The 72,089-nt window shown below is 34.9% G+C and overlaps 1 protein-coding gene and 1 long non-coding RNA gene across 5 annotated transcripts; both read left to right on the top strand.

Annotated features, from left to right (window-relative positions):
* The first annotated feature begins 28,940 nt into the window (after positions 1 to 28,940).
* LOC116111870 (probable magnesium transporter NIPA4) lies at positions 28,941 to 37,153 on the top strand. 3 transcript variants are annotated; one of them, XM_031398032.1, is made up of 9 exons: positions 28,941 to 29,840; positions 30,610 to 30,666; positions 32,734 to 32,824; positions 32,898 to 33,058; positions 33,164 to 33,291; positions 33,390 to 33,527; positions 35,413 to 35,505; positions 36,228 to 36,333; positions 36,462 to 37,153. In XM_031398032.1, exons 1-9 carry the CDS (start codon positions 29,684 to 29,686, stop codon positions 36,575 to 36,577), a joined length of 1,047 nt encoding a protein of 348 aa, XP_031253892.1. In that variant the 5' UTR covers positions 28,941 to 29,683; the 3' UTR covers positions 36,578 to 37,153. The 3 variants fall into 3 exon arrangements, with proteins under 3 accessions (XP_031253892.1, XP_031253893.1, XP_031253894.1); XM_031398033.1 differs by having other exon boundaries at positions 28,943 to 29,840; positions 36,465 to 37,153; XM_031398034.1 differs by lacking the exons at positions 28,941 to 29,840; positions 30,610 to 30,666 and adding exons at positions 31,145 to 31,168; positions 31,545 to 31,601.
* A 5,357-nt stretch (positions 37,154 to 42,510) lies between these two features.
* Positions 42,511 to 43,441, top strand: LOC116111875. 2 transcript variants are annotated; one of them, XR_004125134.1, is made up of 2 exons: positions 42,511 to 42,809; positions 43,035 to 43,441. It is a non-coding gene; the product is annotated as an uncharacterized LOC116111875 (long non-coding RNA). The 2 variants fall into 2 exon arrangements; XR_004125135.1 differs by having other exon boundaries at positions 42,511 to 42,891.
* Positions 43,442 to 72,089: the final 28,648 nt, after the last annotated feature.

Here is a 72,089-nt window from a genome sequence, read left to right as displayed (position 1 = left end):
TCAACACTTCTCTACACTTCAAAAATTTCATCACTAATTCTTCCATAACTTCACCAAATCATCACATAACCATACACTACTTCTCATGGCTGGAAATTACACATCATTCAACATAAAAAAACAACCAACAATTCTCACATACAATCACATAAAGACATTTAAGAATCATACTACACAAGTCTTGCTCAAATCAAGGCTGAACCTTGAATGTGTGATATAACTTTCTTTTGCTAAAAGTCTCTTCCTCTTGGACCTAGATCATATAAAAACCATAAGAATTTAAAACTTTAAAGCTTAATCACACTCCTTGTGCTAGAATCTTACCTTTGGATGCTTTAGGATTGAAAATCTATGAAAATCCAAGCCAAATCCTATGATTTCCTTTTGAAATTTAGTGAAGAAAATTGAGAGAAAATGAGGAGAAGGTGGCATGAACAAGGGCTGCATTTTGGTTAGGGTTTCTTCAAATGAAACCTTATATCAAATAATATATGCATGTATTCCCATTTTGCCCTTGCACTTTCTATGAAATTCCATCTATATCTTTTAGTCAATTACCAAAATACCCTTATTTTTATTATCTTCTTCACATTATTTTGCTTCCTTTCACTTCCCACTTTTTCATCTAATTATGAGTGAAAAGACCATTTTACCCCTAATGAAGTTTTAAGGAATTTTCTTCACATTTATCTAAGGTAACTTCAAAGAAATCCAACTAAGGGTATTAGGGCATAAATAAAATTACGTACCTTGATGTGGGTGTTACAAATTGGCTCTTGGCCTAAACATAAAAGTTATAAGGCTATGTCTTAACTTTTTAATGCTTCAAGAATCATCTCATTTCAATTTTTATAACTCAAGTTATAGTCGAAATACTGAAGCAAGTTTAACATAACCTCTAAAATTACCAAATCCAAATTTTTCATGTTAAATCATGCCATATCAACTTCTTTTGACAATTAACAAATATGTCAACTTATGGATCAACTAAACCTCCCCTTAATAGTCTTTAACATCTTAAAGGAAGTGTAAAACCTCATTCCCATGATCATCCATCATTGCTATAACATTGTAAGTTAATGCAAACAATGCATCAACACTTCTAATAGCAACCATTCAACACCAAGTGGCTTCCAATACTACAAGTTTTGCCGCAATCAACATTACTTCATTTTCTTCAATTAAACATAACAACACATAAAACATAAATGGCAATAACTTCATGTATAATGCATTCAAGGCAATAAATAACATTAATCAGTTCAACTACACTCGCCATCAACTAATTCTATGTCTTAAATCCTTAATTTAAGGTTTTATTAAAATCTACAAACTCTAACATAATCCCTAAAGTCATAGGAGGTTTTTCCTTACCTTTTTGAAGAAATTTCCCCACAATTCTTGCGCCCTTGAAGAAAATTAGGTCAATCTTCTTTGTTCTCTAGAGAGAGAAAACTTGGATTAGAGAAGTTATGGTGGAATTTGAGAGAAAATTGTGAAAGGTTGAAGAAAATAGTGACTTCTTCTCCCTTGAACGAAATTTATGGATAAAATTTATTGAATTTTCATTTTCATCTCCCTTAGAACATGTAATTACCTTATTAGCCTAACTATTTTAATTATCTAACTCCTAAGTCTTTAATTTCTCATATAAGGGCAATTTAGTCATTTGGCACTAGACATAATTATTACATAATTAATGTCATTAAATGCAATTAAGTCTACTCATCCTTGACTTTTCGCAATGCTTATCAATAGGTAAAATGAGTATTTTGCCTATAATATCTTTTTATGGATAATTGATTCATACTATTCCAAATTAATTGACTATTTTGCCCTTAGTTAGATTTTTTGCTTTTTAACATAAAATTAGCATCTAAAGGACTGTTTTGAGTTGGGAACATCCAAAGTAAGCATAAAGCCTCTTTCCGTCCTAGACTCGTGGTAATGATCTGGGTGGGACCCGATATGGATCAATGTTGATGAAAAGACATTTTTTCCGTCTGCCGTACTACGATACGATTCTTAGCTAACTAAGATATTATGATTGGGTTCCGAATTCTTAACATAGGTATTACATTTCCTCCCCCCTTAGTGCCTCTTGGATCATACGCTCCAATGTTGAAGTAGCAGTTGCTGGGTTAGGAGCTTTAGGTGTAGTTGGAACATCTTGTGCATTCGAAGCATCACTGCAACCTAGATCCGTTCTCTTTGTTTTTTCTCATATTTATTCCCTATCATAGTCACACATATAAGGTTAATCATCTAAATCAATCCTTACCTAAAATTAGGTAAACATACTTACAAAGATTAGACAACCAGAGCAGCGGAACTTTACATGAGGGATATTGTCATCAATTCTCATAAATACATGACTCAGCAATAGAAAACATCTTAAAACACCTTTTTAAAGTAACAAAATACTTGCTCTAATACCAAATGTGAAACTGTAACGCCCAACATAGAGGTACATGATTTAAATTATGTTTTATAGCCCTCAGTTAATTTTTGTTAGAATTATTTTAAGAGAATATGAAGAAATGCCTTAAAACTTGTATTAAGGGTAAAATGGTATTTTCACTCAAAATTAGTTGAAAAAGTGGGGAGTGAAAAGAGGTAGAATTTCATAAAGAATACAATATAAATGAAGGCAATATGGTAATTGATTGAGGGACAAGGATGGAATTTCAAAGAAAGTGTAAGGGCAAAATGGAAAAGTGAGTTTATAAAATAAGATGATAAGGGTTTGTAACCCTTATTTCCTTCATTCTACAGCCACACTACTCCTCCATTTTCTCTCAAATTTTCATTCACTCCTCCAAGGATTTTGAGGGCTTTTGAGTGATTTTTCATAGGGTTTTGATTCTAGACTTCAAAAAGTAAGAATTCATGCTCTTTATCTATGATTTATTTATGTAAAAGTTGAGTTCTTATGAAGTTTATGCTTAGGGTTAGAAGAAGTTTTGAATCCAACAAGAGTAGAGAGCTTAGTAGAGAATACTCAAGCATAAGGTATGTAAATTCCACTCAAAATCCAACTCAAGTTAAAGTTTAAGAATTCAAGTGAGTAGAGATTTCTTTTAAGTATGCATATGTTATGATTCTTGAGAAATTGAGATGAGATTGATGATGAATTATGCTTGTTGTTGGATATATTTGAATATGAGAAGTGTATGTGATGGTTTGATGATGGGTTGAAACTGGAAGAATTGGAGAAATTTTTGGGAGTGTATTTGCCATGTAGGTATGGTGATGCTACAAGAGAGATTTTCTCTCATTTTTGGATTGTTGAGAAACAAATTGAATGATAATTAAAGTAGGGTTTATTTATACACAAGTATTGTTTGATGAAATGCCTAAGAGAAGTATAAGTTTGAGTAGAAACCTTAATTTTATGCAAACATTGCATTTGTGCATTTCATAAGTGCATTTAAGTAAGAAATTTTAAGCATGAGCCATCCATATGCATATAATTGTGTATGTATAGAAACTTAAGAAAGAATAAAGAATAAAGAATAAAGAAAGAAAGCATAAAACACTTTAAGAATAAAGAGAAAGGAAGAATAAGCATTAAAGAATTAAGGAGTGTTAAAGAAGAGAAAAGAATAGGTTGTTGTGATGGGGAACTGTGACTGTTAAGAAGAAATTCCCATATACACGCCACCTTAATTGAGTGGCATAAGAAGAAGAAGAAGAATTGTACGACCCGTAAGAGTGTATGTGGATGAGGGTTGTACCAAAAAGAATTTCCTACATGCACGCCACCTTATTTGAGTGGCCTAAGAAGAAAGAAGAATTTGTACGGTGCGCAAGAGTGCATGTAGATGAGGATTATACTCACTCACACGGCCAAGGTTCCAAATCCATGCATCAACCCAGTCCGATCGGTAAAGAATAAGAAAAGAAAGAACGAGAAAAGAAAGAATAAGAAAAGAAAGAATAAGAAAAGAAAGAATGAGAAGAGAAAGAATAAGAATAAGAAAGAATGAGAAGGCTTGAACAAGCAAAGAAAAGAAAAGAAAAGAAAAACAAGAAAGAAAAGAGAAGCTTGAGCAAGCAAGACAAGAAAAGAATAGAAAGAAAAGAAAAGAAATAGAATAAGAAATAGAAAGAAGAAAGAAAATGCATTTTTATGCAATATTACACATGCATTTCATTCATGCATATTACCATGTATCCCATCATGGTTAGAAAGAATAGAAAGAAGAAGAAGAAAGAAAGAACAAAGAGAAGGGAAGAACAGCGAGAATTAGGAAGAAAGAAAGAACAGTAAGAATGAGAAACACAGAAAGAAAAGAGAAAGAAAGAAGTAAAGAATTAAGTAAAGAAAGAATCAAAGAAGGAGAAGAGTTAAAGGATTTACTTACTGAGAATTTTTATGCTCACCCCGTTGTTTTTCCATGTTTTTGTAGGAAATAGGTGAGCAGCGATCGGAAAGGAGTCGTCAAGCGGAGAGAATTGGCATTATTGTCCACCGTTGCTAAGTTTTTGTACTTGTTATTTTGATATATGTAAAGAATTATGTTTTGTAAGTAAAGAAAAAAATTTTGGGCCCAACTATTTTCATATACTAAGTATGTATGTTTTATTGTATATGTTATAAAGAATACTAGTAGAAAGAAGTTATTACAGAAACCCCTCTCTAGACGTGTATCCCCTAGATTCTCATTAAGGGATATTCAGAGGACACCTGAGTAGAGAGTTTTGAATACTGTTACTTTTTTGACAATATTTTTTACTATAATTTGATGTAGGTATATACGATTGGTGGAAAGAAGAAACTGATCCTTAGATTTACAATATAGTTCCTGCTAAAGGTAACAACTCTTTTCTTTTGCTAAAACATCAATTTCAATATAGAATTATTATGAGAAGCCATTTGGCCAACCATAATTTGGCTATTGAATTGTGAGAAGTTATGTAACGCACTTTCTATGAAATTCCATCTATATCTTTTAGTCAATTACCAAAATACCCTTATTTTTATTATCTTCTTCACATTATTTTGCTTCCTTTCACTTCCCACTTTTTCATCTAATTATGAGTGAAAAGACCATTTTACCCCTAATGAAGTTTTAAGGAATTTTCTTCACATTTATCTAAGGTAACTTCAAAGAAATCCAACTAAGGGTATTAGGGCATAAATAAAATTACGTACCTTGATGTTGGTGTTACAAATTGGCTCTTGGCCTAAACATAAAAGTTATAAGGCTATGTCTTAACTTTTTAATGCTTCAAGAATCATCTCATTTCAATTTTTATAACTCAAGTTATAGTCGAAATACTGAAGCAAGTTTAACATAACCTCTAAAATTACCAAATCCAAATTTTTCATGTTAAATCATGCCATATCAACTTCTTTTGACAATTAACAAATATGTCAACTTATGGATCAACTAAACCTCCCCTTAATAGTCTTTAACATCTTAAAGGAAGTGTAAAACCTCATTCCCATGATCATCCATCATTGCTATAACATTGTAAGTTAATGCAAACAATGCATCAACACTTCTAATAGCAACCATTCAACACCAAGTGGCTTCCAATACTACAAGTTTTGCCGCAATCAACATTACTTCATTTTCTTCAATTAAACATAACAACACATAAAACATAAATGGCAATAACTTCATGTATAATGCATTCAAGGCAATAAATAACATTAATCAGTTCAACTACACTCGCCATCAACTAATTCTATGTCTTAAATCCTTAATTTAAGGTTTTATTAAAATCTACAAACTCTAACATAATCCCTAAAGTCATAGGAGGTTTTTCCTTACCTTTTTGAAGAAATTTCCCCACAATTCTTGCGCCCTTGAAGAAAATTAGGTCAATCTTCTTTGTTCTCTAGAGAGAGAAAACTTGGATTAGAGAAGTTATGGTGGAATTTGAGAGAAAATTGTGAAAGGTTGAAGAAAATAGTGACTTCTTCTCCCTTGAACGAAATTTATGGATAAAATTTATTGAATTTTCATTTTCATCTCCCTTAGAACATGTAATTACCTTATTAGCCTAACTATTTTAATTATCTAACTCCTAAGTCTTTAATTTCTCATATAAGGGCAATTTAGTCATTTGGCACTAGACATAATTATTACATAATTAATGTCATTAAATGCAATTAAGTCTACTCATCCTTGACTTTTCGCAATGCTTATCAATAGGTAAAATGAGTATTTTGCCTATAATATCTTTTTATGGATAATTGATTCATACTATTCCAAATTAATTGACTATTTTGCCCTTAGTTAGATTTTTTGCTTTTTAACATAAAATTAGCATCTAAAGGACTGTTTTGAGTTGGGAACATCCAAAGTAAGCATAAAGCCTCTTTCCGTCCTAGACTCGTGGTAATGATCTGGGTGGGACCCGATATGGATCAACGTTGATGAAAAGACCTTTTTTCCGCCTGCCGTACTACGATACGATTCTTAGCTAACTAAGATATTATGATTGGGTTCCGAATTCTTAACATAGGTATTACATTTCCTCCCCCCTTAGTGCCTCTTGGATCATACGCTCCAATGTTGAAGTAGCAGTTGCTGGGTTAGGAGCTTTAGGTGTAGTTGGAACATCTTGTGCATTCGAAGCATCACTGCAACCTAGATCCGTTCTCTTTGTTTTTTCTCATATTTATTCCCTATCATAGTCACACATATAAGGTTAATCATCTAAATCAATCCTTACCTAAAATTAGGTAAACATACTTACAAAGATTAGACAACCAGAGCAGCGGAACTTTACATGAGGGATATTGTCATCAATTCTCATAAATACATGACTCAGCAATAGAAAACATCTTAAAACACCTTTTTAAAGTAACAAAATACTTGCTCTAATACCAAATGTGAAACTGTAACGCCCAACATAGAGGTACATGATTTAAATTATGTTTTATAGCCCTCAGTTAATTTTTGTTAGAATTATTTTAAGAGAATATGAAGAAATGCCTTAAAACTTGTATTAAGGGTAAAATGGTATTTTCACTCAAAATTAGTTGAAAAAGTGGGGAGTGAAAAGAGGTAGAATTTCATAAAGAATACAATATAAATGAAGGCAATATGGTAATTGATTGAGGGACAAGGATGGAATTTCAAAGAAAGTGTAAGGGCAAAATGGAAAAGTGAGTTTATAAAATAAGATGATAAGGGTTTGTAACCCTTATTTCCTTTCATTCTACAGCCACCTACTCCTCCATTTTCTCTCAAATTTTATTCACTCCTCAAAGGATTTTGAGGGCTTTTGAGTGATTTTTCATAGGTTTTGATTCTAGACTTCAAAAAGTGAATTCATGCTCTTTTCTATGATTTATTAGTGTAAAAGTTGAGTTCTTATGAAGTTTATGCTTAGGGTTAGAAAAGTTTGAATCCACAAGAGTAGAGAGCTTAGTAGAGATACTCAAGCTAGGTAGATTTATCCCACTCAAATCCACTCAAGTTAAAGTTTAAGAATTCAAGTGAGTAGAGATTTCTTTTAAGTATGCATATGTTATGATTCTTGAAATTGAGATGAGATTATGATGAATTATGCTTGTTGTTGGATTATTTGAATATGAGAAGTGTATGTGATGTTTTGATGAGGGGTTGAAACTGGAAGAATTGGAAATTTTTTGGAGTGTATTTGCCATGTAGGTATGGTGATGCTACAAGAGAGATTTTCTCTCATTTTGGATTGTTGAGAAACAATTGAATGATATAAAGTAGGGTTTATTATACACAAGTATTGTTTGATGAAATGCCTAAGGAAGTATAATTTTGAGTAGAAACCTTAATTTTATGCAAACATTGCATATGTGCATTTCATAAGTGCATTTAAGTAAGAATTTTAAGCATGAGCCATCCATATGCATATAATTTGTATGTATAGAAACTTAAGAAAGAATAAAGAATAAGAATAAAGAAAGAAACATAAAACACTTTAAGAATAAAGAGAAAGAAATAATCATTAAGAATTAAGGATGTTAAAGAAGAGAAAAGAATAGGTTGTTGTGATGGGGAACTGTACTGTAAGAAAAATTCCCATATACACCCACCTTATTGAGTGGCATAAGAAGAAGAAGAGATTGTACGACCCGTAAGAGTGTATGTGGATGAGGGTTGTACCAAAAAGAATTTCCTACATGCACGCCACCTTATTTGAGTGGCCTAAGAAGAAAGAAGAATTTGTACGGTCGCAGAGTGCATATTAGATGGATTATACTCACTCACACGGCCAAGTTCCAAATCCATGCATCACCCAGTCCGATCGGTAAAGAATAAGAAAAAAAGAGAAAAGAAGAATAGAAAAGAAAAATAAGAAAAGAAGAATGAGAAGAGAAAGAATAAGAATAAAAAGAATGAGAAGGCTTGAACAAGCAAGAAAAAAAAGAAAGAAAAAACAGAAAGAAAAAGAAGCTTGAGCAAGCAAGACAAAAAGAATAGAAAGAAAAGAAAGAAATAGAATAAGAAATAGAAAGAAGAAAGAAAATGCTTTTTATGCAATATTACACATGCATTTCATTCATGCATATTACCATGTACCCATCATGGTTAGAAAGAATAGAAAGAAGAAAAGAAAGAAAGAACAAGAGAAGGGAAGAACGCGAGAATTAGAAGAAAGAAAGAACAGTAAGAATGAGAAACACAGAAAGAAAGAGAAAGAAAGAAGTAAAGAATTAAAGAAAGAATCAAAGAAGGAGAAGATTTTAAAGGATTTACTTACTGAGAATTTTTATGCTCACCCCCGTTGTTTTCCATGTTTTTGTAGGAATAGTTGAGCAGCGATCGAAAGGAGTCGTCAAGCGGAGAGATTGGCATTATGTCCACCGTTGCTAAGTTTTTTGTACTTGTTATTTTGATATATGTAGAATTATGTTTTGTAAGTAAAGAAAAAATTTTGGGCCCAACTATTTTCATATCTAAGTATATGTTTTATTGTATATGTTATAAAGAATACTAGTAAGAAGAAGTTATTACAGAAACCCCTCTCTAGACGTGTATCCCCTAGATTCTCTTAAGGGATATTCAGAGGACACCTGAGTAGAGAGTTTTAATACTGTTACTTTTTTGACAATATTTTTACTATAATTTGATTGTAGTATCGATTGGTGAAGAAAAACTGATCCTTAGATTTACAATATAGTTCCTGCTAAAGTAACAACTCTTTTCTTTTCTAAACATCAATTTCAATATAGAATTTATGAGAACCATTTGGCCAACCATAATTTGGCATTGAATTGTGAGAAGTTATGTAACACCCACATGAGGTACATAATTTAATTTATGCCTTTATAACCTTTAGTTGATTTTTTTACTAAGTAATTTTGGAAAATGTGAAGAAAATGCCTTAAACTTGCATTAAGGGTAAAATGGTCTTTTCAATCAAAATTAGTTGGAAAAGTGGGGAGTGAAAGAGGTAGAATTTCATAGAGAATGTATTAAGTGAGGGCATTATGACAATTGACTAGGGACATAGATGGAATTTTAAGAAAAAGTGTAGGGCAAAATGGAGGTATGCATATTAATATAGATATTAAAGTTCAAGCAAAAGACCCTATCATTCTCTACCCCTCTTCCACCCCTTCACTATTATTTCTCTCATCTCTTCATCAAATTTCGAAGGGATTTGAGGGCTTTTGGTTGGATTTTGTAGAGATTTGATCCTAGCACCCAAAGGTAAGAATTCTTGCAATAGATGTGAGATTGTTTTTAAAGCATTGATTCTTATAGTGTTTATGCTTAGGTTTTAGAGAAAGAACAAGTCTACCAAAGAAAGAGAGATTCTAGTGGAATTACTCAAGCAACGGTAAGTAAATCCTACCCTAAGTATGATTTAAGTTATGTTTGTTAGAGAACTTTCTTTTTGCATATATATGTGTTTTGTAAAATTGTTGAGGATTTGGTGTTGAATAATGATTATAACCTATCCATAGAAGTTGTGTTGGTGTATTTTGTTATTTGATGAATGTTTGGATGATATTTGAAGAATTGAAGTGAAAATTTTCAAGTGTGTATTTTGGGCAGATTTGTGTTATTATGGAGGAGTTTATTCCAAATTTTTGGCGGCCTAAATATAGAGATGAAGTTAGCCAAATTAGTGTGTTGATTTGTGCACATGAATTGTATGATGAAATGCCAAAGAGAAGTGCATGTATGAGAAGGATTATGTGTTACTTTGGGATGAGTTTGTGATGGTAGAGAATGACATGTTTGCATTCCATATGCATATTTCATTAATATGTGAATTTAGAAAGAATTATAAGCATGAAACCGTCAATATGCATACTATTCAAAAGAATGAAAAAGCTCTAATATATTAAGAGAAATAGAAATAGAGAATATTAAAGATATTAAAGATATTCAACTCTGATTTTTCTAAAGAAGTGTTAAAAAAAAAAAAAAGAAAAAGAAAGAAGGTTGTTGCGATGGGAGCCGTGATGGACATAGCCCACATGCACGCCACCTTTAGGGCGGCCTCAGATTTAGAAAGAAGAATTGTACAATCCGTTAGAAGTGTGTTGGATGAGGACTGTACCCAATTAGAGAATTCACTCACACAGCCAAGGCTCTAAATCCATGCCTCAACCGAGTCCGATCGACAAGAATGAAAGAAGAAAGCAAGAATAGAAAGAAAGAATAGAAAGAATAGAAAGAACAATAGAAAGAAAGATAGAAAGAAAAGAAGAAAGAATAGAAGAAAAGAAAACTAAAAAAAAAGAAAGAATAAGAAAAAGAACAGAAACAGAATAAGAAAAAAATAAAAAGAAAATGCTAATTTATGCATTTGTGCATTTGCTCATGAATATGCATAATACCATGCTCATTATCATGGGTAGTGAAAAAATTAAAAAAACATAGAGAAAAACAGAGAAGAATAGAGAAAGAACAGAGAAGAACAGAGAAAAGAAGAGAATACTCGGAAATGAGTTGTAGGAAAGAAATTCAGATTTAAGCAACAGAGAGAAGGGTAGCATAGCGGTTTCTTACTGACCTATTCTCACTCCGTTGTTTTTAATGTTTTGCAGGTAATAGGTGTTCGGTCACTGGAACTTCACACAGTGGAAGGGTTGGGCTGCACTGTCAAGTTGCTATTTTTTAGAACATTTTGTAAATATTTGTATATAAAGAAAAATTAAATGTGTCCATACTTTATTACTCTATTATATATGTGTATTTTCTTATATATATTTTTAATGAGTTTTAGTGATTATTTATGAGTATACTAGCTAGAAAGAAGCATGCAAGTTAGTAGTCGAACAATGTCGAACCATTATTTTGTTTAATATTTTTGTAAATAAAATCCACACACCAACCCATGTCGACTCATTATCTTGTTTTCAATTGTGCTGAGGATTTTATTAAGTCATCCGCTGACCATTTTGCGTTCAAGGAAATAACTCTTTTGACTATTCAATAGTAATATAGGTTTGCTAAATGTAATTTATTCCTGTATTCTTTTTGCTAATGTAATTTAATGTTTTGTATTCTTTGCTAAAACACAATTCTACTGCCCAATTATGAGAAGTCTGTAGTGAACCATAATATTGGATGTTTAACTGTAAGAAGTATACCGAACCATGCTGAACAAGTATTTTATCTAACATTTTTGTTAAATAAATCCCGTGCCGCACCACTTCTGGATCAATATTTTGTCTAATATTTATGTAAGGTAAATGCATAGGCCGAACCATGCCCATTCATTAATACAGAATTGTAGCAAGCCATTAGCCAAACCATATTTTAGCTAGCTTAAATTTTTGTAGATTTTCAATCCTAAAGCATCCAAAGGTAAGATTCTGGCACAAAAGTGTGTATTTAAGCTTTAAAGTTTTGAATTCTTATGTTTTTACATGATTTAGGTCCAAGAGGAAAATAATTTTAGCAAAGGAAGGTTGAATCATTACTGGTGTACAAATTCAAGGTAAGTAAACCCAGTCTAAGCTTTAATTTGAGTAGTATATGTGTAAGTTGATTCTTGAGTGTTTGTGTATAATGCATGATAAGAAGTATTCTCTATTTAGATGCTTGTTTGATGGGGAATAATGTGTAGAAGTTCAACCAAGATGAGTAGTTATGTAGATGTGATGTTTTGGTTGAACTTTGGATGCAATTTTGATGAGTTGATGTTGGAATTTGGAAGTGTTGAATCCGGCCAAATTTGAAGTTAAGTTTGGTGAGTTTTTGCTCCAATTTTGGTGGATTTGGAGAGATGTGGAAGTGTGGCCAACCAAGTATTTGCATGTGTGTAATATCTGCTTTCTAATCAAGTACTCATAAAATATACATAATGAAAATATACATAATGAAAATACATATAAGATAGTAAAAAGAGTTGGGCCCAAAATTTTCTTTTATTAAACATATACATTCTTTATACAAAGTTTGGATTATGTACAAAAGTTATCAAAAACATGATGGACAGTGTAACCATTTCTCCTCGCATGCCGACGCCCATCCGACCGCGTTCTCACCTAGATCCTGCAACCACAAAGAAAACAACGGGGTGAGCACAAAATAATGCTCAGTAAGTAAATCCTCTATTCGACTGTCCCCGTAATTCTTTCTCTTAATTCTTTCCTTAAACTTTTCTTATCTCATTTGTTTTCTCTTTCACACAGCTCTCTTACTTAACTTCTACTATATGTCACGGCCTCCTCTTACCGGAGGCACAGCCGGGTAGAGTTCACACAGCACCAACCCACTCTTCGTGACTTTCGGGTGGAGATCACAAAGCACCAACCCATTTTTTGTAATTTTCGGGTGGAGATCACAAAGCACCAACCCGTTTTTCGTAACTTTCAGGTGGAGATCACAAAGCACCAACCCGCTTTTAGTGCTTTTCTCATTCTCTCTACTCTTAGAGTAGTTCATACACAAAGTTCTCTACTCTTTCTCAAGCCACTTCTCAATGCACAATTAATCTTCTCCACTAATGCACTCATGAAATGCCAACATGCAATGTTGCAAGAATTAAGGTTTACTACTCATGCTCATGATTCTCTTAGGCATTTCATCAAACAACTAATGTGCATACATAAACTCTACTTTATCTATCTTTTTGCCTTTGCATCATGAATATGCTAATACCTATGCTCATTATATGGGTAGTGAAAAAATTAAAAAACAGAGAGAAAACAGAGAAAGAATAGAGAAAGACAGAGAAAAGAGAATACTCGGGAAATGAGTTGTAAGGAGAAAATTCAGGATTTAAGCAACGGAGAGAAGGGTAGCATAGCGGGTTTACTTACTGAGCCATTAGTGCTCACTCGTTGTTTTAAATGTTTGCAGTAATAGGTGAGTTGCGGTCACTGGAACTCACACAGTGGAAGGGTTGGGCCCACTGTCAAGTTGCTATTTTTTAGAACATTTTGTAAATATTTGTATATAAAGAAAAATTAAATATGGGCCCATATTTTATTACTCGTTATATATATATTTATATATGTGTTTTTGTTGTATTTCTTATATATTTTTAATGATTTTAGTGATTATTTTATGAGTATACTAGCTAGAAAGAAAGCATACAGTTAGTAGTCGAACAATGTCGAACCATTATTTTGTTTAATATTTTTGTAAATAAATCCACACACCAACCATGCCGACTCATTATCTTGTTTTCAATGTGCTGTAGGATTTTATTAAGTCATCCGCTGATCCATTTTGCGTTCAAGGAAATAACTCTTTTGACTATGAGTAGTAATATAGGTTTCTGCTAAATGTAATTTAACGTTTTGTATTCTTTGCTAAAACATCAATTCTACTGCCCAATTATGAGAAGTCATGTAGGAACCATATATGGATGTTTAACTGTAAGAAGGTACTAGCCGAACCATGCTGAACAGTATTTTTATATTTTTGAAGGCTTGAACAAGCAAAGAAAAGAAAAACAAGAAAGAAAAAAGAAGCTTGAGCAAGCAAGACAAGAAAAGAATAGAAAGAAAAGAAAAGAAATAGAAAGAAGAAAGAAAATGCATTTTTATGCATTATTACACATGCATTTCATTCATGCATATTACCATGTATCCTATCATGGTTAGAAAGAATAGAAAGAAGAAGAAGAAAGAAAGAACAGAGAGAATGGAAGAACAGCGAGAATTAGAAAGAAAGAAAGAACAGTAAGAATGAGAAACAGAGAAAGAAAGAAGAAAAGAATTAAGTAAAGAAAGAATCAAAGAAGGAGAAGAGTTAAAGGATTTACTTACTGAGCATTTTTATGCTCACCCCGTTGTTTTTCCATGTTTTTGTACGTAGGAAATAGGTGAGTAGTAGTCGGAAGGGAGTCGTCGAGCAGAGAGAATTGGCATTATTGTCCACCGTTGCTAAATTTTTGTACTTTTTATTTTGATATATGTAAAGAATTATGTTTTGTAAGTAAAGAAAAAAATTTTGGGCCCAACTATTTTCATATATTAAGTATGTTTGTTTTATTGTATATGTTATAAAGAATACTAGTAGAAAGAAGTTATTACAGAAACCCCTCTCCAGACATGTATCCCCTAGATTCTCATTAATGGATATTCAGAGGATACCTGAGTGGAGAGTTTTGCATACTGTCACTTTTTTGACAATATTTTTTACTATAATTTGATGTAGGTATATACGATTGGTGGAAAGAAGAAACTACTCCTTAGATTTACAATATAGTTCCTGCTAAAGGTAACAACTCTTTTCTTTTGCTAAAACATCAATTTCAATATAGAATTATTATGAGAAGCCATTTGGCCAACCATAATTTGGCTATTGAATTGTGAGAAGTTATGTAACGCCCATATGGAGGTGCGTAATTTAATTTATGCTCTTATACCTTTAGTTGATTATTTTGCTAAAGTAATTTTGAGAAAATGTGAAGAAAATGCCTTAAACTTGCATTAAGGGTAAAATGGTCTTTTCAGTCAAAATTAGTTGGAAAAGTAAGGAGTGAAAAGAGGTAGAATTTCATGGAGAATGTATTAAATTAGGGCATTATGGCAATTGACTAAGGGACATAGATGGAATTTTAAAGAAAGTGTAAGGGCAAAATGGGAAAGTATGCATATTAATATGAGATATTAAGAATTCAAGCAAAAAGACCCTATCATTCTCTACTCCTCTCACGCCACTTCACTCTCAATTTCTCTCATCTCTTCATCAAATTTCGAAGGGATTTTAGAGGGCTTTTGGTTGAATTTTGGTAGAGATTTGATCCTAAGCACCCAAAGGTAAAAATTCTTGCAATAGATATGAGATTAGTTTTTAAAGCATTGAATTCTTATAGTGTTTATGCTTAGGGTTTTAGAGAAAGAACAAGTCTACCAAAGAAAGAGAGATTCTAGTGGAATTACTCAAGCACAAAGTAAGTAAATCCTACCCTAAGTATGATTTAAGTTATGTTGCATAGAGAACTTTCTTTTTGCATATATATGTGTTATATGTAAAATTCTTGATGGATTTGGTGTTGAATAATGATTAGAACCTATCCATGAGAAGTTGTGTTGGTGTAGTTGTTATTTGATGAATGTTTGGATGAGATTTGGAAGAATTGAAGTGAAAATTTTGAAGTGTGTATTTTGGGCAGATTTGGTGTTAATTATGGAGGAGTTTATTCCAAATTTTTGGTGGCCTAAAATAGAGATAGAAGTGTAGCCAAATTAGTGTTGATTTGTGCACATGAATTGTATGATGAAATGCCAAAGAGAAGTGCATGTATGAGAATGATTATGTGTTACTTTGGGATGAGTTTGTAGATGGTAGAGAATGACATGTTTGCATTCCATAATGCATAATTTCATTTAAATATGTGAATTTAGAAAGAATTATAAGCATGAAACCGTCAATATGCATACATATTCATAAGAGCATGAAAAAGCTCTAAAATATATTAAAGAGAAAATAGAAAGAAGTGAGAATATTAAAGATATTAAAGATATTCAACTCTGAATTTTTCTTAAAGAAGTGTTAAAAAAAAAAAAAAAGATAAAAAGAAGAGAAGGTTGTTGCGATGGGGAGCCGTGAGTGACATAGTCCCACATGCACGCCACCTTTAGTGAGCGGCCTCAGAATTTAGAAAGAAGAATTGTACAATCCGTTAGAAGTGTGTGTGGATGAGGACTGTACCCAGAATTAGAGAATTCACTCACACAGCCAAGGCTCTAAATCCATGCCTCAACCGAGTCCGATCGACAAGAATAGAAAGAAAGAAAGCAAGAATAGAAAGAAAGAATAGAAAGAATAGAAAGAACAAATAGAAAGAAAGAATAGAAAAGAAAAGAAAGAAAGAATAGAAAGAAAGAAAGACTAGAAAAAAAAAAGAAAGAAATAAAGAAAAAGAAACAGAAAACAGAATAAGAAAAATAAAAAAGAAAATGCATAATTTATGCATTTGTGCATTTGCATCATGAATATGCATAATACCATGCTCATTATCATGGGTAGTGAAAAAATTAAAAAAACATAGAGAAAAACAGAGAAAGAATAGAGAAAGAACAGAGAGAAGAACAGAGAAAGAAAGAGAATACTCGGGAAATGAGTTGTAAGGAAAGAAAATTCAGGATTTAAGCAACGGAGAGAGAAGGGTAGCATAGCGGGTTTACTTACTGAGCCATTAGTGCTCACTCCGTTGTTTTTAATGTTTTGCAGGTAATAGGTGAGTTGCGGTCACTTGGAACGTCACACAGTGGAAGGGTTGGGCTGCACTGTCAAGTTGCTATTTTTTAGAACATTTTGTAAATATTTGTATATAAAGAAAAATTAAATATGGGTCCATACTTTATTACTCGTATATATATATGTGTATTTTCTTATATATATTTTTAATGAGTTTTAGTGATTATTTTACGAGTATACTAGCTAGAAAGAAAGCATTACAAGTTAGTAGTCGAACAATGTCGAACCATTATTTTGTTTAATATTTTTGTAAATAAAATCCACACACCGAACCATGCCGACTCATTATCTTGTTTTCAATTGTGCTGTAGGATTTTATTAAGTCATCCGCTGATCCATTTTGCGTTCAAGGAAATAACTCTTTTGACTATTCAATAGTAATATAGGTTTTGCTAAATGTAATTTAATGTCCTGTATTCTTTTTTGCTAAATGTAATTTAATGTTTTGTATTCTTTTGCTAAAACATCAATTCTACTGCCCAATTATGAGAAGTCATGTAGTGAACCATAATATTGGATGTTTAACTGTAAGAAGGTACTAGCCGAACCATGCTGAACAAGTATTTTGTCTAACATTTTTGTTAAATAAATCCACGTGCTGAACCATGCTGGATCAATATTTTGTCTAATATTTATGTAAGGTAAATGCATAGGCCGAACCATGCCCATTCATTAATATAGAATTGTAGCAAGCCATTAGCCGAACCATATTTTAGCTAGCTTAAATTTTTGTAGATTTTCAATCTTAAAACATCCAAAGGTAAGATTCTGGCACAAAAGTGTGTATTTAAGCTTTTAAGTTTGAATTCTTATGTTTTTACATGATTTAGGTCCAAGAGGAAAAGAATTTTAGCAAAGGAAGGTTGAATCATTAGTGGTGTACAAATTCAAGGTAAGTAAACCCAGTCTAAGCTTTAGTTTGAGTAGTATATGTGTAAGTTGATTCTTGAGAGTTTGTGTATAATGTATGATAAGAAGTATTCTCTGTTTAGATGCTTGTTTGATGGAGAATAATGTGTAGAAGTTCAGCCAAGATGAGTAGTTATGTAGATGTGATGTTTTGGTTGAATTTTGGATGCAATTTTGATGAGTTAATGTTGGAATTTGGAAGTGTTGAATTCGGCCAGATTTGAAGTTAAGTTTGGTGAGTTTTTGCTCCAATTTTGGTGGATTTGGAGAGATATGGAAGTGTGGCCAACCAAGTATTTGCATGTGTGTAATATCTGCTTTCTAATCAAGTACTCATAAAATATACATAATGAAAATACATATAAGATAGTAAAAAGTGTTGGGCCCAAATTTTTATTTTATTAAACATATACATTCTTTATACAAAGTTTGGATTATGTACAAAAGTTATCAAAAACATGATGGACAGTGTAACCATTTCTCCTCGCGTGCCGACGCTTATCCGACCGCGTTCTCACCTAGATCCTGCAACCACAAAGAAAACAACGGGGTGAGCACAAAATAATGCTCAGTAAGTAAATTCTCTATTCGACTTTCCCCGTAATTCTTTCTCTTAATGCTTTCCTTACACTTTTCTTATCTCATTTGTTTTCTCTTTCACACAGCTCTCTTACTTAACTTCTGCTATATGTCACGGCCTCATCTTACTGGAGGCATAGCCGAGTGGAGTTCACACAGCACCAACCCACTCTTCGTGACTTTCGGGTGGAGATCACAAAGCACCAACCCATTTTTCATAATTTTCGGGTGGAGATCACAAAGCACCAACCCGTTTTTCGTAACTTTCGGGTGGAGATCACAAAGCACCAATCCGCTTTTAGTGTTTTTCTCATTCTCTCTACTCTTAGAGTAGTTCATACACAAAGTTCTCTACTCTTTCTCAAGCCACTTCTCAATGCACAATTAATCTTCTCCACTAATGCACTCATGAAATGCCAACATGCAATGTTGCAAGAATTAAGGTTTACTACTCATGCTCATGATTCTCTTAGGCATTTTATCAAACAACTAATGTGCATACGTAAACTCTACTTTATCTAAAGTTCTACTCTTCTCTTGAACCATCCAAAATGGGAGAAAACTCCCTCACCAAACTATAATTCCTGTCACAACATAACATTTCCCAAAGAGATTTCTTAATCTCCTCCAATTTCATCTCAAACTACATTCTCATCACACATCAAACTTCTCATGATTGAAGTGTATTTAACCACCACAAGCAATTATTCATCTTCATCTCAATTCTCCATAACATACCATCTAACATGCATACACAATTTCTATTAAATAGTTCTCAAATATCAACTTGGATTGGGATTTACTTACCTTGCAATGGAGAGATCACACTAGCACTTTCCTTTCCTTTAGAATGCTCGTCTCTTCTCTACCCTTTAAACAATAACACCATAAGAGTTTAATATACAAATATATGCAAAACTTCACATCTAAAGCAAGAATCCTTACCTTATGATGCCTTAGATTAATTCTTTACCAAGATCCAACTAAAAGCCCTCAAAGATTCTTGAAAGCTTGAAGGAAGAGTTGAGAGGAAATGGTGAAGGAGTATGGCGGTGGAAGAAGAATGAATGAAGGGTTTATGAAGCTTATCCCCTTTTTAGCTCAAACTTTCTTCATTCATTCCCATATTGCCCTTGCTCTTCCTTGGAAATTCCATCCTTGTCCTTTAAATCATTACTATCACACCCCCTGTAACAACTGCTGAAAACTAGTACAATGCATGCATAAAACAATATAAAATTGGGCCCCAAAATCTCTTTCATTATAATACATATGTCTTTTATACACAAAGAGGAATGTTTACAGAAATTCGTTTTAAAAGAAAAAACAGGGGAAACAGTGTAGCTCTCTTCGCTTGCCGACGCCTCTCCGACTGCATCAACACCTAGATCCTGCATCCACAAAGGAAAATAACGGGGTGAGCACAAAATAATGCTCAGTAAGTAAAACCCTCTAACTGTCTGTCCCCATATATTAATTCTTAATTCTTTCCTTTTCTAATTCTGTTTCTGTTTCTGTTCTACTAAATAACTCGGCCTCATCTACCGGAGGTACGGCCGGATGGCGTTCACACAGTACCATCTCACTCTCCATGACTATGGGTGGAATTCACACAGTACCAACCCGTTCTTAGTGACTACCGAGTGGAGATCACAAAGCACCTACTCGGTTTTCTTAACTATCGGGTGGAGATCACCTAGCACTTACCCGTTCCTCATGAATTTTGGGTAACGATCACCAAGCATTAACCGTCTCTAGTCACTATCGGGTGATGGTCACAAAGCATCAACCCGCTTCTACTAAATGTTGGATGATGACACAAAGCATCAATCCACTTGTCTAACAACTAACGGGTAGTGTGCAAAAGCATCTACATTTCTACTACTCGTCGGGTGACGATCACAAAGCATCAGACCATCTCTAAGGGTTATTCGGGTGGTGATCACAAAGCATCAACCCGATTCCCATAAACTGTCGGATGATGATCACAAAGTATCAACCCAACTATACTTCTTCTAATTCACTACTAACATTCTTCAATTCTCTCTACCCTTAAGGTAGTTGTACCCACCAAGCTCTCTACTCATAGGGTAATTACAAACACAATTTTCCTACACTTTCTTAGGTCATTTTTCAATGCACAATTAGTGCCTTGGATGGTATCACTACCAATGCACTTATGAAATGCCAACATGCAAGTTGCAGGAATAAGGTTCATTACTCAACTCAAACCTTATTAGGCATTTCATCAAACAACTCAAGTGCACTATAAAACTCTACTATAGCAATGATTCTAAATCTTTCTCTAACCATCCAAAATGGGGAAAAACCCCTTCACATAAACATAAAAACTGTCAAGAAAGCACTCCAAAAAGGGGATCCATACCCTTCAATTCCATCTCAAACTACCTTTCCAACCCAACAACTCATTTCCCATATTTGAAAGGTAACAAACACAAGGCATATAAATCTCTATTTAAGCCTTCATACATGGCATATCACATGCATATCACATACATACATCATTTCTATCAAAACCCTAATCAAGAAAATTCTTAAATCTCAACTGGGTTGGGATTTACTTACCTTGTTAAGGATAGACTTCACCAACTCTTCCTTTCACTTGTTTTGCTTGACTTTTTCTCTACTCTAACCAAAAGAACAAAACCCTTAAACTTTAATTAAGTTAAAACTCACAAAAACAACACTTAAGTAGAAATCCTTACCTTAGGAAGCCTTAGGTTGATTTTTTACCCCAAATCAATTCAAAAACCCTTGGAACTCCTTGATCAAAAGAAAAGAGAAGTTGAGAGGATTAGGATGGAGAGCTGCGTTTTTGGAGAAGAAGAATGAGGGGTTTTCTAATTCTAATTCCTTTTAATGAAATATATACACACTCATTCCCATTTTGCCCTTACTCTCTTTGGGAATTCCATCTATATCCTTTGATTCATTACAAACTCACCCCCATATCAACATATTCTCCATGAAAAATCCTTACAAAAAACTCCCCACTTTTCCTGCTAATTAGGGGTAGAAAGGTCAAAATGCCCTTAGGGAAGAAAATATCTAAAACTCAACCAACATTTTAAACGGGCTATCGCCGCGGCGAAGAAACTTCTGTCGCCGCGGCGAAACTGTCCAGTAGCTTCCCCATGGTTTCAACACATCTTCGCCGCGGCGAAGATTCTTCTTCGCCCCGGCGAAGCTTGGTACACTAAACTTCTTCTATTTTCAACCAATTTCAGGGCAAGCATTCAACACAACACTCGAACAAACAATATTACCAAAAACCAACTCAAAAAGAGCAAAGGAAGAAACAAAACTACGTACCTCAAGTGGGGCGTTACACCCCCACTCTAACATATTCTCCATAAAATTTCCTTACAATTCACTCCCCACTCTTCCTACTAATTAAGGGTAGAAAGGTCATTTTGCCCCTATGGAGAATTCTCTAAAAACCTCAATAAACTTTTCTGCCGTCCCGTCGCCGCGGCGAAGAAAGTTCCGTCTCCCTGACGAAAAGTTACAGAGCCGACACCGCAATTACAAAGCCAACGTCACCGCGGTGAAGACCAAAATTCCAAACTTCACCAAAACTCAACCAAAATCAAGGCAAACACTCAACCAAACCAACTAAGGGCCAACCAACTGAAAATAACGACATACAAGCTCAAATGAGAACAAAGCAATAAACATTCAAAGATACAACATAATTTACTACGTACCTCAAGTGGGGCGTTACAATGTGCATGTGAATTGTTTGATGAAAATTCAAAGAGAAATGCATGCATGAGTTTGTTAAATATTGTTGAAGAAATTGTGTGAGAAAGAAAGAATTGGAGTTGAAAGGTTATGTTAGGCTTAACCAAGTGTAAGTTCTAGTATTCAAGTGTGCATTTTGTTATGCCAAAATTTAGAATATCACTTGGTCATGTTAGTTCAATGAGATAATTGACCTTTAGTGCATGGTTCAATTTGCTTGAATTCTTAGCATTAGTTTGAATGGCATATTGTATTTAGTCATTGAATTATGAGTTTTGAAACTTATGACTTTAGAAAAGTGATGGCAAGAATTGTATATGAAATTATTGTAATAGTGTAGTATTGATGATTGTAAAAGATGGGTGATTATATTATAATATTACAATATACCACAATAAATTGTCAAGCTTGTATGCTTGAAATTAGAAAGATCATTCAAAGAATGGCTTGGCCAAATGAGGATATTGTTGTTTATTGTTTTGAGATTAGTTATAAATAGTATATAATAAGTGATTTTATTATATAAAGAATAGAAAAGCTTTCTCAAGTATAGATATTAAAAGAAACATCAAAGAAATAGAAGTTTGGTTTAAGTATTAAATACATGACCATTTTAGAAATTGATTGTTAAGAATGTTAGAAAGAAATTAGAATTTAGCCAAAGTATATATGTTGTGCTATATGTTAGATTGTATTTACAATGATTAATATGGCAATATAGATTAATGTATAGAATGCAGCCAAAAGAAAAGAAGAAAGAAGGGCATGTATAACAATGTTGATGGTCATGTTAAGAGAATGCAAAATGATGACATTAAAATTTGTATTTAGAAAGTTGTACAAGGCATGTTTGTGGCATATATATATATTTGAGAAAATCTGGTAGCATAATTGGGCAAGTTAGTAGATTAATACCTAAGTTGTGGCATAGATTTTTTATAGAAGAAATTAGATTGCCCAAAATGTAGAATTCATTCCCTATTTGAATTGTGCCGTTTCAATATCTTACTAATAGAATTATAGAAAAGTAGAATTTGTGTGAGATAATGTAATTGTATACATGTAGATTTTACATAGCATGATAGAATTGAAGAATTACAGAATTGTGTAGAAATTATAGAATCGCGTACTTACACACGATGCATAGAATTCAAAAATAAAGAATAAAATAGAAAATGTTTAAGTTAAACGTGTTATTAGAATAGAACTTTGGGATTTCTAGAAAAATATAGAAATAAAAGCCTTAGAATTAATAGAATACATGCTAGAGTCAGACACATATTTTGGGATCATGCATAGACAGCATATAAATGCATGACATAATATAGCATATATTTCAAAAATTTTAAAATTATTGGAAAATGTCTAGCTAGTTACTTTGTAGATTACAGAGCATGTTTTCAGAGGGCTATTGTGATGGGGAACCTGTAAGCATTCGCTGCATTAGCTAGTGGCGACAAAGATGCAGAAGTTTCCCACATGCACACCGCCATCAGTGAGCAGCCTCATAATAGAAAACATAATTTTACAGTCCGCTAGAAGTGCATGTGGATGAGGACTATACCCAGAAAGAATTTCAGAATACGCTTACATAGCCAGGATTCCAAATCTATGCCTCAGCCTAGTCCGATCGGCAAACCATAATAGAAAACAAAAAGAGTTTCAGAAAGAAAGAAAAATAAAATAAGAAATAGAAAATAGAAAGAATTTCAGAAAGAAAGAAAAATAGAATAAGAAATAAAAAACAAAAAGAATTTCAGAAAGAAAGGAAAAGAATTAGAAAAGAATTTTTAGAAAGAATACAAACATGATTATTTGCATATGCATAAGACATTTTATGTGCATCACATCTTATGCATTTATGCATAGATTAAACAGTTTATTTTATTATTGCATGTCTGACTAGCCAAGAAAAGAAATTAGAAGCCCATAAAAATAGAGAAGAAAAGAAAATAGAAGCCTATGTGAATAGAAAAGAAATTAGAGATATACGAGAAAGGAACAAAAATTAGATATATGCTAGAAAAGAATAGAAATTAGAAACATGACAAATAGCAAGGAAACTTAGCGATTTGTTGAGTAGAGAAAGAAATAGAAAGATATAATCTAGCAGAGAAGAGAAATAAAATGATAAAGAATAGCATAGCACTAGAAAGATTTGAGAAAAACAGAAGATTGCTAAGTAGTGCACCTGAGAATAAAGAGAGAAAGCAAGCAGAAATTTAGAAGCAGTATAGCGAAAACGGGGACAGTGGAGTGAGAGCATAGTTAAATTTGATTTACTTAAAGAGCATTTATAGCTCACCCTGTTGCTTTCTTTATTTTTGCAAGTATTAGATTGTAGCGGTCGAGAGACGTCAAGCTTGCGAGAGGGCTGCACACACTATCTCAGTGAAGGAATTAATGTGGATTTATGTATGTATTTTTGGTAGTAATAATATTTAGAGAACATCTTCACGCTTTCCGGTTCATTGGAATTCTTATTATTTTTATATATGTGAGAAATATTCATTGTGTAATAGTATTTTATAACTGGATTAAGGATAAAAATTTTAGACAAACACCTTTTTTAAGCTAGCAATTCTCTAGATTCTCTCTATAAGATAGTCAGTGAATACTTGCCTAGTGAGATATTACAAGCCATTATGTGGCATAGGGGTTACATCCCTTACGAAACTTAAAAGTATACCACTTCTACGAATAGCTCGTAATGTTGCATCTCTTTCGAGTTCCGGACCTTTTATCATGACTTTTGCTCGTTGCATACCTTGATTTGCCACTGCTCGAATAGCATTTCCTGCTGCGGTTTGAGCAGCAAAGGGTGTCCCTTGTCTTGTACCCTTGAATCCACAAGTCCCAGCGGAGGACCAAGAAATCACTCGCCCCAGTACATCTGTAATAGTCACAATGGTGTTGTTGAAACTTGCTTGAACATGAATAATGCCTTTTGTTATTCAACGTGCACTTTTACGTGAACCAATCCGTCTAGTCCTACGTGAAACACTTTTTTTTATAGATTTTGCCATATTTTATCATTTCATAAATACAAGTCAAATATATGGATATATCCATTTCATGTCAAAGCAGATCTTTTATTTTGATTTGTTCATCGGTTCCTTTAGAGAGTACCTTTTCGAAAGATTATCCTTGTCTTTGTTTATGTCTTTTTTAAATTGATTCTATTGTCAAATTGTAAAATATGATGACATGTGTATCTAGGGAGTAGAGGTGGGCACTTGGGCCTGGGTCCAAAAACCCGGTCCTAGGATCGGTCCTTGAGAGGATCAATCCTAGGAGGCTTGGTCCCAAAACGAGACCAGGTCTAAGGAGGAGGCCCGATCCCTCCACTGGGCCCTCCTCCAAGGCCCGGGCGTAGGCCAAAATTTTTTTTAAACTTTTTCGTTTTAGTCTCTTGTACAATTACTAAAACCCCCTATAAATTTTGAAATAAACATAAATTGTATGGTTAAAAGGAAATTTTACAAAATTTATTTAAAAAAAAAAAAAATTTTACTTTCTACGGTCATATTTATATTTATAATTAATTAATTTATATTATTCAATTTTTTCTATTTTTCAATATCATCTCTTATTCATATTATTATTTAATTTATTTTCATTTTAATTATTTATTATTTTATCATAAATTCATAATGGATTCCCGAAATAATGCATTCCGAGGATCATCCCCAAATGAGTTTTACGTTCCATCCACCGAAGAAATGGAAGGGTTTAATCCATTTTCACCCTTTCCTATAGAGGCAGCAACTACAATTCCATAACCATATTCGATTGGGACGAGGTGTAGCCAAACACATGCGAGTTGCGAGTCAACGGGCACGGGCATAGCCGAACCCCCCCCCCCCCCCCCTCGACTGTCAAAGAGGGTCGTGTTCGATCTATGGCGACACTTCACCAAATCAAAACGGCCAAAGACAAATGGGGAGGGGGAAGAATCGTGTGGGGTATGTAATTTATGTGGAACCATTATTGGCGCTGAGAAGGGGACTTCAACGATGCAACAACATGTGGAGAAGAAGCACCCACAAATAATGCAGTTGCCCGATGCATCTTCAACCGGATCAGGTAGACAAATTCAAACTCAACTTAATTTTAATTCACAATCCTCAACTCTCTCAACATGGCAATATAATGTAGATGTTGCACGAGAGGAAATAGCAAGATTCATAGTTGCTACGGACTCTCCTATTTGTTTATCTGAAAATCCTTATTTTATTCACATGACTAAAACTGCATTTTGTCCAGCATATACCCCTGTTAGTAGAAGTACAAGTAGAAGAGATATACTAAAACTTTCTAACAAAATAAATAATAAACTTGAAAACGAATTTCAAAATTTTAGGAATACATCTATTGCACTTATATCAGACATATAGGCTTGTAGATCAAAAATCGGTTTTTTAACTATCACAGTACATTTCTTAGACATAATTGGGGTTTACAACAAAAATTGATGGGTTTTAAACAATTATATGAAAAACATAGTGCTAAAACTATTTATTTTACAATTCTTGAAGTTTTGCAAGAATATTTATTAACTGATAGAGTTGTAGTGCTAACGCTTGATAATGCAGTTGCTAACACCGCGGCAATCTCTTTATTTGAAAAGAGATTGGATCTGCATGGTGAAGGCAAATTTTTTCACCAGAGATGTGCTTGCCACATCATCAATTTGATAGTTAAAGCAGGTTTAGATGCTATACATTCGAAGATGGAGAGGATGCGTGTGACTATCAGATTTATCGTTGGCGGTAGCAATAAAAGATGGCGGAGTACATTAAATATTGTAAGCAAGAGGACCCACCGATTCGACCTTTGAAGTTATGTACGGACATGTCTATCCATTGGAACTCCACCTACTTGATGTTGAAAAAGCTTTGCCAACCGCAAAACAAATTACAGATTTTGTCAATCGAAAGCACTATCCAGAGGAAGTTGTCAACTATGATGATTGGGCGGTTTGTGAACTTTTTTATTCATTTCTTAAAATTTTGTATGATTCTACTAATACATTAAGTGGTATTTATTATCCGACTAATAATTTAGTGTTAGATATTTTACTTCAAATTGCATAAAATTTTTACTAAATATAGATATAATAACGTTTTAAGGGAAATTGTTTTAAAGATAGACGAAAAATATGGGAAATATTGGTTAGATATTCCATTCTTATATGGATTAGGCCTTGTTGTAGATCCTAGGTTTAAATTACACGTAGTTAACTGTATAATTACTGAGTTAGGCCAGCATTTAGGACATGATTATACGTCTTATTTGACTGACTTTAAACAAAAATTGGATAGCCTTTTTTCTTTATATGAGAACAGGTACAATGGAAGTGGAAGTGGAACGTTTAGGAGAGATGATCAGGACCCTAATGCAAACCTCCATCAAGGATCGAGCAAGTGGATGTATATGGAACATGGCGGAAGTAGTAGCTCCAGCTCGTACATACATGGACCAAATGAGCTGAATCGCTACCTACAAGTGAACTTATCCTTTATGACAATGAAGGAGAAACATGACATGGATATTCTTCAATGGTGGAACCAACATGAAAGTCGATTCCCCATTGTAACCCAAATGGCACGTGACATTTTATCTATTCCGGTTTCTACAATTGCATCTGAGTCAACATTTTCAACGAGTGGCCGGATTGTTGAAGACAGAAGATGTTCTTTAACCGATGAGATGATTGAAGTGATAACGTGTTTATGGGATTGGACTCATGCAGAAAGAAGACTACAACAGCACCCTGAAGATCCCGAACTACTCGAACTCTTTAGGAATATAAATTTGAATGATGTAAATATTGTTGACGATGAAGATGAATAATTTAATAAAAAAAATTTATTTAATTGTTTATTTGTGAATGTGTGAAATGTGAATATTACATTTATGTTAAAATTAACTACTAATTTATTTATTATTTTATTATTTTTTAAAATTAGTTAAACTTTTAGAAACTTACTAATCTACCCCTGAAACATACTAAAAACCCCTTACAAAATTTCGTTTCGTCCCTAAAATATAAAAAGGATCAGGTGAAAAAAATATTTTTTCCAAGCCCATAGGACCGGTCTTGAAATTGCTCATGGTCCTAAGCCCATGAGCGACTGGTCCCATTTGGGATCAGTCCCAAAAGGACCAATCCCGGGCCTGCTTGGGATTGGTCCTTGACCAACTCTACTAGGGAGTAATCGCTTCAAAGTCACAGTGAATTCTCCCTAGATATTTCTATTCAATTAAATTCTGGTCCGAATATCTAAATTGTGCTAAAGGTGCAAACCGTTTTAGTTTTTCTATTTTTTTTATTCTTTATAAAAAAAAGAAATAAATTCAATTGATTTTTCTTTTCAGTAAATCAATTGTGAAATGTTTTTTTATTTATTTTCTAGAACGTCCAATATCTGTTTTACATCTTCTATGCGAAAATGTTCTATTTTCATAAGGTCTTCTTGACTGTTATTCAAAAGGTCAAATAATGTATGTGTATTAGACTTTTTAAGATAATTATGGATCCTAGGAGACAATTCTGATTGGTCAATAAAAATGGATTTCAATGCTATTTCTTTTTTCTTCTTTAGTTTAGCCAATCGATCATGAAAAGTAAAAAAAGTTAAAGTAACCTTGTATTGATTGTACTCTAAATGTAAGTTTTCTTCTGCTGCCTGTAGAAAGGGAATAAATCAATCAATCAAATTTCGGGAGGCTTCATGAAGTGCTTCTTTACGAGTTAAACTTCCATTTGTCCATATTTCTAGAAAAATGATCTCTTGTTTTTCATTTCCATTGCCATAGGAATGAATACTATGATTCTCGTTTGGAACATGCATGAAACACGATAACGACAAGTTTCGGTTTCGATTTTTTCGAAAAATATCATATATCTAAAACTGCTCACCCCTACCCATAATTAATATGTTATCAATTATTTATCGAATTAACCTTTTTTATTATATTCTTCGCATTTTTTTATTGAATTTTAATTATTATATAATCAAATAAGTAAAAAAAAAAAAAAGGAAAGAATCGGGTAGCCAAAGATGGATATGAAAGAAAGATAAAGCGTAGCGGTCATCAACGCTGAGTCGGAGAAGAGTCCTTATTTTGCTAATTAACTTCTCTTCAAACCTCTCCTCCTCACCTTCACATCTGTTCTTCTTCTTCCCACCAAACACTCTCGCTCTCTCCTCACCGACACGACACCGTTTTTAATGCAACCGCGACGCTATACAAAAGACAACATAGATCTTTTTTCCGCTAATCTCTATCTTTTCAAATCTCCCGAGATCTACTCGTCCTGAATCACCGCCCAGTCAATTCAACTCCAACTCTCCTCTTTTCTCATCTCTCGTCTCTCTAAGATCTCCCTCAGTTCAAACAGAGTATTGAAACTATGTCGAATTGACCGAAGTTTAAAGCGTATTCTTCCGCAACTTTTTAATTTCATTTCTTCAAGATCTCTTTTGAGTTGAAACGAGAACTGGAGAAGCGTAATCTTGATTAGTCAAACGACGCCGGATTTTAGTAAAGACAAAACCACCTCAGCAGCACTCTCTTTTTTCTAAGATCTTCGTTTGTTGGAACCTGGAAAGGTAAGCTTCATTGATGTACTGAAACGACGGCGATTTGAGTAGAGATTAATAAGCAGGATTCCATTTCTATCACGTCGACGATAGACGCGTTTTGGCTGTTGTGAAACGACTAAGTATCGACTGAGTTGAAGTGGATTTGGTGGCTCAGTCGGAGTTGTTGCGACTGAGTTGATAATCCGGCGTCAGTGAATGGCGTCAGGAACGAGTCAGAGCTGGAGAGATGGCATGTCATCGGATAACATAAAAGGTCTGGTTTTGGCGCTCTCGTCCAGTGTTTTTATCGGTGCTAGTTTCATTGTTAAGAAGAAGGGCTTGAAGAAAGCCGGCGCTTCTGGTATTAGAGCAGGTCTGTTTGATTATTTTCGTTTATTTTTTTTAATTTATTTATTTATTTTTGTGTTGTAATTGCCCCGGTGACGTTACTGGACCGGTACCAGTTGACTTGTCTTGGCGTTCTTTTCACTTGGTACGGCGTTATGGGCGGCATTTGTTTTGTTTTCTTTGTGGTTTTGAACTGTTAGGTATTTAGTAACATGAAAATTTGTGGGCTTAATTTTAGGAAAGTTCTGTTGGTACAGTGGTACTTTGTCTTTCTTTGAAAAATGTAGTAAAATATGGGAAATGATATCTTGATGTAGTGAACCTGAACCTGAAACTGTTTTTATGTGGCGATATCCAATTATAGCTTTTTTGCATCGAATGGAACGATAACTTGAAGAGATTGTCTTAATTTTGTTGGGTTTGTCTTATTTTTATCGCATCTTAATTCTCTTTTGATACTTGATAGATGTGCTAAAGGAATAGTCTTTCTAATCTGTATCTTGTATAAATGAATTATGTTCACGAGAGAAGTTCATGTGCCTTCGAAAAATAGACATACTCAGGTTCTGACATGCTGCTTATTTTGAAAAAATTGGTTTGATTATTTATGATTTTTGGACTTAATTTACTTTTTAATTGTGTAAATTTGTGATAATTATTTGCTTATACTATGCAATGATCTTATGGTGATGTTCTCAAGAAGTATATGTATTAGTTTTCTTGAGCAGTTACTGTACTTTTGCTTTTATCTCGACTAGAGTTCCTCTAAAATTGAATCGCTGATTGTTTTGCAGGGGTTGGAGGCTATTCTTACTTGTATGAGCCACTATGGTGGGTGGGCATGATAACAAGTGAGTTTAATCTGACTATTTTTTCTTCACTTATCACCATCCAGTAATTTTGTTTGATTTTCTCTTTCATTGAGTGTAAATTAGTGCAATAGAAAATATACAGTAGAACCTCTNGTTTGATTAATTTCGTTTATTTTTTTAATTAATTAATTAATTTTTGTGTTGTAATTGCCCCGGTGACGTTACTGGACCGGTACCAGTTGACTTGTCTTGGCGTTCTTTTCACTTGGTACGGCGTTATGGGCGGCATTTGTTTTGTTTTCTTTGTGGTTTTGAACTGTTAGGTATTTAGTAACATGAAAATTTGTGGGCTTAATTTTAGGAAAGTTCTGTTGGTACAGTGGTACTTTGTCTTTCTTTGAAAAATGTTGTAAAATATGGGAAATGATATCTTGATGTAGTGAACCTGAATCTGAAACTGTTTTTATGTGGCGATATCCAATTATAGCTTTTTTGCATCGAATGGAACGATAACTTGAAGAGATTGTCTTAATTTTGTTGGGTTTGTCTTATTTTTATCGCATCTTAATTCTCTTTTGATACTTGATAGATGTGCTAAAGGAATAGTCTTTCTAATCTGTATCTTGTATAAATGAATTATGTTCACGAGAGAAGTTCATGTGCCTTCGAAAAATAGACATACTCAGGTTCTGACATGCTGCTTATTTTGAAAAAATTGGTTTGATGATTTATGATTTTTGGACTTAATTTACTTTTTAATTGTGTAAATTTGTGATAATTATTTGCTTATACTATGCAATGATCTTATGGTGATGTGCTCAAGAAGTATGTGTATTAGTTTTCTTGAGCAGTTACTGTACTTTTGCTTTTATCTCGACTAGAGTTCCTCTAAAATTGAATCGCTGATTGTTTTGCAGGGGTTGGAGGCTATTCTTACTTGTATGAGCCACTATGGTGGGTGGGCATGATAACAAGTGAGTTTAATCTGACTATTTTTTCTTCACTTATCACCATCCAGAAATTTTGTTTGATTTTCTCTTTCATTGAGTGTAAATTAGTGCAATAGAAAATATACAGTAGAACCTCTTTATAGTTATACTTTATATAGGAATAACCTCCATGTAGTCATAAAAAATTTTAATCCCAACTTAGGCCAGTTATAAATAAGAATAAATTTCACATTGTAATAAGTTATAATTTTTCTAGATCTCATCTTAAGGAATTTGTCTCTATATAGTAATAATTATATGTATATTGCAAAAAATATATGTTGTTTTACATTAAAGGTTTAAGATGAAATAAAATATTTATCTAAAGTTGTTTGGGAAATTAATTTATGTTTTAAAGTTTTTACCATATTTTTTATCTTTCGGGTACCTAATAAGTCCGCAACATAGACACTTTCTTGTTGAAGCCAAAATATTTCTAACTTCTCAAACATGTTTAGAGCTTTTTGACACGAAACTTTTGGTATTTTTATGCTATCATCCTTAGATTATCTCCTTACTCTTCTTGTCTAATTCTAGTAATGATTTCTTCTTTAATTAAAACATACACGACTTGTTGCTCATTTGGATGATTGATGAAGACATTAATATCCATTTGATTATAGTGAAGTTGTCGAATTTTATCACTCAATTTCGCAATGACTCTTTGATATCCATTTCCGTTACTATCCTAATGCTATTAAAACAATGAATTGAAATCTTAATACTACTAAAACATGAATTATAAAATAAGAAATTAAAACAATAATTTTTGAATCAAAATAATAATTCTTGTAATTGCACCTCTATTAAGTTATAACCTCTTTATAGTAATAAATTTTGTTGGTCCCAACATTATGACTATAGAGAGGTTTTACTATATTATAAATTTTATTCTTTATGGGCCTCTTGGATGACTTGATTGTGAGAACTTAAGAGTGTAAATTGAATTTTGAGTCGACATAACAGTTTCCTTATTAATGTCCTATGTTAATTTATTGAAATTAATCGAAAAAGTTGCTAATTTTGATTTCTGGATTGAGTTAACCATGTGGGTTGATTGCAATTTATGGTTGTTCTGAAGAATGATTATTCTGATGGGCAATTGCTAATTTTACAGTGATTGTCGGGGAAATTGCTAATTTTGCTGCTTATGCATTTGCACCTGCTATATTAGTTACACCGCTTGGTGCTCTCAGCATTATTATCAGGTACAGAGAAAAGCCCCTCCAAGTTTAGGTTTGATTTGCTGGTGATGGTGTTGAGTATGGTGTTCTCTTGCAGTGCTGTTCTTGCTCATATCATTTTACGTGAGAGACTACATATTTTTGGTATTCTTGGTTGTGCACTTTGTGTTGTGGGCTCCACAACAATTGTGCTGCATGCTCCTCAAGAACGTGAGATTGAATCTGTAATAGAAGTTTGGAATCTTGCTACAGAGCCAGGTGTTTATTTTCCTTAAAATATTCGTCTATTTATCCATTCTTGCCTTCAGTTATTGTTTAAATTGCAGATCAATGAATTTGATGACATTCTTTTCCTCTTTCCAGCTTTTCTCTTGTATGCGGCTTTGGTCACAACAGCTGTATTTATCCTTATATTCCAATTTATCCCAGAGTATGGTCAGACACACATAATGGTTTATATTGGAATCTGTTCTCTTGTAGGTTCATTGTCGGTATGTATTGGTACTTGGTACTTGGTTTTTGGTAATTTGTGTTATGTTTAGCCAAGCATTTCCTGTCTAGTGTTTGTAATCGTAGTGTTTTTTGACAGGTTATGAGTGTTAAAGCTCTAGGAATTGCTCTGAAGTTAACATTGTCTGGAATGAATCAGCTAATATATCCCCAAACATGGGCATTCACTCTAATTGTAATTACTTGTGTGATTACCCAAATGAATTATTTGAACAAGGTAATGACCGTTTCTTCTTTGTTCTTATTTATGCTCGATAAACTTGAAAGGTTATTCTCCTGATGCACAAGCTTGTGGTCCTTGTCTGTATTGATATATTACTCTAGGGGGTTCAAAATGCTTCTTTTGTTAAGTTATTCAAGCTGGAAACTGAATGGCCCTTTTATCAAATGAGAAAGGCTACTTGAAAGAAAATAAGAAAAGTATTAAAAGCCATGATATATCTTGGAAATGAGACAAAAAGCCTTTATAGGTGATTTCTAAAACAAAATAGGGATGAAGAGATGATGATGAGAAGTCTTGATTTTAGAAAAGTCCTTGTGGTTATGTTTGTGACAAACTTCGCTTATGCTTTGCCTGAAAATTTCTACTCGCATTGGATAATGATGGGTCTGATAAAATAAAGCAACCTAGTAATTATCTGGGTAATAGATCTTGCTGATTCTGTAGTGGTCTATCTGCAAATGTCCTCAGGAGGCATCCTTGCTGTAAGATTATCAAGTTGGCTTAGCATAGGTGTGTACTCTATGTGAATAAGTGAATATGTTGATTTGAGAAGAAGTTTTATAACTTTCAATTACATGACTTTTGTTTTCTTTCACATCTTCTGGTTTTCAATATTAGATTGGAATCTTGAGTTGAGTGATATATAAACTTCCCTGGCTTTCTTAGTCATACTGGGGCTGCATGAGATTTTCCAAAAGAACTTGAGGAATTGTGAAATGGTTTATTGATGGATCTTTGATCACATATTCATCCCCTTCTGCCTGGCTATTCTGGGGATTGCTTTCTTCAGGTTTAGGCCGAGCATAAAGGTTCAGGTTGTTCAAAGAATGTCTTGGTTACAGTGTAATAGACCCTACATTTCTTTCTTTAGCAATGTTAACGTGTTTTTGGTTTGTGATGCAACACATGTCTATTACATGCGCTAGATGTGTTACCAGATGCCATGAATTGATGTAATTGTATGGAGGCATGCATAGTAAGGTTATAGAGAATTGGATTTTATTAATTTGTCGTGATGAATAGGGTTTTTTTGTAGACTGGGGGAGGTGCAGTGTAGATAACTGAGGTCACTGTAGATTGTTGTGGTATGGACTGGGATTGATTAGATTGTGGGCAGTTGGCAGTGATCAGATATAAGGTTTTGCAGTTTGGTAGGGCAGGGTAATTTCTAGAATCTTGTGCTGAGCAAACCTTATGCAGTTTATAAAGGATAGGTTGTGCAATGGAATTCTCTCAAGACTATTGCCCTATTTGTTTTGCTTGAGTTGAGTTCTCATGAGCTTTATGATATTGGACTACTTTTATTTTGGAATTCACGATTGCATACACTTACTATCCAGGACTGGTTGCAAGAATTGCCTTCCTAGCAACTTTCATGGAAAACTGGTGGTCTGGAAGGATTTACCAGTTTTGTGGCTTTATTGTTGGATAACAACTAGAAGATTGACCCCCTTTTGCAAAGAAAATTAAAATTTTCTTAGTGGAGGCACATGAGCGAGTCAATGCTGTGGTTGCCAGGATGTTTATATCATTATTACTATGACAACCCAGCACTTTGGTCTACTTGGTTATATATTGTATTCAGGAATGTGAGACATCAATGTTGTGACAGAATGTTTGATAATTTGAGTAGCTAGATTTAGCACTTGTCTGTCAAATTCCTATCCTTAAAACTTGAAAGTATATGTATTCTTTTGAGGGTTGGACCTTGAATTAGGGCTTCAATCCGTACTTGCATGGACCTCAATAAAACCATCCTTGAATTTGCATCATCACTTCATCTCTCGTCCTCACCCCAACCCTGTCAAGTTCTGGTGGTTTCATTTTTTTTGGTCTTTATGATTTCCTTGATCATTCATTTTTGTTGTTGCTAATGCAGGCGCTTGACACTTTTAACACAGCAGTTGTATCTCCCATTTACTATGTCATGTTCACATCACTTACCATTTTGGCTAGTGTGATCATGTTTAAGGTAAATTCTTCAGTCTGGCTACTTGTAGTATAATTAATGTATTATTTTATTAGAGTTGAGATGCTAGCTACTGGCTCTTTATTAAAATCTTGAAAGTTAAGCTAGTCCAACAAACCTTTTCCCCAAACTCCTTCACTCTTACCCTGTCTGAACTGATTGCTCATTTTGGTTGTGCGGATTCTTTGCTAATTGAGTCTCTTTATGTGTATAAAGTGATTGGGTTTGTTAAAAAAAGAGTAGCACCCATATTTTATCTAATCAGACCCCATATCTAAATAACCTCCAGTAATTTTTTTTTTTTTTTTTTTTTGAATAGTCTTAATTTCTCTATATACCCCAATCGATTTGAACATTCCCCTTTTCCTTGTATTAAACCTATTTTATTTTTATTTTAAATCATCTTTATAATTAATTCTCCTTTCTCTCCTCCCTTGATGGAAATTCCATAACTCATTGGAAGTAGATCCTTAGAGCAATGCAAACTAGCTAATGATTTGAATATTTCATGTGTTGCAAAATATATTTCATAATGGTCTGTGTTTGAATATCAGCATGAGTTTGCATAAATCCACAAATGTAAGACAAGTGTAATGTATTTCATCAGATTGGACCCTCTTAATAATCTCTTGTTTTCTTTTTATATGGTTTGCATAATCATCCTCCACCCACTGACTGGGAAATTTTCTTGGATTGAATTTGATTAGTTTTCTTTCTTTCATCAGGATTGGGATAGGCAGAATCCAACGCAGATTGTCACAGAAATGTGTGGGTTCGTGACAATCCTTTCTGGAACGTTTCTTCTTCACAAAACCAAGGATATGGGTGATGGTATGCTCTTGTTATCGTTCTCTCAATTTATCATTCTCACAATTGTTTTTTTTTCTTATAAATTTAAGATTAGTTTTTATTAGAATTAGTTTTTTACATTCCGGATTTTTAAATTGACGTTACGAAAGCAGGTACAGGTTTGACAACATCTATGTCTTTGCGGTTACCTAAGCACGCAGACGAGGATGGTTTCGGATCTGAAGGCATCCCTCTAAGGCGACAAGATTCGATGAGAACACCGTGATATCCATTGGCTTGACTTGTCTCTCTGTCATCCGTAAAAAACGTTCATATACTTTCGAGAGAAACTTCTCAACATCAACTTGTATTTCATGGTATTCTTTTGGGAAACGGTAGAAGAAGGGTGAAAATTTTCTTTTCCCCTTCCCCTTTTGGGTTCACAATGAGTCCCCATAGCTTCCAGCTATTGCATTTTATACAGTTTCACACCGCGGTGCATAGAGAAGGCGTTGACCAGTGTAATTTCAACCACGTTGGAAATACACGGTGTACCATTCGCTCCAGTTTGCCAAGAATTCAGTGGATTTCTTACCAAGTTGTCAACTGAAATTTCCAGAAATATATCATTACAGGCATCTTTTTTATTTTTATTTTTATTTATTTATTTATTTATTTTTGTCTCAATGCTGTGTCGAAGATTGGTGTTTAAGTGCTTTTTGTCTTTATCTTTTTACTTTTTTCTGGTTAGCGATTGATTCGACAAGTCAGTTAAAGCGAACAAGAATTTGTTCTTGCAAGTTGCAACAATTTGGAGAAAGAGGAAAGACAAAACAGAGCCCCTTTGGCTTTAAGATAGATAGTCTATTTGTCTTTTATCAATCATTCTTAACCAATTTTGGTAATATAATATATCATACTGTTTACCCGAACCAACTGTAATTTAATAATAATGGGCCGTGGAGATTCCTTCTTGACATTAGTGTGAAAATTTTCTTTGCAAGGATCTATTCAATTGCGAAGAAGGTTTTGGTTTTATCAGTTAAACTAGGTGAAAGAATGCGCATTGCATGGGTTGTTTATGAAAGTGGCTTTAGGTAGCGTCTTGCTTCTGTATAGCCTGTCTTGAGCCTGAATGCATACAATAACAAATCATCAAAAGCTAAAGCTACTCACTGCATACAGTATTCCTAAGAAAACAGAAGAAAATAGACAACCTCACACATCTTAGACCTTGAAAGCACTCCCCATCGAAAACTGTCAAAGTGGTTAGCATGCACGCATGCATGACGTGTGATGTGAAGCCATAAAAAGATATGATAAAGAAGACAATTTCACTATGGGTTGTATTGTCTTCTTTTAACATATCCATTTAAGTATAAATAAATATGATTTGACTATTGCAGAAAGGTAGTCATCAGAAGTAGTACAGCACAATTCTTTTTTTTTGGCTGCTTATTTCACACATGGAAAATGATAGACTTATCGACTGGTGTATACCGATTTTGTGCACTGAATGACGTGGCAAGATCCTGACCATTGATTAATATTAACTGATAATAAATAAACGGTCAGGATTGTGCCACATCATTCGGTGTACAAAATCGGTACACACCAGTTGGTAACTATAGCATTACTCTTCACACATAACCACTTCATCCATCTCTACTTTTTTGTTACTTTTAAGTTGATGCATACAGATTAGTCAATGACATCAACTTTCTAATAAGTTCATAGGAGAATTCTATTGATATCTCTTTACAGTTTGAGACTACAAAGGCACTCCCCACGAAGAAAGCTGCAGCGAGCAAAATCACTGTAAGGAGGCAATGAAATGATTTGTGCTTCTTGTGCTCAACCTTTGGGTATACCTAGGGCTGTTCAACGAGGCGAGCCGCTCGCGAGCCGACTTGGCTGGGCTCGAGTACGGCTCGCCTCGTCTGGAATCGAGCCAGCTCGGCTCGATTCGTGAGACAGCACTAGCCGAGTTCGAGCCTGCCTTGGCTCGGCTCGACTCGTTAGGCTCACGAGTTGAGCCAAGCTCGAATTATTAAGGGCATTTTAGGGGTTTTATTAAGTATAGGGGATTAAACTAAAATTTTTAAAACAAAAAGTTTGCAAAAATGACAAAGAACACCCCGATGTCAAAATCCCTGAAAACGCGACTAAAATCCTTTTCCTTAAAACCAAACCAAACCAAACCATTTTAGGCAATTTTAGAAATCAGATTTGGTGGAGAGTGTAGGGAAACAAGGAGAAAGGAGGAAAGAAATCAGAGTTGGTGGAGAGTGCAGGGGAAAAAAGGAGAAAGAATGAAAGAAAGAAAGAGAAAATAGGAAAAAAGGAGAAAGAAGGAAGGAAAGAGAAAATAGGAGAAACAAGCGTCATTAGAGAGAGAGAAAAGCAGAGAAAGCAAAGAGTAATAAGTAACAAAAGAGGAGGAATAGAATAACTTCAGAGTTGGTGGAGACTGGAGAGAGTAAGGGAAACAGGGAGAAAGAAAGAAAGAAAGAAAGGGAAAAAAAAAAAGAGAGAAATGTGAGTCATTGGAGTCTCTAGAGAGAGAAAAGAAGAGAAAGAGTAATAATAAATTAGAGGGGAAAAGAAGTGATAGAGAAAGAGTAATAAATGAGAGAGAGAAAATCAGCACCGAATTAAAAAAAAAATTGCATGCTTTTTACTGGCTCACGAGCCGGCTCTAACTTGGCTTGTTAAGTTGGCTTGCGAGCTAGGTTAGAAATCTTTTTCTCTCTTTACGAGTCGAGCCGAGTCAGGAAATTAGAGGTTTTGCTCGACTTAGATTCTTCTTCCTTTTCACGAGTCGAGCTCGTTAAGCCAAAAACTCGGCTTGGCTGGCTCGTTAACAGCCCTAGGTATACCTGAAATCAACACCAAAAGAAGAAAAGAAACATATTTGCTGCATATACATATAAAAATAGAACTATAGAATCAGAAACAAAAGCAAAAGGAGATGGTGATGGTGATTATGAAGATACAAAGATGATGAACAGATGACACTCAACCCTTGTTGTGAACATTGATCATTTGATGAGGAGATTGGATTAGATTAAGATTAATTGTTCTTTATTTATTAATTTTCACACAAATAATATTTAATGTGAATATGAAGGGTTTGTATTTATGTGAATGTGAAGGGATTAAACACATTCACCCATTAACAAAGTTTTAATTAGACCTTTAGGATGCCCAATAAAGTATAATTACTACAAAAAATAAAATAAAAAACCAATTACATTAAGCCACATGTAACCAAAAATCTTACACATCCACATATCCACGTCATCACCAATTATATGCAGCCACGTGTCGAACAATCATCTATCATGTCAAAATCCACCAATTTTAGAGCTTTAAAAATCCTACATGGCAATCAAATAGCCCATGTCTCAAGATTTTTATAAATATATAGATGTGACCATACCATTGTTTTAAAACCTAGACTGGGACTCGGTAGTCTCTTCGGTCTAGTTTAGGGTCCAGGGGTTTTTTGACATTTTTCAAAGGTGTGGGGACTAGATTGTATTTTTTTTGGGGGTGTTTTAGAATTTTACAAAATTTTAGGGACTGCTAAATTTTTGGGGCATTTTAAAATAAATTAAAATTTAGAGCCTAATTTGTAATTTTGTAAGGGTATTTGTGTAATATGTTTAAATTTAAGAGACTAATTATAATTTTTAAAAAATATGTTTATTGCTGTTGTCACTGATCCAACCAATTGGACCGATTAACCCATGACCCAATCACCTTGACGGGTATCTCAATGGGTCGGCTTTTTAAACTATTAGAAATAGTGTAAATATAAGTTAAGGGTAATTATGTAATTGTGATAGAGTAAATATATTAGCCTGTATTTTGCATTTTTTAATTAATGAAATGCTTAGTAAAAGGGATTACTTTTCTACAAACATGTTATTAGAGCCGATAGTGTTCCGATCGGTTTGATTTTTCCAACGGCCAGCAATCTTGGTTCATGTCAGTTTTCAGTGTTTCGACGACCGATAATCACCAATCTGTTTTCTACTCATCCAGATTTATTCTCTATTCATCTCTAGCTATTCTCTCTTTCTCCGATCTCGTTTCTCTGTTTCGATTTGGTCTATTCTTTGCGGGTTCATTGCCCTCTGTTCAGATTTGGTTTGTTTTTTGCGAGTTTGGTACAAACAACTTCTAGTCTGGTTTCTAGTTGTGATCTCAATGGCCGGTGACTTTATTCTACAATTCCGGTGACTTCTTATCTCTTTTTTTTCTGGTGAATTGTATCAGTTTATGTTCTAGTGTTGATTTGTTGGTGTTTTGATGCTTGGTCAGATTTTGGTCAGATTGGGTTATTATTTTGGGATTTGATTTGTTGTGGATTTGGTGATTTGGGTTTATTCAATAGTGCCTGGTGTTTGCTTTTTGACTATTCTGGATGTGGTGTTTGATTTGGCAGTGATTCATTGTAGTTGTGGGATATATTCTTATTATTTATTCTATTGATTTGCGTTTGAGTGGTGAACTGGTTGTGAAGTGGTGATTGCCAGTGACTGATTTTTTATTGCTAAATGTTGGTTATTGGTGATTAGTCATTGGTGATTTGGGGTTTTGTCTCCAAGCTTGGTGAATTTTGTTTTATTGTTTGATTACGCTATGGCAGACATAAGTAAACAGGGGGTGATTGAAATTTCTGTTACTTGCATTTGTTTCCTTTGTGGCCTAGTTAGTAAAAACGCGTATTATACGCGAATTGTACGGACAGCCGTATAATTCGCGTATAAAACGCACGTATACGTATTTTATAAAATCTGCCGTATAATTCGCGTATAATAAGGGTTCCCGTATAATTCGCGAATTATTCGCGAATTTTTGAAAAAAAAAAAAAAACAAAATCTCACACCCCCAAAACGACGTCGTTTTGGTGGGTTTATACAAAAAATTAAAACAGATTTGGTTCAGTCGTTCTTCTTCGGTTCTTCCGCGGTCAGCAACAGTTCTTCTTCAGCTTATCTTCCTCAGTTCTTCTACAAATAAGAAGTGGAAAAAAAATGTGGAAAAAAAGTTTCTAATATTTTTGTATGAGCGTAAGCCCATATTTCTTCTACCCATATACATTCATCCTACAGAACTCAGCCCATCTCTATTCAAATCATCAGCTCCCATCATTGGAATGTGGAAACAGTTGATATTACGCCAACGGGTGGGCAAACAACGGTCTGGAATGTGGAAACAGTTGTTCGTTGATAGAACATGAAGAACATTTCTTCAAAGGATTCCAGAAAACTCAAACAAATGGCAGCTGCAGCTAATGAAGTCATCATGTGGGATCCAGACTACTTTGCACCCTCCATCAACGTCTGTATGGTGTCTCACAATAAAATAAGTCTGATCCACCATAAGTGATGCATATTGTGGAGCCAAAACAAGCTCTTCTTGTAGTTTGCTAAAGGCATATAGTGTAAGAACAACAGCAGCATGCTCTACAAAGTAATAGAGTCCTAGGATCAAGAAAAAGAAAAAGATTTGAAAGTTGCGAAACTTTCTCAAGAACCAAACAGAAATTTCAGAAAAGAAAGAGAGAGAGAGAAAATGTTGAATCTTTCCAGACCTAAAACTTATTTTTTATTTGCTTAACTTTTTCAATTGATATTAAATCTCTTTTATACAAGCATCAGCCACGTTGGCCATCCTTTACAAAATAACATCTCCACCGTTGATCATTCTTCTAGCATCTCCACCATTGATCAATTGTAAAACTCCAGCTGCCTTGTAATACTCTAACATTCTCCCTCAAGCCAAGCAGTAAAACTTTGGTAGCTGCTTGCTTGTGAAAAATTTTCAGTACCTTGTTAAGTTCATATCTATATTATATTTTTATATAATCTGTGTAATGTGAAGTGTTGATGTCAATTTTAGATGTTTTTATATACTGTGTATTTGTGTTATTGGTTAATTGAATACTTTGCATTTGAAATGTTCTGTTGATTTTAACTACGTAGTCCATAAAAGTGTTAAAACTAAGATTGATATTGCCGTATTTTTCAAAACGTATTATTGACAATGCATCGTATTAAACCTGTATATACCCGTACCGTATTTTTCCCGTATCCGAATTTTATGGCCGAATTTTTATAAACGTATTTTTCACCGTTTACCGTATTATACCCGTATAATTCCCGTACCGTTTTTTTGCCGTACCCGTATTTACTAACTAGGCTTTGTGGTACTGAGGGACATGTAAAAAGGCATTGTTGAAACTTCATGGAAAGCCTCGGAATGGGCAAGGGTCTAAAAGATATGCCTATGTTGCCACTAAAGATGGTCTCTTACCTACTCCTTCCATGGTTACTATTCCTGCTGATGAGTATGCTTGCCTCACACAGGTTGCTAGTCTTCTGTCATCCATTCCATCGACTGTTGCTACATTGACACAGTTAGGTAATCCTAGAGCTTGTTGTCTACTTCTAGTTGCAATTGGGTCATTGATTCTGGTGTTACTCACAATATGATAAGTGATACAGGTATCCTTTCGTCATTCACATCATCTTCTGATTTGTCTTCAGTTACTTTAGCAAATGGGTCTACTGTGTCTATTATAGTGTGGTATTGCTAATCCCACCAAATCTATATCGCTCTTCTTTGTTTTGTGTCTTCTTTACTTTCCTTTTAATTTATTGTCTGTGAGTCATATCACTAATACATTTAACTGTGGTTTTTATTTTTTCCCTTCTCATTGTGTCTTTCAGGATCTTGGGATGAAGCGGATTATTGGTAGGGGTCATGTTTTGGGTGGCTTGTACGTGCTTGCTGACATTTCTACTCCAGTGCCATAGCCTGTTGCTTGTACTAGTGATTCATCCATGTCCATCTTCCACGGTCGATTAGGACATCCTCCTCTCCCAATCTTGAAGAAATTGTGTCCCAGTTTAGAGTCAGTGTCACATTTTAAGTGTGAGTCATGTTAACTTCATAAACACCATTGAGCGTCATACAGTTCTTGTTAGGAAACGATCTAACTCATGGCAACGAAAAACAAAAATTTTAAAGCACAGATCGTTCCCATTAAGCTAAGATTAAGGCACATATTATACAATTTATATGTTAAATCAAAATCTGCAGTATTATGAACGATCAGAGTAAACTTTAGAATTTATACGCACGTTTGGAGGCTTCTTCAAACTTGTCTTCTTTGGCTTCGCTACCGATCTAAGAGCAGGATTGAACCAGTGGTAATCCACACGAAGATAACTCGAAGAGCTAAAGATGGATTTGCTAGATCCTTTTTAGCTTCAAGAACCAAATCAAGAATCAAAGAGACTTTGATTCAAAGAATGAAGATAGCGTGAGACTTGGGAGAGGGCTGTATTTCTTTTCTTTCAATGAAAATGATTGAATGAATTCCCTTACTTTAATTCACATAACATTGCACTTTTATAGTGCACATAAAACCCTTTTCCAGTAAGGAATAGGTTTGGGCTTCAACCCAAACAGCCCCATATGTCTAAACACTCCCAATTATGATATTTTAATTTTAATTATTATAATTTTCAATTAAACGCAATTAATGTATTTACAGAAATACATTAATATTTAATTAATAATAATAATCAAATTAAATATATGTGTACATATATTTAAATATAATCTCATTTATTTAATTTTAATATCAAATTAAATTTAAGCAACCACCTCAGCAAATATAATTGCACTGTGAGATTACCAAAATACCCTTTCGCCCTAAAAGACGAAAACGCCCTTGCACAAACTGATTCTTAAATTATCTTCTATGTGTGTAACATGTAGGCTCCTCATCATACTGGTAGTATGTAGTATCGCAATTAACACCAATTAATCGTCTCACTACACACAGACCAAGATTGGCCCTTAGCAAGACATCATGGCCACCCGATAGATTCAGATTCAACGAAACAACTACCTAACAATGATATGGTTACCGTACAATTCCATCCTTTCATCATCTTTTTATCTCAACGAGACTGGGGTATAGAAATAGTGTTAACCTCAGTTTACTCTCGATATATTTGTATTCAGTTATTGGATCAATGACTAGAATAATGAATTGGATTGAGCAACAACTCAATCCCATTGTGATCATAGATTTATTGTATTGTCATTAATTGAACTGCACTATAAGATAACTTCTCCCGTATCCGGGAGTGATGAATCCTCTGTCGATCTACCATAATCTTGATCTATTCCTCAATGCAGTCAATCACTACCGTATTAACAATTCTGAATAGAACTACGTTGGACTAGTGTCAAACTACACCAATCAGTGCACAAGGCACTCTAGTGATCTTAAGTCTAAGGATCACATGCACCATCATTCGTTAGAGGACTTGTTCCATAGACACTAGGGTTACCATCTATATGGAATCCTCTGATGGGGTAGTCTAGTGAACTTGCCTATAGCAAACATCCATGTGTTACACCAGCTTGTCAGCAAACAATCTTAACAAGTGAGACCTGTTATTGCCTTTCGACAGGATCGTTCAACACTATGATAGCCTTACCGTATTATCTGTGCCCTTGGTTAGAATAATATTGAGGCTATAGACATTTCTAGAATGGCCACCATATGTTCTTATAGGGTTCTCACTATCAAGATTTGAAACATTTGATACCCTTGTCACGGTTCTACCATTCTAAGGACATATATCAATACATACAACTTTGGTTTGCATGATAGAGAATATAATGCCTTTTATTGATTAATAAACATTATTACAAAGAGTCAATTCCACAATAATTGATTGGCTTTAGGGCACCTACTCCAACAATCTCTCACTTGCACTATAGTCAATCATTCATACATTTAAAATCGAATGACCCAAGTGCCCAATGCTTCTGCTGCAACAGAAACTTCAATAGTGGGTTAGTAGGTACTCTACAAATCTACACATTCCTTTTCTAATCGATCTCTTAGATCAAATTGAATCAACTAAGTAAGTGTTTGGATTGCTGGTGTGATCGTGGTTCCTCGGCCACAACAATGGCTCCATTGTTATCACAATAGAATTTTACTAGATCAGTAATGCCTGGAACCACATCAAGTTTAGTAATGAATTTCTTGATCCAAACCGCCTACACGGCTGCATTAAATAATGCGATATACTTAGCATCAGTTGTAGAATCCACTGCAGTACATTGATTCGAGCTCTTCCAGCTCACTACAACTACATTGAGACAAAATATACAATCCCAAATTGCGAACTATAATCATCTTCATCTGTTTGAAAATAGCACCACTGTATCCTCTTACAATGAGCTTATCTTCCTCTCCATAATCCAAGAATATATCCTTAAACCTTTTCAAGTACTAAGGATGTCCATTGACACTCATCCAATGTCACTCACTTGGATCTGATTGATATCTTCTACAAGTGTTGAATGCACATAAGACATCAATCTAAGTACATAACATATTGCTCACTTAGATCCTATTGATGTCTTCTATAAGTGTTTAATGCACATAAGATATCAGTCCGGGCATGCAATCACAGCATCGCTCACTTGGATCCGATTGATATCCCCTACAAGTACTTGATGCACATGAAACATCAATCCAAGCATACAACATGACATTGCTCACTTGAGTGTGATTGATGTCCACTACAAGTGCTTGATGCATATTAGATATCAATCTGAGCATACAAGATGGATCTATTTGCTGAAACATGTGGGATCCTCTTCATTCTATCTCTCTCATCATGTTGTTAAAGACACATATCCTTAGAGAGATAGACACTATGTGTCATCGAAAGAAATCCCTTTTTGGATTCTTCCATACTGAATCTGTTTGGTACCTTGTCTATGTACTCTGACTTAGTTTAAGCAACTTACCCGATCTATCACGATAGATCTTCATTCTGAGAATGTAGGCTGTTTCTCCTAAGTCTTTCATGGAGAAGCACTTGGATAACCAAGTCTTTACTGACTACAAGTTCGGTATGTCATTCACGATCAGAAGTATGTCATCGACATGCAACACTAGGAATGACACTGCGCCCCTACTTACCTTCTTGTAAACACAAACCTCATCTTCATTCTTGATAAAACCGAATTCTTTTATGGCTTCATCAAAACGAATGTTCCAGCTCCTTGAAGCTTGCTTGAGTCCATATATGGACCTCTGCAACTTGCATATCTTATTAGCCTTTCCATCAAGAATGAAACCATTGGGTTGTGTCATATACACATCCTCTTCAAAGTTTTGCATTCAGGAAAGTAGCTATGACATTCATTTGCCAAATCTCAAAGTCATTAGCTTGTCTATCGAGAAGGAAACCATCGGGTTGTGTCATATACACATCCTCCTCAAGGTTTCCATTCAGGAAAGCAGTTAGGACATCCATTTGCCAAATTTCACAATCATAATATGCAACAATCACAAGAATAATCTAGATGGATCTAATCATGGAAACCAGCAAAAGGTTTCTTCATAGTCAATACCATGAATTTGTTTGAAACCTTTGACAACCAATCGTGTTATATATGTATACACCTTGCCATCCATGTCAGTCTTCTTCTTGAAGACCCATTTACACCTTATGGGTTTTACCCCTTCAGGTGAATCCAACAAAAACCATGACTGGTTTTGGTACATGGAGTCCATCTCAGATTTTATGGCTTTAAACCATTAAACAGAATTTGGATCCGATACAGCTACATCGCAGGTTCTGGGTTCATTGTCTTGGTAAACCAGCACGTCACCACATTGAGTAACGAGAAAACCATATCTCTCAGGATCACGACGTACTCTCCTAGACCTAAGTAGCTCCGGTGCTACTTGTGGTGGTTCATTTTGATCCACAAATTGTGGAGTAACCTCCTCACGATGTTCTGTTGGAGTAGGTGCCCTAGAGCCAATCAATTATTATGGAATTAACTCTTTGTAATAATGTTTATTAATCAATAAAAAGCATTATTCACTATATCACATAAATCATATCATATGTATTAATACATGTCCTTACGATGGTAGAACTGTGACGAGGGTATCAAGTGTTTCAAATCTTGATAGTGCGAACCCTATGATCACATATAATGGCCATTCTAGAAATGTCCGTAGCCTTAGTATTATTTTGACCAAGGACACAGATAATACGATAAGGCTATCATAGTGTTGAACAACCCTATCGAAAGGCAGTAACTGATCTCACTTGTCAAGGTTGTTTGCTGACAACCTAGTGTGACACATGGGTGCTTGCTGTAGACAAGTTCACTGGACAGACCCACCAGAGGATTCCACATGAATGGTAACCCCAATGTCTATGAAATAAATCCTCTAACGAATGGTGGTGCCTGTGATCCTTAGACTTAAGATCACCGGAGCGCCTTGTGCACTGATTAGTATAGTTTGACACTAGCCCAACGTAGTTCTATTTAGAGCTATCAATATGATAGTGATTGACTGCATCAAAGTGTGTATCAAGGCTATGGTGGATCGACAAAGAATTCATCACTCATGGGTATGGGAAAAATTAACTCACTGGGTAATTCAGTACATGGAAATGACACTAAATCTGTGGTCACAATGGGATTGAGTTGTTGCTTAGTCCAATTTAATATTCTTGTCATTGGTCCAGTAACTGAATACAAACATGTTGAGGATATTTGAGGTTGACATTATTTTCGTACCTCAGTCTCGATGAGATAACAGTTGATGAAAGGATTTGATTACACGGTAACCATACCATTGATAGGCTGCGGTTTCGCTGAATCCGAATCTATTAGGTGGCCATGATGCCTTGCTAGAGGCCAATCTTGGTCTGCGTGTAGTGAGACGATTAATTTGTGTTAATCGAAATATTACACACCGCCGATATGATGAGGAGCCTATAAGTCACACACTTATAAGATAATTTAAGAATCAATTTGTGAGAAGGGTATTTTCGTCTTTCAAGACGAAAGGGTATTTTGGAAATCTCACAGTGTAATCAAATTTGCGGAGGTTATTGCCTGTATTTAATTTGATATTAAAATTAAATACGTGAGATTATATTTAAATATATGTATGCATATATTTAAATGAATTGTTATTATTAATTAAATGTTAATATATTATTATATATTAATTGATTTTAGATATAATAATTAATTAATTAATTTAAAATACCAATTACTGTTAGGAAACGATCTATTGAGGCGACGGAAAACAAAATCAATAATGACAAGGATCGTTCCATAAAACCAAGATCAAGGTACAATTTTACAATTTATATCACAATAAGAATCTGCAAAAAATTAATCTAGAGTTTAAGAAACCATACGCATGTTTGGAGGCTCCTCCAAGTTGTGTCTGAATGTGTTTTGCTACCGACCCAAGTGTACGTAGGATCGAACCGACATAGTCTACACGAAGACAGTCGCAAGGAACTAAGGAGGATTTGCTAGATCCTCCTTAGCCTTTAGAATCAAGAAGAAATGAAGAGTGTTTTGATTTTCAATCAAAACTGAATCTGGCGTGGGAGAGAGTTTGGGGCTGTGTGTTTTTCCCTTTACTTTTACAATTAAAACATTTCTTTTATAGTAACATTTTAATTGCCCTATTCCCATATGGAATAGGCTTGGGCTCCAACCCAAACACCCCTTGTTTCCAAACACTCCCAATTAGATATTTATTTTAATTCATCATTATCTCAATTAAAATCAAGTAATATATATTTAATATATATATATTAACATTTAACAATAATGATAATTTATTTAAATATATGCTAATACATATTTAAATGTAATTTCACTTATTTTATTTTTCTAACAAATTAAATAAAAGGCTACGACCTCAGCAAATTTAATTACAATGTGAAATTACCAAAATATCCTTTCACCTAAAAAGACGAAAACACCATTCTTACTTCCTGAGTCTTAAATTATTTTCTATGTGTGTGACCCATAGGCTCCTTATCATATCGGTAGTGTATAATATTGCGATTAACACCAATTAATCGTCCCACTAATACATAGACCAAGATTGGCCACTAGCAAGGCATCATGACCACCTGATAGATTCGGATTTAGCAAAGTAGCTACCTGTCAATGGTTACCGTACAATTCGATCCTTTCATCATATGCTATCTTGAATGAGACGAAGGCATAGAAATAGTGTCAACTTCGGTTACTCTCGATATTATGTATTCAGTTTCTAGACCAATGACCTGTATTATAATCTGGATAGAGCAACAACTTAATCCCACTGTAGCCATAGTTTTAGTGTCATTGTCATTTACTGAATTGCGCCGTGAGATAACTTCTCCTGCACCCGGGAGTGATAAATCCTTTGTCTATCCACCATAGTCTTGATACACTCCTTGATGCAACCAATCACTACCATATTGACAGTTCTGAAAAGAACTGCATTAGGCCAGTGTCAAACTACACCAATCGGTGCANGCCTATGACAACACACCAGCAAGCACAATGTATCTAGTCATTTCTGCTTTCACATCATGTGTATGCTACACATATACATACCCAATCTCATGGATAGAACTATCAGCAAGCTCTAGTGACAAAGCTTGCTCAATGGTGTATAATCTATCGCTTCACTAAAATATATTGTTTATACTTCTATACCGGTCAACAAAATTCTCACCATTCCATTTCTCTCCCAGTTCGATGATTTGTCGCAGTGATGTTGGGATCATTTTGCTCAATTTTAAGTGAATCTATAGGTGCAAAATAAGTGATCGTTAGTAATTATTATTTTAAAAGGCCTTTTATTAAATAGACAATCCCACTATTTTCCTCAAATCAATAGCCCTCACCATTAACTAAGGAAAGCCCGTTGGCTTTCCTAGTGGACCGAGATCGCATCTAGCCCATTTCAAACCTTCATTTTGGCGAACAAGCCAAAATGGGTTGATTAGATAGGCCAACAAACTTAATCCACACCAGTTGATAGCTCCTACTATCAACCTCAAATGTGAAACAAGCCAACAAGCCAATCATACAATCTAATGGCCTAGCCATCATCCTCAAGTGTGATTCTCAGTATCAGTCGAGTGGACACTACTTGTCGCCAAGTACACACAATATGTGTACTTCTTTACTATGCCTATGACGTGTTTATCAACCTTCGCTTTGGTGAACAAGCAAAACTGTCATTTTAAGTCGACCCATCACCATTAAGGAAAACTCCAATGAAATTTAACCTCCCACAGGTAGAAGTGTACCCTTTGCTTTGGCGAACAAGGTTCTGACGAACAGTGGTTTGATTAAACCCATGGTGATGGAAGGCATACATATGACTTAATATACTTTAATTGAGGGTTTTTATTTTACGACTCACCAGTTTTATTATCTTTATTAGAATCACATCATTTGACATGTTATTGAACATTCAACTTTAGCATGCATTCTAAGCAAAATGTAAATGTGCTAGTACATGGCCTAGCTAAAATTGATTTCCTCGAGCCTAGAGGAATCAGTGGGTCACTTAGGGGTCTAGTAACAAACATCTTGAGTCTTCAAGTATGATTGTCTCGTCCTTGCTCCGTCTTCAAGTACATTAAAAAATACATCATTCTAAATTTACAATAAAATTAATCTCAAACTAATTTTACATCAATAAATTTAGAAACCTCAATTTACATTCGAGGGGAATGAGATGAGAAGAGAATGTTCATTGAGAAGGGAAGAAAGGCAGGACTCGCAGTCCCTATTTTAAAAATTTATAACCATACATACCCAAAAATATTTTAAAAACATTCACCATAGGTCTAAGGCTCATGTACCGGGCACCATGCAATATTCAAACAAGTACATTGCATACATTCAAAGACAATCAATTTTTGAATTAGGTGGGTGAATTATCAATTACCCCTTGACAATTTATAGATCTAATTTGGTCCAAAAGTTTTGAAACTTTTCACTTTGACCCCTACGCACTCGAAAGTATGCTTGTTGCGGCGATGGATTATATCCGCGACATGCACTAATTTTCGTCACATACATGCATCACATGCGATCACCGCGACGATAGGTTATATCATCGCGGCGAGCGCTGATTTTTGTCAGCATGCACCTTAGACCACGGTCGCCACGACAATGAGTTATATCATCGTGGCAAGCATTGATATTCAATCAATGATCGCGCTAAGGACAATAGCCTCGGTAAGCTCTGATTTACAATCAACGAGCACGCCAAACAACGATCGCTGTGGCGATGGATTATATCACCGCGGCAAGTGTACATTGATCTGTAACAGATCAGTTCAACCAGCAACCAATAGAATGCCAATCGGATTTTGCAATCAATCTAAATATTTGATCTCAACAAAAATCCATATACCAATCTTGCAGATGATCAACAAATTAAATTAATCAAGTATATTGATTTCTTAAAACGCGCTTTCAAGGCAGATTTTATACAGATTCAGCAAGGCAACATGTTGTCAATAAAATACATGTTATCAACCATACATTGAACTATAAAATCTGGTACTTTAGGCTCTGCTACCAATGTTAGGAAACGATCTAACTCAAGGTAGTGGAAAACAAATATTTTAGAGCATAGATCGTTCCTATTAAAGCTAAGATCAGGGCACAAATTATACAGTTTATATGTTAAATCAAAATTTGCAGTAATATGAATGATCAGAGTAAATTTTAGAGTTCATATGCACGTTTGGAGGCTCTTTTAAGCTTGTCTCTGGCTAGGTTTGCTATTGATTTAAAATGGAATCAAACTAGCAATAATCCACATGAAGATAACCCGAAGAGCTAAAGAGGGATTTGCTAGATCCTCTTTAGCTTCAAAAATCAAGTCAAGAATCAAAGAAACTTTTATTCAAAGAATGAAGGTGGCATGAGATGTAGAGAATTGGAGAGGGCTGTATTTCTTTTAATGAAAAGTGATTGAATTCACTTGAATGAATTCCCCATTTTAATTCACAAAACCTTGCACTTATATAGTGCACATAAAACCCTATTCCATTAAGGAATAGGCTTAGGCTTCAACCCAAATAGTCCCTATACCCAAACACTCCCAATCATGATATTTTATTATAATTATCATTATTTTCAACTAAACTAAATTAATGTATTTATAGAAATACATTAACATTTAATAATAATAATAATCCATTTAAGTATATGTGTACATATATTTAAATATAATCTCACTTATTTAATTTTAATATTAAATTAAATATAGGCAACAACCTAAGCAAATTAAATTGGATTGTGAGATTACCAAAATACCCTTTCATCCTAAAAGACGCAAGTACCCTTGAGCAAACTGCTTATTAAATTATCTTCTATGTGTGTGATCTGTAGGCTCCTCATCATACCGGTAGTGAGTAGTATCGCGATTAACACTAATTAATCGTCTCACTACACACATACCAAGATTGGCCCTTAGCAAGGCATCATGGCCACCCAATAGATTCGGATTCAGCGAAGCAACTACTTATCAACGATATGGTCACCATACAATCAAATCTTTTCATCATCTGTTATCTTATCGAGATTGAGGTACATAAATAGTGTCAACCTCAGTTACTCTCGATATATATATGTATTCAGTTAGTGGACCAATGACGAGAATAATGAATTGGATTGAGCAGCAACTCAATCCCACTATGATTATAGATTTATAGTCATTGTCATTAACTAATTGCACCGTGAGATAACTTCTCCCGTACCTAGGAATGATGAATCCTCTGTTGATCCACCATATTCTTGATACACTCCTCCATGCAGCCAATCACTACCGTATTGGCAGCTATGAATAAAACTACGTTGGGCTAGTGTCAAACTATACCAATCGGTGCACAAGGCGCTTCGGTGATCTCAAGTCTAAGGATCACATACACCATTATTCGTTAAAGGATTTGTTCCATAGACACTAGGGTTACCATCTATATGGAATCCTTTGGTGGGTCAGTCCAGTGAACTTGCCTACAACAAGCACTCATGTGTTGCACCAAGTTGTCATCCAACAACCTTGACAAGTGAGATATGTCACTGCCTTTCGACAGGGTTGTTCAACACTATGATAGCCTTACCGTATTATTTGTGCCTTTGGTCAGAATAATACTGGGGCTACGAACTTTTCTGGAATGGCCACCATATGTGATCATAGGTTTCTCACTATCAAGATTCGAAACACTTGATACCCTCATCACGGTTTTGCCATTCTAAGGACATATATCAATGCATACAACTATGGTTTACATGATATAGAAGAATATGTCTTTTATTGATCAATAAACATTATTACAAAGAGTCAATTCCATAATAATCGAGTGGCTCTAGGGCACCTACTGATAATCCGAGAATTATACTATTTTATTTAAGCTTTTTGGCCGGATTTTAGATACTTCTTAGCTCATTTATGCTTGAATTGCTACTTAATTCTATATATTTTTTGTTTTAGGCCGAAACGTGCATTTTTAGCAAATAATGAGTGAATTGGAGTTTCTGGATTCAGAAGTAAGCGGATATCAGAATTGGGGAAAGTTCCAAAGCAGAGTGAAGTACTATGAAGCTTGTTTCCATGAGAAAGCATCGAAGATTGAAGATTCAAGGAGAAAACAAGCAGAGGGCAATCCTGTAATTCCATAATTTTCCAGGAAGGTTCACTGTGGCGAAGGTTATTCTTTGCCATGGCGAAAGCAACTAAGAACGAGATTTAGCTTTAGTTCGTTGCCGCAGCGAAATTCTTTCTTCGTTGCGGCAAAGTCTGTGAATTTTTGTTTTCTCCAAAACGCACAGTTTTATTTTACGAAAGTTTTAGGTCTTTTGGGCAAGCTATTTAAGAAAAACCTTACCATTTTGAGAGGGGTCATCTAGGTTCGTCTGGTTTTCATTGAGTTTTAAATAGATTTGACATTTAGAGAGAAGATTTGAGCTTGAATCTTGTGGATTCTTCAGCTAAGGGAGATCTCTACTATTTTCTCTGCATTTTAATATGTTAAATATTGTGTTTATTATTTTTCTTGTTGTTTGTGTTGATTTAGTTATGAACTAACCCATTTTGGGTTAGGGTTTTGATGTAACTCGGATTTCTATGGGTTAATCAATTATTATTGTTATTTTTAATATTCTATTGCACAGATTGTGTGGTTATTCTGTTTTCATAGATTTTATTTGATGAATATGATGAGATTGAGAAATGAATCATGTTGAGCTTCTTGGGTAATCACGATTGTAGTATTGAATGCTAGAGATAGATTTGAGAATCAATGAAATCAATCTAAGATTCCATTAGCTTAATGAACTTAGATCTATTATTCTTCAAATTGTTGGGTGCAGAAGTTTAATAGGGAAAAGTAGGAATTCATAGCCTGAGAAGGTATGTTTGACAACTTAGAGAATTCGATTTACAATCCATGCATGTGAGTGTGAAAATAGCATAATCCGTAAAATTAATCCATAGAGTCCGAATGAAGTCAAAACCCTAACCGTTTGTTAAATTGATATTATTCTTGCCTTAAATTCTTGCTCATTAATTAGTTTTTAATACTTAGTAAGTTTTGTTTTTAGTTTATTTTATAATCTCCCATTAATCCAAAAAATTTCGGTTTCTCCAACTTGAAAAACACTTAGGAAAATTAGTGCTTAACAATCAATCCTCATGGGAACGATACTCACTCATCACTTTATTACTTTGTGTGACCAGTGCACTTGCTATCATTGCATGTTGTAGTAACAACGCATCAACGATGTGCATCACCTACTCCAACGACGTCGAAGATCATTGGATGAAGAAGTGCTTCCTTATTTTGACAGGGTGAATTTGATTGGTAGAATGAGAAGAGAACTTGAAAGTTCAGAAGAATCAAGTGCATCAAATTCAGAATTAGAAGAAGAGATGGCGAACCCACCTTGCCCAATAAAGGAGTATGTGCATCCTACCATTGGAACGTCGTCCTTCTGTATTGTTTTGGGTGCTGCAGTGAGGAATTATGAGTTAAAGAGTATCCATTTTCAGATACTCCCCTTATTTCATGGGATGGCCGCTGAAGATTCATTGACGTTTATTAGAGATTTTTACTCAACTGGGCAAACTTTTCCTTTGTAGGGTTTGATTGAATGAAAAACCAACTGCAGTGCACACTATGCAACAATCTGCCATGGTTCATTTCAACTTAATGAATACATTCCATATTTTAAGGTGGACTATTGCACTTATTTTGATTTAGGTTAATAAGTCAAACTAGGGTTATCATGCAATCAAATCATTTCATCATCTGTTATCTCATTGAGGTGAGGTATAGAAATAGTGTGCGCTACAGTTGGTTTATTGTTATCATAAAAATACTGGGGATGTTCTCTTATTGCAATGGCACCATTGTTATCACCTCCCAAAATACGTAAATTATTGGCTATAGGTGGTAAGAGACTACTCAAAGGAAACATACCCCATTCCATCCTCACTTGAACACTTTGGGGTAGGGTGCCTTTAAAGAGCATCTCCTACCACCTCCATGGCAAACTTCCCTATCTTTCTTGATAATGAGATGAAAGAGAAGAGAAATCAATCATTGGGTTATGCTCCCGTACCAACCTAAGGGTGGAGAGACACTCATCCCAAGCAACAACTTCACCATTACGCTTCTTCTTGGCAATTCTTTTCTCCAACTTAACTAACCTCTCCCAAGCCTCAAACACCTTGGTAGTATGCTGCTCAAGCTCCGACCTCAAGTCTACAGCTTGACCCATAGTTTTTCAAACCTCCAAGGTCGCTGCCTCACAACTTTCTTTAAATTTGGTGACTAGCACGGCCGAAAGGTCTCTCTCAGCCAGGGATTTACCCTTGGCCCCCTCAAACATTGCAAGCTTCGCCACAAACTCCTGCTCCTTCTGAATCAACAATAACTGAGAAGCTTCAGTTTGCCTTTCTAGATCTACCTTCAATTGGATGAGCTCCTCCTCAATATCGAAAATCTTGTCCTCATAAGACTTCCGGATCAGGTCTGCCTCCTCCCAAACCCTAGTAGTCTACTCCAGAAATGGATAACCATCCTGGAACAATGTGGAAAGGATGCCATGGGTCTGCAATGAAGGAAACCAAATCCTGTTAAGCACAATATACGCCAGCCAAAATAAGCAAAGGGAGCATGGTGCGTACCTTCATGAAAGAGATGGTCGCTTGTTGAAACTGCCCTAGAAATGAAAAAGCGGGCCAACTTCCCGGAGACCTTTAGGAAGCTACCCCTATCAACGCACGAACATCTGAGGAAGGCTGACTAGCCACAAAGAAGCAATAGAATAATCACCCAGCAAGAGTTTATCAGCCCAAAACAAAAACAAAATAAGATTTTAGCACGAAGACAATAAATTATATTCAAATTCACACTAGATAATAAAATCAACACTCGAAATTCATGTTTAGGGATATGATCTTATGGACTAAAATCAGACAATGAATACGGCACAATTTATTGAGCCAGTAAATCCACTTCAACCAATACCTACTGCAAGTGTTTAATGCAGTTGATAAAAGACATAATTTAGGTATACCGTGCAATCAAACCTGTAATATCCCACTTGAGGTACGTATTTAAGAGTTGTTGTATTAGTTAAAAGTTTATTGTTTCAACTTAAATTGAGTTTGTATGTTGAGTTTTGGTGAAGTTGGAAATCCAATCTTCGCCAGGGCGAAGAAGAAGCTTCGCCGCGGCGAGGAGGAGAAGTTGCTTTACGGGTAGGTTCTGCCTTTTTCGCCGAGGCGACGAAAAATGCTTCGCCGCGGCGACGAGCCTAAAACAAAGATTCTTGAGTTTTCTAGAGAATTCTTCTTTTGGGACACAATGACCATTCTACCCCTAATTAGTAGGAAAAGTGGGGAGTAAAATGAAAGGAAATTTAGTAGAGATTGTGTTTGGATAGGGGTGTAGTTGTAAAGAATCAAAGGATATAGATGGAATTTCCAAGAAAGGGCAAGGGCAAAATGGGAAATGAAGCTTTTAATATGAATTAAAAAGAGTAAAGTGTAGAGAAAGCCTTTATTCATCTTCATTCCACCGCCTCTTCCATTTGCCCATATTCTCTCAATTTCTCCACCCAATCTTCCAAGATTTCTAAGGGATTTAAGAGGGGTTTGGAGTAGAGATTTCATCTAAAGCTTTCTAAGGTAAGAATTCATGCTTTAGATGTGAATTTTCTTATAAATATAGTGAAGTCTTATTGGGTTGTTGCTGTCCTTGTGGTTGTTTTGAGTTGTAGAGAAGAGACAAGTCCACAAAAGGAAGGAAAAGTGCTAAAGAAGCCATCTTTGCACAAGGTAAGTAAATCCAACCAACTTGAGTTTTAAACAAGCTTTTTGTGTAGAGATGTATGCATGATCAGTATGTAGTATGACTTATGAGAGAATTGAATTGAGATGAGTAGTTATTTTTGTAGTTGTTGGATAGATTCCATGTATGAGAGTGTTTAATGTGATTGAGAATGGAATTGAGGAAGTTTGAGAGTTGTTGTGTGAGCTTTTTGGGAGTGCTTTTCTTGACAGGGATTATGACTATTTGAGGGAGTTTTTCCCCAATTTGGATGGCTAGAGAATGAAGTATAGTAGTAATTTTGGTAGAGTGTTTATATGCACATAAGGTGTTTGAGGAATGCCTAAGTGAAATCTGCCCTGTCACTGCCGTAACTTTCTAAGTAATTTTTGAGCATCTTACGGTTTGAACTGGCTGTGAGACAAAAACAGAGAAGTTGTAGCCCTGTTTCAAGATTTAAAACGAGACCAGAACCGTAGTAATCGAGGTGTATAGCATAAGTTATGGCTGTTTGTTGTGACCTGTGCAGAATAACGGTTTTGAGGAATTCTTGTAGTTGGCATTTCATTAGTGCATTAGGGAGCATGAGCTAGCTCTATACCTTTTTTATGCACTTAAGCAGTAAGATGTAGCTTGGATATAGTATAGAATATGAGTATAAGGTACTTTAAGAGTTAAGAGAAAGAGAATAGAGTAGGTGTGCGATGGGGACCCGTGAGTAATGGGTAGAGTATTCCCGCATGTACGCCGCATTGAGAGAGCGGCATGAGTATCAGATAGAGAAGTGGTGTAGCCCTGGAGAGTGCATGCGGATGAGGGCTATACCGAGTACCGAGAGAGAGATTAGACACTCACATGCCAAGGTTCCGAATCCATGCATAACCGAGTCCGAGGCTAGAGTGAATAGAGGTCACGTAGAGTGGGAGTGAGTCCGGCCATGCCCCCGGTAAGATGGGGTCGTGATTTATGAAAGAGTTATGAGAAAAGAGTTCTAAGTGAAAGAGAAAGAGAAATAGAGTAGAACCAAAGGAAAAATTGAATGAGGAGTTGTAAGGAAAGAATTAGAGAGAGAGTTACGGGGATAGCATGAGCAGAGGATTTACTTACTGAGCATTATTTTAGTGCTCACCCCGTTGTTTTCCTATGTTTTGCAGGACCTAGGTGAGGACACAGTCGGATGGACGTCAGCGTTCGAGAAGGAGTGGTTACACTGTCCCTTATGTTTTTGATGACTTTTGTATACGTTATACATTTTGTGTAAAAATGAGTATGTTTGTAAAGAGTATGTATATATGTTTAATAAAAGAAAAATTTGGGCCCAATTTCTTTATGTTATTTTATATGCATTTCTTTATAAGTTTTTGAGTAGTAGTGGCTATTACAAAACCTATGCTTCAATCCGTTATAGAGGCACCTAAAATTTTATCAAGTGATTGAAAGTTTGATAGATTAAAAGTTATCACAAAATTATTTTACCCCCTTAATCTAATGAGCAAATATGACAATAACAACACAATCTCACAAATATGCTCTCACAATCCCAACGTGGCAACTCCTAGCACACCCCTAGGGAACCTCTACAGGTGGAAAAATTCATCATAAAAAAGAATCAGCTACCGCATTGGGTTTATGATAGAAAGGTTATGAGAGAGGGTTGCCAACCTATTTTTATTGTGATCTAATAAGTGTTTACATCTAGTAATTGGGAGGGAACCCTTTTTTTTTTTTTCCTATCAATATTAAGCCATCCAAAACACCTATATTTCATGTTGTTGTGTGTTTGGTGAAACATAAGTCTAGATAACCATATATAAATTAAAAATTAATTTAAAAATATTGAATATAATCTAATAATTAATTTTAAACTACTAAATATAATATTCTAAATTAAATATTAAATAGGTAAATAAATTTATACATTAAATAATTAATTATATTTACACTAAATAAAATATATTACATAGTTAAAAATATTTACAATATATATTTTAAATGTTAAATTTGATCTTAATTCAATATCAATTATATCAATAATATATATTAATAGTTATGATATTTATATAATTAATTAATTTTAATAACTTGAATGAGAAATATTTTAGTTATTAACATGTTAATTTAATATTTTTTTTAAAAATGATAAATAATTACTTTGATGATGCAAATAAGAATATTTGTTATTTTTCCATATAATAATTTGTAATTTTAGTTAATAAAATTAAATTAAGAATAGTTTAATGAAATAAAATTACTGGTTTAAAATATTTTTATATTGTTATTAAATATATATAAATTACTTAAAATATATCATATTATATCTATTAATAACATTGTATAGTGTTGATATGAAAATCTACACCAACTCGAGAGATCCGATTGACCTTGGTGGAATCGAAACGGATGTATGCGTGATTAAAGATAACCAGCAATGTATGTAAAAATCAATAATGTAAATGTCACAAGAGAGTTTTAAAATGGTACCAAATTGATCACATTCTTCCATATGAAGCTTTTTACCTCTCGGTCTTGTAAGATTAGGCGCCCTAGAGCCAATCAATTATTCTAAAATTGACTCTGTAATAAATATTTATTTATCAATAAAAGACATATTATTATATATCGTGTAAATTATAGTTATATATAATGATATCTGAGGTTGACTCTATTTCTGTACCTCAGTCTCAATGAGATAACAGTTGATGAAAGGACTTGATTGCACGGTAACCATACCATTGACAGCCTATGGTTTCGCTGAATCTGAATCTATCGGGTAGTCATGATGCCTTACTAGGGGCCAATCTTGGTCTGTGTATAGTGAGACGATTAATTAGTGTTAATCGCAATACTACGCACTGTCGATATGATGAGGAGCCTATGGGTCACACACTTAGAAGATAAGTTAAGAATCAATTTGTGAGAAGATTATTTTCGTCTTTTAGGATGAAAGAGTATTTTGGTAATCTCGTAGTGCAATTAAATTTGCTGAGGTTGTTGCCTGTATTTAATTTGATATTAAAATTAAATTAGTGAGATTATATTTAAATACATGTATGTGATGCGTTGAAATTACAACATGCAATGTGTATAGCAAGTGCACTAGTCGCAAAAATTAATAAAGTGATAAGTAGAGTATCGTTCCCATGAGGATTGCTTATTAAGCACTGATTTTCCTAGTTGTTTATCAAGTTGGAGAAACCAAAAGATGTTGGATTTGCTGGAGAAATTTAAGCTAAAGTGAAAACAAAATTTACAACGTACTTTAAAAACTAATTAATAACAGCAAGGTTAATTCAAGAGAAATATCAATTAAAACAAACGGTTAGGGTTTTGACTTCACTAGGATTTTATGAATTAATCTACGAATTATGCTACTTCTACACTCACATACATGGATTATAAATCAAACTCCCTAATGTGTAAAACATACCTTCTCAGGCTATGTTTTCCTACTTTTCCCTATTAAGCTTCCGCACCCAACAAATTGAAGGTTAATAGTTCCAAGTTTGTTAAGCTAAATGGAATCCTAAATTGATTTCATTGATTCTCAAACCTATCTCTAACGTTCAATACAATAATGGCAATTACCCTAAGAAGCTAATACATGATTCACTTCTTAGTCTCATCATGTTCAACAAGTAATTTCAATAAAAACAAGAGCAATCACACAATCCATGCAATAGAATGTAAAAAGCAACATCAATTTATTGATTAAACTTAAAAATCCCAATTACATCAAAACCCTAACCCAAAAGTGAGTTAGTTCATGCTAAAATTAACACAAATCAAAATAAAAACAGTAAACAATGCATTCAACATGTTGGAATAAAGAAAAGAGATCAAAATCTTCCCTATTTGATGAATCCAAAAAGTTCAATCTCCAATCTTCTCTTCTTCTCTCCCAAATGTCGAACTCCCTAATAAAATGACTAAGTCTTCTTTATATAGTCGGTCCAAAACAAACCTAAAACTTTTACCTAAATTAAAACGCACAATTCTGAAAAACTGAAACTTGTAGACTTTGCCGCGGCAAAGAATAAACTTCGCTGCGACAACGAGTTGGTTTAAAATTCTTAATCTGTCCCAAGAGCTTATTGCCGCGGTGAAATTTTTTGAACAATTCTGAAATTACAGAACTGCCCTCCACTTGCTTCCTTGCTTGAGTCTTCAATCTTTGGTGCTCTCCAATAGGAACAAGCTTCATAGTGCTTCAAATCTGCTTCAGAACTTCCTCGAATCCTGAGATTCGCTTGATTCTGGGTCTAGAAACTCAATTTTGCTCATTATTTGCTCTAACTGTACGTTTTGGCCTGAAACATAAAATATATGCAATTAAGTTGTAATTCAGACACAAATGAAATAAGAAGTATCCAAAATCCGGCCAAAAAGTCTTGATAAATAGTATAATCCTAGGATTATTAGTATGCATATATTTAAATGAACTATTATTATTAATTAATGTTAATATATTATTATATATTAATTGATTTTAATTATAATAATAATTAATTAATTTAAAATACCAATTACATGGTGTTTGGTTGCAAGGGTGAACTAGGGTTAGAGCCCATGGCTATTCCTAAGTGGAATAGGGTTTTAATTGTTGCACTATATAAGTGCAACTTAAAATTAAAATAAGAGATATTCATTCAATTAAAACCCTAACCACCTAAAAGAATCTCTCTTTCTTTCTCTCTCACGTTTTCACTCCTTAGTGAAAGGAAATATTTTTCCTTGTGTTCTTTCTTGATTCTTGAAGCCTTTGATTGTTCTAGCAAAATAATCAATCAAGGGTTCTATGGATTGTCTTCGTGTGGATTTTCGTGAGTATGATCCTACATTGGATCGATTAGCAAAGAATTAGGTGAATAGTGTCGATGAACAGTACCCGATGAATAGTGATGTGAGCAGTGTTTGTGAGCGAAATCAGAGATATTTGGAGGAGCCTCCAAATGTGCATATGAACTAAATCCTTGTATGAATTTGTTTTTACGCAGATTTTATTTTACGTTTTAAGTTTATGCATTTGAACAATACAATATGTGCCTGGATTTTGGGATGTGTAAGTGACCCTTTTCATTTTAAAATTTCATTTTTCCGTTGCACGAACCTGATCACTTACTAATAGGTCTCTAACTTGGGCAAATGCTTCTGCTTCAATCTACTTGGTGAAGTAGTCAGTGACTGTGAGCATGTATACTCGTTGCCCGAGTGGAACTAGGAGTTTGCTAACTATATCAATCCCCCATTTCATGAATGGCTAGGGGGTGAGGATCGAGTTGAGTTGCTCAGGTGGAAGGTGCGAACATGGGCAAACTTCTGACAACTATCACACTTCTTGACATAAGTGGCTAAGTCAGACTGTAACGTGGGTCAGTAGTATCCGGCTGTGATCACTCGGTGCATCCCCCGGCATGATTCCCACACTTGCCTTCATGGATCTCGATGAGGACATACTTAGCTTCTCTAGGATTGATGAACTTAAGGTATGGATCAGAGAATGATTTCTTTAGGAACTAACCCTCGTGGATGGTGAATTGTAACAACTACTGAAAACTAGTACAGTGCATGCATAATTACAATATAAAATTGGGCCCCAAAAATTTTCTTTTCATTATAAATCATATGTCTTTTATACACAAAGAGTACTTTTTACAAAAATGCATTTTAAAAGACAAAACAGGGGAAACAGTGTAGCTATCTCTCTTCGCTTGCCGACGCCCCTCCGACTGCATCATCACCTAGATCCTGCATACACAAAGGAAAATAACGGGGTGAGCACAAAATAATGCTCAGTAAGTNTGTGTCTATTATAGTGTGGTATTGCTAATCCCACCAAATCTATATCGCTGTCCTTTGTTTTGTGTCTTCCTTACTTTCCTTTTAATTTATTGTCTGTGAGTCCGATCACTAATACATTTAACTGTGGTGTTTATTTTTTCCCTTCTCATTGTGTCTTTCAGGATCTTGGGATGAAGCAGATTATTGGTAGGGGTCATGTTTTGGGTGGCTTGTACCTGCTTGCTGACATTTCTACTCCAGTGCCATAGCCTGTTGCTTGTACTAGTGATTCATCCATGTCCATCTTCCACGCTCGATTAGGACATCCTCCTCTCCCAATCTTGAAGAAATTGTGTCCCAGTTTAGAGTCAGTGTCACATTTTAAGTGTGAGTCATGTTAACTTCATAAACACCATTGAGCGTCATACAGTTCTTGTTAGGAAACGATCTAACTCATGGCAACGAAAAACAAAAATTTTAAAGCACAGATCGTTCCCATTAGGCTAAGATTAAGGCACATATTATACAATTTATATGTTAAATCAAAATCTGCAGTATTATGAATGATCAGAGTAAACTTTAGAGTTCATACGCACGTTTGGAGGCTTCTTCAAACTTGTCTCTGTCTGGGTTCGCTACCGATCCAAGAACAGGATTGAACCAGTGTTAATCCACACGAAGATAACTCGAAGAGCTAAAGATGGATTTGCTAGATCCTTTTTAGCTTCAAGAACCAAATCAAGAATCAAAGAGACTTTGATTCAAAGAATGAAGATAGCGTGAGACTTGGGAGAGGGCTGTATTTCTTTTCTTTCAATGAAAATGATTGAATGAATTCCCTTACTTCAGTTCACATAACATAGCACTTATATAGTGCACATAAAACCATTTTCCAGTAAGGAATAGGTTTGGGCTTCAACCCAAACAGTCCCTATGTCCAAACACTTCCAATTATGATATTTTAATTTTAATTATTATAATTTTCAATTAAACGCAATTAATGTATTTACAGAAATACATTAACATTTAATTAATAATAATAATCAAATTAAATATGTGTACATATATTTAAATATAATTACACTTATTTAATTTTAATATCAAATTAAATTTAGGCAACCACCTTAGCAAATATAATTGCATTGTGAGATTACCAAAATACCCTTCGGCCCTAATAGAGGAAAACGCCCTTGCACAAATTGATTCTTAAATTATCTTCTATGTGTGTAACCCGTAGGTTTATCATCATACTGGTAGTGTGTAGTATCGCGATTAATACCAATTAATCCTCTCACTACATACAGACCAAGATTAGCCCCTAGCAAGGCATCATGGCCACCCGATAGATTCAGATTCAACGAAACAACTACCTAACAATGATATGGTTACCGTACAATCCAATCCTTTCATCATCTTTTATCTCAACGAGACTGGAGTATAGAAATAGTGTTAACCTCAGTTTACTCTCGATATATTTGTATTTAGTTATTGGACCAATGACTATAATAATGAATTGGATTGAGCAACAACTCAATCCCATTGTGATCACAGATTTTTTTTCATTGTCATTAACTAAACTGCACTATGAGATAACCTCTCTCATACCCGGAAGTGATGAATCCTCTGTCGATCCATCATAATCTTGATCTACTCCTCAATGCAGTCAATCACTATTGTATTGACAACTCTGAATAGAACTACGTTGGACTAGTGTCAAACTACACCAATCAGTGCACAAGGCGTTCTAGTGATCTTAACTCTAAGGATCACATGCACCACCATTCGTTAGAGGACTTGTTCCATAAACACTAGGTTTACCATCTATATGGAATCCTCTGGTGGGTTAGTCTAGTGAACTTGCTTATAGCAAACATCCATGTGTTACACCAGCTTGTCAGCAAACAACCTTAACAAGTGAGACCTGTTACTGCCTTTCGATAGGATCGTTCAACACTATGATAACCTTACCATATTATTTGTGCCCTTGGTTAGAATAGTATTAAGGCTATAGACATTTCTAGAATGACCACCATATGTGACGAGAATCCTAGCCCATCATGCCCATCACAAATGCTAGGGATTTCAATGAAGACTCAAGGACAACATGAAGATCAACATTCGGCCCAAGCATCCCAAGCACTCAAGGAAGTTCACAAAATTGTCCAAGAGGTCTTAAGGTTCCAAGGCACGGCTCAAGCCCAATTTTATGACCAAAAACGTGAACAAGAAGTGGGAGCAAGTTTCATTGGCTCAAGCCCAAGTTTTGGGCGTCATTTGATTCAAATTTTGGAGGAAAAACCCTAAAATTGTTGTTAAGGACATAGGTCCTTAAATTAGGGAAAAGTTGTCCACTTGATCATTAAATGGTTATGGCTTGTTTTTGACATGTGTGGTGGACTTTTGTTTATTAATTTGAATGTAATATTTTAATGTTTCCATCATGTAATATTTGCTAGGGTAAATCCCTAATTTTTGTAAGGCCTATTTAAAGGCCACTTGATCATTTTTGTAAAGGATTTTTGAATATGGAATGAATAGTGCTTTGTCTTGAGAATTGTTTTCTCTTGTTTTCCTTTACCCAAGTTCGGCCAAACTTGGTGGTGGAGTGTTTATCAAGCTGGTGGAGTTTCCTTTAGGCTTGATTAATTCCTTGGTCATCTCTTATGTAAGTTGTTTTCCTTTAGTTTCAAGTTAACTCATTTTCCGGATTTTGTTTTGCATGGTGTGTATGAATCCATTTGTGCTGCATTTGAGCATAAATGACTTTGTGATTGACTAGAGTTTGATATAAGGAGTTATTTTAAGTTGTTTAATGGTTGTGATTGTGTATGGAGTGTGATAGCCGAATGGTCATAAGGAGTTGGAAGAAAACCTAGCCTAGGTTGAGTCAAAAGTGGTTGTTTTGGGGTAGTATATGAATTGAGGTTGAAGAAATTCATATCAATATGTTCTTATAGGGTTCTCACTATCAAGATTTGAAATATTTGATACCCTTGTCACGGTTCTACCATTCTAAGGACATATATCAATACATATAACTATGGTTTGGATGATATAGAATATAATGCCTTTTATTGATTAATAAACATTATTACAAAGAGTCAATTCCACAATAATTGATTGGTTCTAGGGCACCTACTCCAACAATCTCTCACTTGCACTATAGTCAATCATTCATGCATTTAAAATCGAATGACCCAAGTGCCCATCATGCTTCTGCTGCAACAGAAACTTCAATAGTGGGTTAGTAGGTACTCTACAAATCTGCACATTCCTTTTCTAATCGATCTCTTAGATGAAATTGAATCAACTAAGTAAGTGTTTGGATTGCTGGTGTGATCGTGGTTCCTTGGCCACAACAATGGCTCCATTGTTAGCGCAGTAGAATTTTACTAGATCAGTAATGCCTGGAACCACATCAAGTTTAGTAATGAACTCTTGATCCAAACCGCCTACACGGCTGCATTAAATAATGCGATATACTTAGCATCAGTTGTAGAATCCACTGCAGTACACTGATTCGAGCTCTTCCAGCTCACTGCAACTACATTGAGACAAAATATACAATCCCAAATTGCGAACTATAATCATCTTCATCTGTTTGAAAATAGCATCACTGTATCCTCTTACAATGAGCTCATCTTCCTCTCCATAATCCAAGAACATATCCTTAAACGTTTTCAAGTACTAAGGATGTCCATTGACACTCATCTAGTGTCACTCACTTGGATCTGATTGATATCTTCTACAAGTGTTGAATGCACATAAGACATCAATCTAAGTACATAACATATTGCTCACTTAGATCCTATTGATGTCTTCTACAAGTGTTTAATGCACATAAGATATCAGTCCGGGCATGCAATCACAGCATCGCTCACTTGGATCCGATTGATATCCCCTACAAGTGCTTGATGCACATGAGACATCAATCCAAGCATACAACATGACATTGCTCACTTGAGTGTGATTGATGTCCACTACAAGTGCTTGATGCACATTAGACATCAATCTGAGCATACAAGATGGATCCACTTGCTGAAACATATGGGATCCTCTTCATTCTATCTCTCTCATCATGTGGTTAAGGACACATATCCTTAGAGAGATAGACATTATGTGTCATCGAAAGAAATCCCTTTTTGGATTCTTCTATACTGAATCTGTTTGGTACCTTGTCTATGTACTCTGACTTAGTTTAAGCAACCTACCCAATCTATCACGATAGATCTTCATTCTGAGAATGTAGGTTGTTTCTCCTAAGTCTTTCATGGAGAAGCACTTGGATAACCAAGTCTTTACTAACTACAAGTTAGATATGTCATTCACGATCAGAAGTATGTCATCGACATGCAACACTAGGAATGACACTGCGCCCCCACTTACCTTCTTGTAAACACATACCTCATCTTCATTCTTGATAAAACCGAATTCTTTTATGGCTTCATCAAAACGAATGTTCCAGCTCCTTGAAGCTTGCTTGATTCCATATATGGACCTCTGCAACTTGCATATCTTATTAGCCTTTCCATCAAGAATGAAACCATTGGGTTGTGTCATATACACATCCTCTTCAAAGTTTTGCATTCTGGAAAGTAGCTATGACATTCATTTGCCAAATCTCAAAGTCATTAGCTTGTCCATCGAGAATGAAACCATCGGGTTGTGTCATATACACATCCTCCTCAAGGTTTCCATTCAGGAAAGCAGTTAGGACATCTATTTGCCAAATTTCACAATCATAATATGCAGTAATTGCAAGAATAATCTAGATGGATCTAATCATGGAAACCAGCAAAAGGTTTCTTCATAATCGATACCATGAATTTGTTTGAAACCTTTGGCAACCAGTCGTGTTATATATGTATGCACCTTGCCATCCATGTCAGTCTTCTTCTTGAAGACCCATTTACACCCTATGGGTTTTACCCCTTCAGGTGAATCCACCAAAAACCATGACTGGTTCTGGTACATGGAGTCCATCTTAGATTTTATGGCTTTAAACCATTAAACAGAATTTGGATCCGATACAGCTTCATCGCAGGTTCTGGGTTCATTGTCTTGGTAAACCAGCACGTCACCACGTTGAGTAACAAGAAAACCATATCTCTCAGGATCACGACGTACTCTCCTAGACCTAAGTAGCTCCGGTGCTACTTGTGGTGCTTCATTTTGATCCATAAATTGTGGAGTAACCTCCTCACGATGTTCTGTTGGAGTAGGTGCCCTAGAGCCAATCAATTATTGTGAAATTGACTCTTTGTAATAATGTTTATTAATCAATAAAAAACATTATTCACTATATCACATAAATCATATCATATGTATTGATATATGTCCTTAGGATGGTAGAACTGTGACGAGGGTATCAAGTGTTTCAAATCTTGATAGTGAGAACCCTATGATCACATATGGTGGCCATTCTAGAAATGTCCGTAGCCTTAATATTATTTTGACCAAGGACACAGATAATACGATAAGGCTATCATAGTGTTGAACGACCCTATCAAAAGACAGTAACTGATCTCACTTGTCAAGGTTGTTTGATGACAACCTAGTGTGACACATAGGTGCTTGCTGTAGACAAGTTCACTGGACAGACCCACCAGAGGATTCCACATGAATGGTAACCCCAATGTCTATGGAATAAATCCTCTAACAAATGGTGGTGCCTGTGATCCTTAGACTTGAGATCACCGGAGCGCCTTGTGCACTGATTGGTATAGTTTGACACTAGCCCAACGTAGTTCTATTTAGATCTATCAATATGATAGTGATTGGCTGCATCAAAGTGTGTATCAAGACTATGGTGGATCGAAAAAGAATTCATCACTCATGGGTATGGGAAAAGTTATCTCACTGGGTAATTCAGTACATGGAAATGACACTAAATCTGTGGTCATAGTGGGATTGAGTTGTTGCTTAGTCCAATTTAATATTCTTGCCATTGGTCCAGTAACTAAATACAAACATGTCGAGGATATTTGAGGTTGACACTATTTTCGTACCTTAGTCTTGATGAGATAACAGTTGATGAAAAGATTTGATTACACGGTAACCATACCATTGATAGGCTACGGTTTCACTGAATCTGAATCTATCAGGTGGCCATGATGCCTTGCTAGGGGCCAATCTTGGTCTGTGTGTACTGAGACGATTAATTTGTGTTAATCGAAATACTACACATTGCCGATATGATGAGGAGCCTATAAGTCACACACTTAGAAGATAATTTAAGAATAAATTTGTGAGAATGGTATTTTCGTCTTTCAAGACAAAAGGGTATTTGGGTAATCTCACAGTGTAATCAAATTTGCTGAGGTTATTTCCTGTATTTAATTTGATATTAAAATTAAATATGTGAGATTATATTTAAATATATGTATGCATATATTTAAATGAATTGTTATTATTAATTAAATGTTAATATATTATTATATATTAATTGACTTTAGATATAATAATTAATTAATTAATTTAAAATACCAATTACTGTTAGGAAACGATCCATTGAGGCGACGGAAAACAAAATCAATAATGACAAGGATCATTCCATAGAACAAAGATTAGGGTACAATTTTACAATTTATATCACAATAAGAATCTGCAGATAATCTAGAGTTTAAGAAACCATACGCATGTTTGGAGGCTCCTCTAAGTTGTGTCTGAATGTGTTTTGCTACCGACCCAAGTGTACATAGGATCGAACCGACGTAGTCCACACGAAGACAATCGCAAGGAACTAAGGAGGGATTTGCTAGATCCTCCTTAGCCTTAAGAATCAAGAAGAAATGAAGAGTGTTTTGATTTTCAATCAAAACTAAATCTGGCGTGGGAGAGAGTTTGGGGCTATGCGTTTTTCCCTTTACTTTTACAATTAAAACATTTCTTTTATAGTAACATTTTAATTGCCTTATTCCCATATGGAATAGGCTTGGGCTCCAACCCAAACACCCCTTGTTTCCAAACACTCCCAATTAGATATTTATTTTAATTCATCATTATCTCAATTAAAATCAATTAATATATATTTAATATATATATTAACATTTAGCAATAATGATAATTTATTTAAATACATGCTAATACATATTTAAATGTAATTTCACTTATTTGATTTTTCTAACAAATTAAATAAAAGGCTACGACCTCAGCAAATTTAATTACACGGTGAAATTACCAAAATACCCTTTCACCTAAAACAACGAAAACGCCATTCTTACTTCCTGAGTCTTAAATTATTTTCTATGTGTGTGACCCATAGGCTTCTCATCGTATCGGTAGTGTATAATATCACGATTAACACCAATTAATTGTCCCACTAATACACAGACCAAGATTGGCCCCTAGCAAGGCATCATGGCCACCTGATAGATTCGGATTCAGCAAAGTAGCTACCTATCAACGGTTACCGTACAATTCGATCCTTTCATCATATGCTATCTCGACGAGATGAAGGCATATAAATAGTGTCAACCTTCAGTTACTCTCGATATTATGTATTCAGTTTCTGGACCAATGACCTGTATTATAATCTGGATAGAACAATAACTCAATCCCACTATGGCCACAGTTTTAGTGTCATTGCCATATACTGAATTACGCCGTGAGATAACTTCTCCCGCACTCGAGAGTGATGAATCCTCTGTCTATCCACCATAGTCTTGATACACTCCTTGATGCAGCCAATCACCATCGTATTGACAGCTCTAAAAAGAACTGCGTTAAGCTAGTGTCAAACTACACCAATTGATGCATAAGGCGCTCCGGTGATCTTAAGTCTAAGGATCACATGCACCACAATTTGTTAGAGATTTGTTCCATAGACACTAGGGTTACCATCCATATGGAATCCTCTGGTGGGTCAGTCCAGTGAACTTGCTACGGTGTATTTGCCTACATTAAGCACCCATGTGTTACACCAAGTTGTCACCAAACAATCTTGACAAGTGAGATCAGTCACTGCCTTTCGACAGGGTCGTTCAACACTGTGATAGCCTTACTGTATTATCTGTGCCATTACTTCAGAATAATATTAGGGCTACGGACGTTTCTAGAATGGCCACCATATGCGCTCATAGGGTTCTCACTGTCAAGATTTGAAACACTTGATACCTTCGTCACGGTTCTACCATTCTAAGGACATATATCAATACTGATTGCAATAATAATGATTTACACGATATAGAATAAAATACCTTTTATTGATTAATGAACATTATTACAAAGAGTCAATTCTACAATAATTGATTGGCTCTAGGGCATCTACTCTAACAATCTCCCACTTGCACTATAGCCAATCATTCATGTATTTAATACCAAATGATCTCAAGTGCCTTTCATGCTTCTGCTGCGACAGAGGCTTTGTTAGTGGATCTGCAAGATTGTCGTCAGTATGCACTTTATGAATCTGCACGTCTTTCCTCTCAACTATCTCTCTAATGAGATGGAATCGTCTAAGTATGTGTCTAGACATCTGATGAGACTGTGGTTCCTTGGCGAGCAATTGCTCCATTGTTCTCACAATAGATGTCTATAGGATCAACAATCGTGGGAACCACACCAAGTTCAGTAATGAACTTCTTAATCCAGACTGCCTCCTTGGTGCATCTGACAGTGCAATATACTCAGCCTCCATTGTAGAGTCTGCTACAGTGCTTTGCTTGGAGCTCTTCCAGCTCACTACATCGCCATTGAGACAAAATACAAACCCTGATTGCGATCGATAATCATCTTTGTCCGTTTCAAAACTAGCATCACTGTATCCTCTTACAG

The sequence above is a fragment of the Pistacia vera genome, unplaced genomic scaffold, assembly GCF_008641045.1.
Source record: "Pistacia vera cultivar Batoury unplaced genomic scaffold, PisVer_v2 Contig652, whole genome shotgun sequence".
Classification (NCBI taxonomy): Eukaryota; Viridiplantae; Streptophyta; class Magnoliopsida; order Sapindales; family Anacardiaceae; genus Pistacia; species Pistacia vera.
The sequence above is the reverse complement of the archived record's forward strand: the minus strand, read 5'-3'. Positions and strand labels throughout refer to the sequence as shown.

Coding starts and splice junctions, on each gene's coding strand:
- LOC116111870 (XM_031398032.1), top strand. CDS start 29,684: ATGGCGTCAGGAACGAGTCAGAGCTGGAGAGATGGCATGTCATCGGAT. Junction 33,292..33,389: donor CTCTTGTAGGTTCATTGTCG/GTATGTATTGGT, acceptor GTTTTTTGACAG/GTTATGAGTGTTAAAGCTCT. Junction 36,334..36,461: donor AACCAAGGATATGGGTGATG/GTATGCTCTTGT, acceptor ACGTTACGAAAG/CAGGTACAGGTTTGACAACA.